The 71,939-nt window shown below is 40.0% G+C and overlaps 4 protein-coding genes across 4 annotated transcripts; all 4 read left to right on the top strand.

Annotated features, from left to right (window-relative positions):
• The first annotated feature begins 34,576 nt into the window (after positions 1-34,576).
• LOC123276360 (small proline-rich protein 2I-like) lies at positions 34,577-35,989 on the top strand. The gene is made up of 2 exons (XM_070497811.1): positions 34,577-34,661; positions 35,386-35,989. Exon 2 carries the CDS (start codon positions 35,405-35,407, stop codon positions 35,591-35,593), a length of 189 nt encoding a protein of 62 aa, XP_070353912.1. The 5' UTR covers positions 34,577-34,661; positions 35,386-35,404; the 3' UTR covers positions 35,594-35,989.
• Positions 35,990-45,528: 9,539 nt separating this feature from the next.
• LOC139041986 (small proline-rich protein 2I-like) lies at positions 45,529-46,157 on the top strand. Its single transcript, XM_070497333.1, has one exon. The coding sequence runs from the start codon at positions 45,573-45,575 to the stop codon at positions 45,759-45,761; it is 189 nt and encodes a 62-aa protein (XP_070353434.1). The 5' UTR covers positions 45,529-45,572; the 3' UTR covers positions 45,762-46,157.
• Positions 46,158-55,692: 9,535 nt separating this feature from the next.
• On the top strand, positions 55,693-56,326 carry LOC139042063 (small proline-rich protein 2I-like). Its single transcript, XM_070497726.1, has one exon. It carries the CDS (start codon positions 55,742-55,744, stop codon positions 55,928-55,930), a length of 189 nt encoding a protein of 62 aa, XP_070353827.1. The 5' UTR covers positions 55,693-55,741; the 3' UTR covers positions 55,931-56,326.
• An 8,833-nt stretch (positions 56,327-65,159) lies between these two features.
• LOC139042005 (small proline-rich protein 2E-like) lies at positions 65,160-66,472 on the top strand. Its single transcript, XM_070497424.1, has one exon. It carries the CDS (start codon positions 65,915-65,917, stop codon positions 66,074-66,076), a length of 162 nt encoding a protein of 53 aa, XP_070353525.1. The 5' UTR covers positions 65,160-65,914; the 3' UTR covers positions 66,077-66,472.
• Positions 66,473-71,939: the final 5,467 nt, after the last annotated feature.

The raw sequence follows: 71,939 nt of genomic DNA, 5'->3' as shown, positions 1-71,939 counted from the left end.
ACCCCTGGCAATCACTGATATTTTTACTATCTCTATAGTTTTTTCTGTTCCAAATTGTCATATAGTTGGAATCATACATTATGTAGCCTTTTTCAGATTGGGTTCTTTTACTTAGTAACACGCATTTACATTTTCTCCATGTCTTTTCATTCGTTTCTTTTATTGCTGAATAATATTCCATTGTCTGGATGTACCACAATTTGTTTATCCATTCACTTGTTGACATCTTGGTTGTTCCAAATTTTGGGAATTATAAACATTTGTTTGCAGGTTTTTGTGTGGACAAAAGTTTTCAATCCATTTGGGTAAATACCCAGGAGCACAATTTTTGGATCATGTGGTAAGACAATATTTAGCTTTGTAAGAAACTGCCAGATGTCTTCCAAAGTGACTGTACCAGCAATGAATGAGAGTTCCTGGTGCTCCACCTCCTTGTCAGCACTTTGTGTTGTATTGTGGATTTTAGCAATTCTAGCAGATGTTGTTTTAATTTGCAATTTCCTAGTGACATATGGTATTTAGCATCTTTTCATATATGTAATTGCCATCTGTTTATCTTCTTTGATGAAGGGTCGATTCAGAACTTTTGCCCTCTTTTTAACTGGCCTGTTTTCTTATTATTGAGTTTTAAGAGTTGTTTGTAAATTTTAGACACAAATCCTTTGTCACATATATATGTGTTTTACAAATATTTTCTCCCAATCTGTGGCTTATCTTTTATTCTTTTAACAGTAACTGTCATAGAGCCAAAGTTTTTAACTTTAATGAAGTCCCACTTATCAATTTTTTATTTCATGGATTGTGCTTTTGGTGTTGTATCTGGTAAGTTATTACCAAGCCCAAGGCCATCCAGATTTTCTCTCGCGTTGTCTTCTGGAAGTTTTATAGTTTTGCATTTTATATTTAGGTCTATGATTCATTTTGAGTTACTTTTTGTGAAAGATGTAAAGTCAATGTCTAGATTTAAATTTTTGCATGTGAATGTCCAGTTGTTCCAGCACCATTTGTTGATACAAATCTTTTAATTTATTTCCAAGTTGTTACAGGATGAATTATGTCTCCCTCAAATTCATATATTGAGGCCCTAATGTCTAATACCTCAGAATGGGGCTGTATTGAGAGATACAGTCTTTAAAGAGGTGATTAAATGAAACTGATATCATTAGGGTGGATTCTAATCCAATCTGACTGGTGTCCTTTTATTGTGAGATCATAGTTGTTTATAACATTGTGAAACTTCAGTTGTACCTTATTATTTGTCTGTCACCATATATGTGTACCCATTTACCCCTCATGCCCACCCCCCTGCCCCCTTCCCCTCTGGTAACCACTAATCTATTCTCTTTGTCCATGTGTTTTTTTGTCTTACACATAAGAGTGAAATCGTATGGTGTTTGTCTTTTTCTGTCTGGCTTATTTTGCTTAACAAAAATACCCTCAAAATCTATCCATGTTGTTGCAAATGGGACCATTTTGTCTGCCTTTTTTACGGCTTAGTAGTATTCTACTGTATGTATATATATCTTCTTTATCCATTCATCAGTCAATGGGCACTTGGATTGCTTCCATGTCTTGGCTATTGTGAATAAAGCTGCAATGAACATAGGGGTGCATAAGTCTCTTGGAATTGTTGATTTCAAGTTTTTTTGATAAATACCCAGTAGTGGGATAGCTGGGTCAGGAGGTATTTCTATTTTTAATTTTTTGGGAAATCTCCATACTGTTTTCCATAGTGGCTGCACCAATTTGCATTCCCACCAGCAGTGTATGAAGGTTCCCTTTTCTCCACATCCTCTCCAACATTTGTTATTTTTTGTCTTGGTGACTATAGCTGTTCTAATGTGTGTAAGGTGATATCTCATTGTAGTTTAGACTTGCATTTCTCTAATGATTAGTGATGTTGAACATCTTTTCACGTGCCTATTGGCCATCTGTATATCTTTGGAAAAATTCCTGTTCATAGCCTCTGCCCATTTTTTTGATCTGCTTTTTTGTTGTTGAGTTGTGTGAGTTCTTTATATATTTTGGACATTAACCCCTTGTCGGATATATTATTTGCAAATATTTTCTCCCAGTTGGTGAGCTGTCTTTTCATTTTGTTCCTGGTTCCCTTTGCATGCAGAAGCTCTTTAATCTGATGAAGCCAAATTGTTTATTTTATTTCATTTGCCCTAGTAGACATGGTATTCAAAAAGATCCTTCTAAGATCGATGTCAAAGAGTGTACTGCCTATATTTTCTTTTAGGAGTTTTATGGTTTCACATCTCATCTTCAAGTCTTTAATGCATTTGGGGTTAATTTTTGTGTATGGTGTAAGATAATGGTCTACTTTCATTTTTTTGCATGTGGCTGGCCAGTTTTCCCAAAACCATTTGTTGAAGAGATTTTCCTTTCTCCATTGTATGTTCTTAGATCCTTTTTCAAAGATTAGTTGTCCATAGATGTGCAGTTTTATTTCTGGTCTATCAATTCTCTTCCATTGAGCTGTGTGTCTGTTTTTGTGCCAGTATCATTCCATTTTGATTACTTTAGCTTTGTAGTATATTTTGAAGTCAGGGATTATGATGCCTTCAGTTTTGTACTTTTTTCTCAGGATTGCTTTAGCTATTTGGGGTCTTTTAGTTGCCCCGTATGAATTATAGGATTCTTTGTGAAGAATGTCATTGGGATTCTGGTTGGGATTGCCTTGAATCTGTAGATTGCTTTAGGAAGTATGGACATATATTTATTATATTTATTCTTCCAATCCATGAATGTGGAATATCTTTTCATTTCTTTATGTCTCATCCAATTTCTTTCAATAATGTCTCATAGTTTTCATTGTATAGGGCTTTCACCTTCTTGGTTAAATTTATTCCTAGATATTTTCTTTTTGTTGTGATTTTAAATGAGATTGTATTCTTGAGTTCTCTTTCTGTTAGTTCATTATCAGAGTATAGAAATGCAACTGATTTTTGTAAGTTGATTTTGTATACCACAACTTTGCTGTAGTTGTTGATTATTTCTAACAGTTTTCTGATGGATTCTTTAGGGGCTTTAATCTTCAACAGATGAGAGTTTCACTTCTTCCTTGCCCATTTGGATAACTTTTATTTCTTTTTCTTGCCTAATTGCTCTGGCCAAAACTTCCAGTACTATGTTGAACAAGAGTGGCAAGAGTGTGCACCTTTGTCTTGTTCTTGTTCTCAGAGGGATGGCTTTCAGTTTCCCCCTTTAAGTATGATGTTGGCTGTGGGTTTGTCATATACGACCTTTATTATGTTGAGGTACTTTCCTTCTGTACCCGTTTTATTGAGAGTTTTTAACATAAATTGATGTTGTAGCTAGTCAAATGTTTTCTCCACATCTTTTGAGATGATCTTGTGATTTTTATTCCTCATTTTGTTAATGTGGTATATCACATTGATTGGTTTGCAAGATGTTGAACCATCCCTGTGTCCCTGGTATAAATCCCACTTGATCATGGTGTATGATCCTTTCAATGTGTTGCTGTATTCTGTTTGCTAATATTTTGTTGAGTATTTTTGAATTTATGTTCATCAGAGATATTGGCCTGTAATTTTCCTTCTTTGTGTTGTCCTTGTCTGGCTTTGGGATCAGGGTGATGTTGGCCCTGTAGGATGAGTTAGGGAATGTTCCATCTTCTTCGATCTTTTGGAATAGTTTGAGAAGGATAGGTGTTAAATGTTCTTTGAATGTTTGGTAAAATTCTCCTGAGAAGCCATTTGGTCCTGAACTTTTATTTTTTGGAAGTGTTTTTGATTACTGTTTCAAAGTCTTTACTTGTGATTGGCCATTCACATTCTCTATTTCTTCTTGATTCAGTTTTGGGAGGTTGTGTGAGTCTAAGAATTTATCCATTTCTTCTAGATTGTCTAATTTGTTGGCATTAGTTTTTCAAAGTATTCTCTTATAATCCTTTGTATTTCTGCAGTATCCGTTGTAATTTCTCCTCTTTGATTTCTAATTTTATTTATATGAGCCTTCTCTCTTTTTTCCTTGGTGAGGCTAGCTAAAGGTTTGGCAAATTTGTTTATCTTCTCAAAGAACCAGCTCTTAGTTTCATTGTTCCTATCTACTGCTTTATTTTTTTTGCTTCTGTTTCATTTATTTTTGCTCTAATTTTTACTATTTCCTTCCTTCTGGTGACCTTGGGCTTTGTCTGTTCTTCTTTTCTAGTTCTATTGGGCGTGGCTTAAGATTACTTATTTGAGATTTTTCTCGTTTGTTAATGTGAGCCTGTATTGCTATGAATTTCCCTCTTAGGACCACTTTTTGCTGCATCCTGTATGAGTTAGTATGGTGTATTTTCATTTTCATTTGTCTCCAGATATGTTTTGATTTCTCTTTTAATTTCTTCAACGATCCATTGGTTGTTCAGTAGTATGTCATTTAGTCTCTACATATTTGTCACTTTCTCAGCTTTTTTCTTGTAGTCTATTTCTAGTTTCACAGCATTATGGTGAGAAAAGATGTGTGAGATGATATAAATCTACTTAAATTTATTGTGGCTTGCCTTGTTTCCCAGCATATGGTCTATCTTTGAGAATGTTCCATGTGCACTTGAGAAGAATGTGTATTTTGCTATTTTTGGATGAAGTCTTCTATATATATCAATTAAGTCCATACAGTCTAGTTTTTCACTTAATTCCACTATTTCCTTTTTGATTTTCTGTCTGGATCATCTATCCATTGGTGCAAGTGGGGTTTAAGGTTCCCTACTATTATTGTGGTGTTGTTAATATCTCCTTTTAGTTCTGTTCATAGTTGTTTTATGTGCTTTGGTGCTCCTGTGTAAGGTGCATGTATATTTATCCGTGTTATTTCCTCTTTGTGGAGTATCCCTTTTATCATTATATACTGTCCCTCTTTGTCTCTCATTGCCTTTTTTATCTTGGAGCCTACTTTGTCTAGTATGAGTATAGCAACACCTACTTTCTTTTGTTTGCTGTTAGCTTCCAGTACCATCTTCCATCCCTTCACTCTGAGCCTGTGTCTTTTGATTGGAGAATTCAATCCACTTACTTTTAGATTGATTATTGATATATGAGGGATTAATGCTGCCATTTTTTCATTAGTTTTCTGATTGTTCGCTATTTCCCAAGTTTCTTGTGCTGTGTATTTTGGTCTGCCAGTTCAGTTTGGTGGTTCTCTATGATGGTTTTCTCAGTTTTCTCTTTATTTATCATTTGTGTCTCTGTTCTGAGTTTTTGCTTAGTGGTTACCATGAGGTTTGTATAAAAGATCTTGTAGATGAGATAGTCCATTTTCTGATATCCTCTTATTTCCTTAGTCTAAGCAGGTTCCATCCCCTACCTCTTCCACATCTAAGTTATTGTTGACATAACTTATTCTCTTTTGTGTTATGAGTTTGTGATTAAAATGAAATGATTATAGGTATTTTTGATGTTTTCCTTTCCTTTATCTTTAATGTTTTAGTTAAGTGTTTGCCAATCTGTTCTGATAGAGAGCTGCAATTTTCTGATTTTGTCTGCATATGTGTCTCCTTGCTCAAGGCTTTGTAAACCTTTTCTTTTTTTTCAGGTATGACGACCTTCTCGATCATTTCTTGAAGAGAGGGTCTTGTGGCAATGAACTCCCTTGGCTTTTGTTTACCTGGGAAAGTTGTTATTTCTCCATCCTGTCTGAAGGATATTCTCACTGGATAGAGTATTCTTGTTTGAAAGTTTTTGTTTTTCAGAATTTTGAATACATCATTCCACTCTCTCTTAGCCTGTAAGGTTTCTGCTGAGAAATCTGCTGAAAGCCTGATATGGTTCATTTGTAGGTTATTTTCTTCTGCCTTGCTGCTTTTAATATTTTTTTCTTTGTTATTGACTTTTGGGAGTTTTACTAATATATGCATTGGAGGTCTTTTTACATTGATGTAGTTAGGAATTCTATTAGCTTCTTTTACCTGTAGTTCTAGTTCCTTCCCCAGGTTTGGGAAGTTCTCAGCTATTATTTCTTCGAATAAGCTCTCTGCTCCTTTCTCTGTTTCCTCTCTCTCTTGAATACCCATAATCCTCATGTTGCATTTCCTAATCAAGTGGGATATACCTTGAAGAATTTCTTTGTTTCTTTTTAGTCTTAGTTCTCTCTCATCCTCCATCTGAAGCATTCCTATATTTCTGTCCTCTAAATTGCTGATTCTGTCCTCCACAATATCAGCTCTGTATTTTAAGGACTCCAGATTTTCTTTATCTCAGTCATTGTGTTTTTCATTGTCAAAATTTCTGATTGGTTTTTATTTATATTTTCAATCTTTTTTTGTGAAGAGTTCCCTCAGTTCATTAATTTTATTCCTGATTTCATTGAACTGTCTTTCTAACTTTACTTGTGACTTGTTGAGTTTTGTTTTGTTTTGTTTTGGTGACGAAGATTAGCCTTGAGCTAACATCCATTACCAATCTTCTTCTTTTTTTTTGCTTGAGGAAGACTAGCCCTGAGCTACATCTGTGCTGGTCTTCCTCTAATTTCTATGGGGGATGCCTCCACAGCATGGCTGATGAGTGGAGTAGTTCCATGCCTGGTATCTGAATTGTGAACCTGGGTCAGTGGAGCAGAGCACAGGGAACTTTAACCACTGGGCCACAGGGCCAGCCCCCTCATTGACTTTTTTTAGCATAGCTATTTTGAATTTTCTGTCATTCAGATTGTAAATTTCTGTGCCTTCAGGATTGATTTCTGGGTGCTTTTCATTTTCTTTCTTGTCTGGAGTATTAAAATTCTTCACGCTATTTGATGGGGTGGATTTGTGCCTTTGCATGTCTGGTCACAGATTCCACTTGCTGCCACTGAGGGGGCAGGCAGCAGCTGTGTATTCTGAGTCCTCTGTGGTCCCTGGCAGCTGTGCCTGTCCTTTGGAAGCTATGTTTACAGAGTCTGTCTCTGTTTGCCTGCTCACTGTCACTGCTTTACAAATGTTGTGCACAGGTTCCCTGGCAAGGGTTCTTTGCTCTGGCTGACCAGCTGAGCTGTTGTGCCAGATAGAGGAGGGGCACTTTCATTCATGTGTGTGATCCCAGGGTCATTCGCTGTCTGTCCTCTTGAACTGCTGTGCTTGTTGAATATGCCTCCACGATTGCTTAGCATCCTCAGTTTGGAGATTTCCCACAGGCTGGGAGGGAACTCAGAGAGTGAAGGTGTCCCCCCCAGAGGACTGGCCCCTCCCCTCTCTCCTCTCAGAGCTGTGTGAGGCCCAGTGCCCTAGGTCACTGCCATTGGGGGAGAGAGATGAGATCCCCTTACCTTTATTCACTGAGTCCTGGAGGGTCTAGCACCTCTGCCTTCAGACATATCGCTGCTTGGGTCTCTCATATGTCTATTGTGTTGTATGAATGTCCTCTGTTGGTTTATGAATGTCCTTTTCATTGTATCTTAGTGGGGAGAGTCTAAGGGAAGAGCTCACTCTGCCATGATGCTGACATCACTCCTGACTTGTATCCTTTTAAAAAGAGGAAACTTGGACATACACAAAGAGACACCAGGGGTGCGTGGGCACAGAGGAAAGACCCTGTGAGGATACAGAGAGAAGGTGACCATTTGGAAGCCAAGGAGAGAGGCCTCAGAGGAAACCAAACCTGCCAACAACTTGATCTTGGACTTCTAGCCTCCAGAACTGTGAGAAAATAAACTGCTGTTGCTAAGCCACCCAGTCTGTGGTATTTTGTTATGACAGTCCTCATAATCACATAAACAATTACTATAAATAATTCATGTTTTCATTTAACATATTGCATTTTCTAGTTGTTTCTTGTTTGTGTATACAAATGTGATTGTCTTTTCAATATTGATCATAGAGCTAGCCACTTGTGTATGTCTTACACTATCTTTGATAATTCCTCTGTAAATTATTTTGGATTTTCTATGTAAACAATTATGTCATCTGTACATAGTGATGATCTTTTAAAAAAATTCATTTCCAATACAAATTCCTTTATTATCTCTTCGTTTATTTCACTGACCAGCATCTCCATTTCAATGTTGACTGGAAGTGGTGATTGCTGTCATCCTTGTTTTGTGCTGGAGATATCAACTGTTAATACATTTTTCTTAATTGAAGTGAAATTTACATAACAAGATGTTTTTTCAACAGAAATTTGGGTTGAACTATGCATGGTTTTGTTACAAGATTTGTGTGTGTGTGTGAGGAAGATTGGTTCTGAGCTAACATCTGTGCCAATCTTCCTCTCTTTTGTTATGTGGGATGCCATCTCAGCATGGCTTGATGAACACTGCATAGGTCTGTGCCCAGGATCTGAATCCATGAATTCTGGGCCACTGAAGCAGAGCATGTGACCTTAACCACTATGCTATCAATCCAGACCCATTACATAAATTTTTATGAATAATTACTTAAATATTTTTGATGCCATTTATTATTCCTCCAAAAAATCTTAATGTAGGGAAAGATTAAAATATATGGGGGCTGGGCCCATGGCCAAGAGGTTAAGTTTGTGCATTCTGCTTTGGTGACCCAGGATTTTTCCAGTTTGGATCCTGAGTGTGACATGGAACCACTCATCAGGCCACACTGAGGCGGCGTCCAACATAGCATAAGTAGAGGCACTCACAACAAGAATATACAACTCTGTACTGGGGAGCTTTGGGAAAAAGAAGGAAAAAAATAGAAGATTGGCAACAGATGTTACCTCAGGTGCCAATATTAAAAAATATATATATATATATATATATATATATGTGGAAGTATGAGACTTCAGAGAATTCACCGAGACTGTGAAAATATGATACTGGTAAGCTGCAATCTTAGGAATAAAAGCCTGGTGTACAAGTTGAAGGGAACATCCCTGTACCGTCTCTCTAAGTACATCTGGAAGCCTGCACTGTTCTGTTTCACACTGGAAGTCCTTATGAACAAGGACTCTGTCTTGTCTGATGGTACATATCACAAAGCAATGACTTAATATATATTGAAAGTATTCTAAAGTTCTTATGTTGTTAACAAAAGTTAATATATTGTTTATTTTAGAGTTTAAGTTGAACATTAGGGTAAAATTTCAAGGATAACCATCAAAAGAACATCAATAAATTGTACAAATTCTAGACCTGGAGAAAGCAAAATGTTATATAAGGACACAGACACAGACATACACACACACACACACAAAGGTATTATCCATTTGTAAGGAAAAAATGAAGGAAAGAGAAAAAGAAACATAAGAAAAAGTGGTAAATTAACTAAAAAAATAAGATGGTCTTAAAAAGCCCAAATATAATTATACTCTGGTAAATCTAAATTGATCAAATTGACACAGCAAGGCAATGAGTGTCAGACTAGATTTTAAAATTTAAAACTTACCATGATGCTATTTAATTTTTATTTTTTAAACAATATTTTTGACAGATCAATAGCAAAAGAATAGAAAATTATATACTAGGGAAAGGAAGGCTAGAGTACCTACATGAATATAAGATGTACAGAACTTTATGATTAAAAGCAAAATTGAAGAGTAGAAAGGAGTGCTACAAATGAATAAAAGGTCTAAATACATATAAAAATTCTGAATATCTTCTGTGAGATAATATAAAATATTTATTGTGAAAACAAAATATGTGCTCCCAATTTCTGCCACAGAGCTCCAAGACCTCTTCTAATTTCTTAAGTGGTAAGAACACTAGGAGCATTTTTTGTTCTTTGACTCTGGTTTCTTACACAGAACTCCTGAAACCCTTGTAATTTTCCAGGCAATAAGAGCATCTTTAGTTCCTTTTTTTTTGGTATGCTTTTTGGTGAGGAAGATTGGCCCTGAGCTAAAAACTGTTGACAATCTTCCTCTTTTTTTTTTCTCCCCGAAGCTCCAGTAAATAGTTGTATGTCTTAGTTGTAAGTCCTTCTAGTTCTTCTATGTGGGATGCTGCCATAGCTTGGCTTGATGAGTGGTGTGTAGGTCCGAGCCCAGAATCTGACCTGGTGAACCCTGGGCTACTGAAGCTGAGCATGCCAACCTAACCGCTAGGCCACCAGTCTAGCCTCAACATCTTTAGTTCTAATAAAGTGACTCTAGGTGGTCTTCTGGATGGTTCCTGGATGCGGGCTGGTCACCACAAAGACCAAGCCATAATTGGAAATTTGGGATTCTCAGCCCCACCTTCCATTCTCTTGAGAAAGGAGAAGGGCTGAAAACGGATTTAATGATCAACTATGAAAAAGCAATAAAAATACTGAATCTTTGGTAGGATAAAGAAAAAAGAGAAAAGGAACAATTAATACAATTTATATATATATGTATATATATATCTGTGTGTGTGATATTTTAAAACTAAAAATAAGGGTTTTTTTTTTCTGTTTTTCACAGAGTAACGCAAGTGATACTCTTAAGAATCTTTGTGAAAATTTATTTAGGGATAAGTATTTGGCCATTTCTTTGAAAAGAAATTTTACCATTTTAAAGTGTATCATTTTAATCCATTTTCATAAGGTGTGTTGTTGAAAATCTCAAAAAATAAGTTGAAGAAATACACATTAAAAGTGGTATCCACTATTGCTATGGTCCAATTCCATGTTTAGCTGTGAAAGAAGCCCAACCACAAAGAAACCTCACCTTCTGGGAAACAGATCCGAGAGCAGAAATCCTAGGAGATAGCCATATGGCATCTGGGGAGGATGCCAGGAACTCATCCTTGGAGCAATGAGGATGGAGAGAACTGGGGAGACCGTGTCTCTTTCCATAGTCAGTCCTGTAGAGCAAAGAGCCTCCTGAGATGGAGTGGGAGTGTAGTCTGAAGGGGTAGGAAAGATAGGCTGAATCTGGGATGCTGTGGGAGGAAATAAAGAGGAGTAGAGAAGCCCTAGGTTATCCAGCTGTCCCCTCACATATTCAGGCAGGTATTTTTCTCACCAACACATGGAAGAAAACACAACCTTGGAGAGAAGACATGATTCTCCTCTTATCAAACACATCTTATCCATGATAGAGCTGAAACTGGAACTAATAGTCCCTGAATCTCTCCTCAATGTTTTTTCCTTTCTAGCACAATACCATGCCACATAAGGAAAATGAAGAGCTGAAGGCTTATGAAATCAGTCCTTTTGAGCTAATAGTGCTGGCACCTATAGTAATCAGTAATAATTATGAAGAAAGGGTAATTTATGGCTTAAAAACTCTTAAATGATTAGCAGTTAGTAATAATTGCTGAGTTATTAAAATTATCATTCTAATGATCTTTTAAATATATTTGTAATAACCAAAGTGCATTCACTTAAATTAATGAAATTAAAATTCATAAATTATAATAGTTATATGATGAACTTGAGGATTATGAGGAGGCATAGTGCTATGTGGATTCAACCTAGGGACTTATATTTACAAATTTGTAGGAGATAAACCTGGGTTCCAAGTGGGTCAGGGAACAGCACTGAAGTGCCTTTTCCACAAAGGCGATAGGCACCAATTACAATTTATAGGGGTATTCCTTCCTGAGGTGAATGGTGTGTGAGAATGGAGCCCCATGGTCACTGTACCCTTGAGTGTTCATTTGTCTTTTATTAGGGAGAAGACTAAGGAGAAGAGCTTGTAGACTCATCTGGGCCAATTAATGGTGAGTAAAAGGAGTGGTGGGACCAGCAGGCTATCGACTAAGGGGAAGTGAATACAGGTACAGCTGAGAGTGAAGGAGAGAGTGTTGGCCAGGTGACACACAAAGTACCCAAGCCTCAGTTGCTGAAAGCACAGAACTGAATGGAACCAGTGAACTCCTGGGCTGCCGAAGTGGAGCATGCGAACTTAACCAGTCAGCCTTGGGGCTGGCCCTGTGATTGAACTCATTTTAATCAGTCATTATGATAACTTTTTTTGTGTAGTGTTTGTTCTAGACTTTTCCCCATTTTTATTGGGTTGTTTGCCTTTTTCCTTATTCATTTGTAAAATTTCTTTATATATTCTGGATTATGAGCTCTTTGGTAGGTATATGTGTTACAAACATCTTCTCCCATTCTACAGATGATGTTTTTCATAGTGCCTTTTGAAGACAAGCTCTTGATTTTTATGTAGTTTAATTTATAATGTTTTTCCTTTCTGGTTCTATCTCCTTGTGTCCTATATAAAAAACCTTTACTTACCCTAGGGACAAAGAGACATTCTCCTACGTTTTCTTTTAGAATTTTTATGCTTTAACTTGCACATTTAAAACTATAATCCTTCTGGGATTTATTTTTATATATGGTGTGAGGTATGAAGCAAAATGTATTTTCTTTGATTTGGATAGTAAATTGAGTCACAACCATTCATTAAAATGCTGTCCTTCTCAACACACAGCATTGTCACATTTATAATAAATCAAATGGCCTGATGTGTGTGGGTCAATTTCTAGATAATATTTGGTTACATTGGTCACTTTGTCTTTCCTTATGCTCATATCACGTTGTCTTAATTACTGCAGCTTTGAAACTTTATATATAGCATTGTAAATCCATCAACCATGTTCTCCTTCAAGATTATCCTGGATATTCTTGGCCTTTCGAATCTCCACATATTGCAGAAACAGGTTGTCAATTTACACATACACATATACAATTTGTTTGACTTTTGACAAAGTTTCCATCAGATCCATAGATTTTATTGAGAATTCACATCTGTACAGTATGAAGTCTTCTAATCCATTAACATGTTAATAACTTTTCAAATTTCTCTCAATAATAGTCTGAGGTTTTCGTTTAAGAGGACTTACATATTGTGTGTTGGATTTATTTGTAAGTATTTGATGTTTTCAATGTTACCGTAAATGATATCTGTCTTTAAGTTTCATTTTTTAACTGTTGGTGCGTAGACAGAATTTATTTTTATATGTTGTCCATTTGTATATCATGATGTATTCAGTTATTCTAATTGATTTCGTTGCAGATTCTTTTGGATGTTCTAATGCACTACTATGTGATCCATGAATAATAATACTTTTATTGGTTTGTTTCCGATCCTTACATCTTTTACTTTTTTATTATTTATTGCTTTGACTCTTTATTTATTTGCCTGTTGCACTGGCTAGAATTTCTAGTCAATGTTGAATAGAAGTTGTGATAGTGGGTATCTTTTCCTTGTTCTCAGTCTCAGAGGGAAAGCTTTGTCATTTTACAATTCCATAAGGGCTTATTAAATAGATGTTCTTCATCAGATTAAGAAATGTTCCTTCTGTTCATAGTTTCCTGAGAAATGTTTAATTTAAAATGTTTAATTTTATCAAGCGTTTTTCTGAAAGGAGCTGTTGGGGAAGGGGCAGCAAACTCTGTTACCCTCAGTGCACAGATAAAGACCCATTGTGGCTGAGAAAGTAAAAGAAAGCAGCCCTCCACTCCTAGGGGAGATTGAGGAAAAAGTCCTGGTCTTAAATTCCTATACTGATATCATTAGAGGTCTGTTATAGCAGCAGAGGGCAGACATTCTCTCTCATGTAAGATCTACCAACATTTATGTGATTATGTGAATTTTCTACTTTTATTCTCTATATGTGGTGAATTATATCAATTGGTTTTCAAACATTAAACCAACCTCACATTCTTGGAATAACCCAATTTGGTTATATTATCCTTTTTATATACTGAATTTTACTTACTAATATTTGTAAAAAATTTTTGCATCTATGTTTCTGTAATTTTTCTTTTCTATAATGTCCTTGCCAGTTTTGAAATCAAGGATGCCTCAACATCATGCAATATATTGAGAAGTATTATCAGCTTTTCGATTTCCTGAAAAATAACTAGAGTAATATTGATATTAATCATTTCTTAAATGTATGAAAGAATTTTCTTTTGAAGTTATCTAACCTTGGCAGTTTCTTTTAATTTAATTAGAGATTTAATTTCTTTTAAAGTTATATAACTATTGCCATTTTATATTTCTTCTTGTGTTGGTTTTAGTAAGTTATGATATTCTAGGAATTTGTTGATTTTCTTTACATTTTAAAAATATTGGATATAATTCTTTATAATAGATTCAGCAAACTTTCTGTAAAGGATTAGATAGTAAATATTTTATGTTTTGAGGGCCATGTGGTCTCTGTTGTAAATATTCAACTCTGCTTAGTGGGAAAGCCAATAACAATACATAAATGAGTGGATATGGCTGTACTCCAATAGAATTTTATTTACAAAAATATTTTTAAAAGTTTTGAAAAACAGGTAACAGGCTGGATTTGGCCTATAATATGTACAATATCTTCTTATTTTTTAATGTCTGTTTTCCTTTTCAATTCCAATATTAACAACTTGCATTTTCTTCCATTTTTACTGATTAGTTTTCCTAGAAGTCTATCAATTATGCTAGCCTTTTCGAAGAAACAATTTGCATCTTTGTTAATTTTCTGTGTTCTTCCTTCTCTGTTGGGGTTTAACTTGCTGTTTCTTTACTAGCTTCAGAAGATGCTAGGTTATTGCTTAAACTGTACAATTGTAGGTTATTGATTTTTATGCTTTATCTAAAATACGCGTTTATGACCATACATTTCTCTCTCCTCCTTTCTTAGCTATATTTCATAAATTTTCATATATTTAACTTTACTATTATTCAGCTAAAATTTAAAAAATAAATTCCATTGTAATTCCTTCTTTGACTCAAGTGGTATTTAGAAGTGTGTTGCTGAATTTCCTAGCAGTTGAGGACTTTCTATTTATATACGCATTTTTAACTTCTAGCTTTATTCTATGTGGTCATGTAACATTCTGAATGATTCAAACTTTAACATTTTTGAAACTTGGTTTATGCTAGGTATGTATTCATTTAAAAAAATGTCCTTTGTGCATTTTAAAAGAATGTTCATTTTTCAGATGTTGTGTGCGATGTTCTTGACCTGTCAAGTAGGTCAAGGGTGCTCATTATGTTTTTCAAATCTTTTTCTATCCTTTCGGATTTTAATCTATTTTTCCTATCAGCTATTGCAAAATCTGTGTTAAAGTCTCCCACTATGATTAAGGATTTGTCTATTTCTTCATTGATTTCTGTCAATTCTTTACATATTTTTAGTTATGCTACTTGGTTCATGAAGATTTGGGATTATTATACTTACTGGTGGATTGACTTTTCCTTATTTTTGAAATATCAGTTTTCATGTCTGAGGTAAATAGTTTTTATGTCTAGAAAGTGGCATGCCTCTTTTGCTAGGTTGTTAATGTGAGGATTGAGTCAATCTACTAAGGAGTTGAGGTGACTCTGGGAATTGTTGTTGCTATGATTGTGTCTGTGCACCACAGATTTCAAATTCTTCTAGTATTATCCTGTGCTTAGGGTAGTGGCTGGAGGGTTTTTCTCAATTTTCCTACTCCACTCTCAGCTTTAGGCCTTCCAAGTGCACCTACACCACAGAGTTGGTCTCTTTCTATGCTCTTATCTCTTATTAGCCTGAGAAGAGGACAAGGGCATTGTCTATTGTCCTGGTCCATCCTGTCTTAGTCAGGCCCCAAGTGCTTGTGTCTTGAATATGGGGCTTTCTCAGGGATCTTGTGCCTCCTTCCTGTAGCAGCCAGACTCTTCCTCATGTTGGTAGATCTTACGTGAGAGAGAATTTCTGCCCTCTGCTACTATAAGAGACCTCTAATGATATCAGTATTGGAATTTAAGACCAAGAATTTTTCCTCAATCTCCCCTAGGAGTGGAGGGCTGCTTTCTTTTACTTTCTCAGCCACAATCGGTCTTTATCTGTGCACTGGAGGTAACAGAGTTTGCTGCTCCTTCCCCAATAGCTAAGGCTTTTTCTTTTTCCAGAGAGGCGCAGGGTCTTAGTGGGGCTTTGTGACTTTCTTACAGTGATGGCTGCTCCCCTCCCCTATGTCAGCACTGCTGAGGGAGGTATTCTCTGTTCCACTTCCCTGTTCCCAGCATTTCTCGCGAGCACCAAATGGAGAAGCATGGAGAACATTCAAGTGGGTGAAAAGGGCCCTGTTTCTATAACACCAGGGACTCCCTTACTGTCATGCTAGCTGATATGGATTTTTGCAAGTTGTTAGACACCTTAGCTTCGTTCTTCTTGCCCAAGAGTCTGTCCCAGTAATCATGGAGCCAGTTTATGGCACCAGGCATCCTTTCTCCTGAGGTCTGACATAGGCAAGCCAGTGCTCACATTCTGCCTCTCCTTGAGTTTCATGCTCTTTGTTTTGAAACTTCTGCTTTTATGAATTTGAGAAAAGTTATACTTTTGTAGTTTATGTGGCTTTTACCCTTTGTTAAGGTGAGGATGAAGCTCTCTCCAGTTTTCTACATCCTCAATGGAACCAGAACTCTTCTCCCATCTCTTTAATATTCCTTTACATCTCCTCTCTTGCCTCCTTTCAGATGGATTAAATCTCTTTATTAGTCCTCCATCCCTGTTAGTTTTTTAGGGATTTTTTTAAGCCATTCTTTTAGAGGACACTCTACAGATTACAGCATACATCCTTGACTTTTTATAATCAGATAAACATTAGCATTTATATTCTTTCTCAGAAAACTCTAGGAACCTAAGAATGCCTTAACTTCGCTAACTTAATCTGAGGCTCTTGTGTTATTGTTGTCATGCAATTTAACTATACATAAATTTAAACCTCACACATCGTTGTTATTAACATACTGTGAGTATTTATTTGCATTTACTCACATCTAGATTTCATTGCTCTTTGTTTCCCCCTCTACACTAGGAGAGTTTCCCCACACCTCTGTGTTTTAGGCCCAGTCTGGAGTGGGGTTGTTGTGATGGAGAAGTTCATTTTTGGTTTTCACCCACTTACCGAACTAGCCATTCATGAATTAAGCTTGGGCTTTTCCTCTCCTGTTAGCTAGTCACAAGGATTCCCTATTAGCCAAGGCGGAGGGATTGGTGGACAGCAGGTCTCAGAAGGTCAACACTGACGCTGGTTAAAGTAGCCATCTATGACTCTTCACTTGATGACTGACTCAGTGCCTGAGGAGGATTTCACAGATCCTGAGAGACAAAGCTTGCAGTAGATTTTTGCTTTAAGGAGTCTTGGGCACTAAATCTGAGGAAACATCAGTGATTTCACTGTCATGGACAGCAGCCACACTTTGGGGCGTGTGTCCTCAGAAACTGACGTCCCCATCACTATGGTCCAGATTTAGGCCAGTGATTCACAAATTCTGGATTGTGGGAGTCAAGCCTTTCTTTAAGAAATTATGTTTTGGGCGTGTTATGAGGATACAAGGAGTCACTTTCTGTTAGGGAAAGTCCCTTGGCGTGCCCAAGAGTCTGTCCCAGTAATCATGGACTCTATCGTGATGACATTATTTGCAGATACCTGTTCTTAAGCTGTTGAGGATGGCAGTTTTATTCATGGCAGTCGTGACCAATGCTCACACAAAACTCCTTGTTTCCTGGCGAGGGACAGTGTCAGGTACCTGTTCCCCTGCGTGGGAGCTTAGGTGACTCAGTGTTTCCGCCCTGCCCAGATCTTACCTGGAGAACAAGGGGGATGGGTGTTCCCTCTTCGCCCTGTCCTGCTCATATTTCTTCTCCCTTTGAAAAACTACATTCTAGGAAAGATTTTTGATGATCTCCCTAGATCAAATAAGTTCAAGTAGAGTCATCTCTGAGTTTCAGGAGAGAAAAATTGATCATATAATTCAAGAATTAATTCACTAAACCTTTGTTCAGTGTCTACTATTTGGCAGACTCTATTTTAGATCATGTGGATATGTTAGTAAGAGATGAACAAGGTCTCAGCTCTGTCCTCCATGCTTGGTGGTGGTGGTAGAGTGTCTGTGTATGTGATTGGTGGAGACAAATATTAAACAAATATGCAATAGTAAATATACAACTTCTTGCTTTGAGGGACTGAAAGCCTAAGCGTGGAAAGAGGAAACACACACACCAGTCCTGCAGGCCTTAGGCCTCTTGTATCCTCATGACACACTCAAAACATAATTTCTTAAAGAAAGGCTTGACTCCTACAATCCAGAATTTGTGAATCACTTGCCTAAACCTGGATCACAGTGAAGATGACATCAGTTTCTGAGGACACATGCCCCAAAATGTGCCTGCTGTCCCTGACAGTGAAGACACTGATGTTTCTTCAGATTTAGTGCCCGCGACCTCTGCTGTTGTGCCTGCCTCTCCCCTTTTAAATCCACAGTAGGTTATCTCTGTGCCTGTGTGTGAACTTAAAATATTATCTTACACTTTTCTTAGGTTTTGTGCATGTTGAACCTTGTTTTATTTCTGATGTTTAAGGCACAGGGCATGGGGTATGCAGAAGGTGTCCTGAGATTCAGTGATAAAGGTGAACCCCTTTCTGCACTTTCATAAACAAACTAGGGATCCTCACCATCCACGGCAAAAATGGGACAGCTTTAGTGAAAGGCACATAGAGGAAAAGCAACAGTGGTGAGTTCTGAGCCAGGATAAGGTAGGAAACTGCCATGGGCATTTTGTGGCAGGTAGAAATTAGGTTATTCTGGAAGGAGCTAAGGATTTATTAGGGAGATGTTCCCCATACTTTCATGAATTCCATACTTCTTTTTTATATTTGCATATTGTCAACATTATTAAAAATACTTAGTTTTCATTGAAATTACCTTCAGGTCAATAGACTTTAAAAACTTACAGTAATTCTTGGCAGTAGTATATATTACATGACAAGTTTGAAATTCTACTTATGAATTTTTAAAATGTAGATTAAGATAGATAATAATTAAAATGTAAAAAACTTTTTTGCCATGTGAGACAATCTTCTTTAATAAGTCACACTATTGCAACCGCAGGGAAGTATTGGAACAGGAATCAGTGTTTACAAATGGGTGACTATAATAAAAATAAAACAAAATTAAAGTGGAGCATTGCCTTCCTAGGAGATTCCTCCGTTTCCAAAGAACTTTCATTTACTTCTTTGATCTTTCCTCATAAGGTGACTCTTGCAGTGTAGAGTAGAAATGAAAGGCAGGGAATGTACATTTCAAGTGGGCACCAGAAGAGAGATGGGTTAATCCTTATTGCTCTTCCCTGATTAAATCTGCAGGCTGAGGCCATGGGAAGAGGCAGGCGAGAGGCAAGGACAGCAGGAGCTATTGGAGGCTGGGGGAAGGGAGACCGATGTGCCAGAGGCTTCTAGCTACTACTTCACAGGGCACAGCAGGAGCACTGTATCCTATAGCCCATGTTGTTGTCTGCTGGCCACTCTGCCAGCTTGTAGCTGTTGGGAAGCAGCTTCTGTTTCTCATAAAGCACAATATTCATGCTTCCATAAGTAGTTCTTAAATGAATATTTAGAAATATTTCCTTTATGGTAAGTATGAACAGTAAAATTATTAAAATTACTAAAAGGAAAAGACCTTAAATAATTTTTCTGGAGGAAAACAAGGATGGAGCAAGATGAGAAGTTGAATTACCTCTCTGCTGGCAGTGGGTGGGGAGAGACAAGCCTCTAGGGAAGAGATTGCAGAGAGCATCACTAAAGAAGCGTCTGATGTCTTGTAGTAGGCCAGCAGACCCAGGAGGCATTTAGGGTTTGAGCTGTGTCAAGGGAAGGCTCCATGTGATCTCATCCCAGAGTGCTTACCCACTCAGTCACGCTGCCCAAATATGTACAACTAGAACTGGAAATATGTGATAATTAGACTCTTTGAGGAATATGGTCTCTAGGAACAGTGTTGAAAGCCACAATAAGTAGTAACAATAATTTAGTAATAATTCATGAATAAAACATTCTCTAATGAATGGTAGTTAATAATAACAAATTAATTACGAAGAACTTGACATAAATATTTTCCTGAACTTATTCCTGGTTTCCCTGCCAACCACATTGTCATTATTTAAATACATAAAGTAATTAAAATAAATATTACAAGGAGTCCTTGGAATGACTGACTAAAGACGTTATTTGGAATTAGATGTTTCAGAGATGGAACAGGGGTTCAAAATGTGTATTTGCCCTTAAAAAGTTGAAGAAGTAGAAGGAGGTCATTTGGGAGCAATTCTGTAGGAGGAAGTAGTGTAACGCGATGGGAGAACTGTGAGGAGAACTTATTCCTGGGGCCAGCCCAGAGGCTGGGACTTAGAGACCTGGAATGCAGAAGGTCTTGGAGTCCTGATGAATTTCAAATAGCCACAGTGGTGCAGGCTTTGTTAAAACTACAACGTCAAGCTCAGAGTGTATCTGTGCTCTATTTGGAGGAATGCAGCATGTGCAAGTATGGCCCCGGTAGTCACTGTTGTGTGTGTGTGTGTGGTTTCATGTCTTTAATTGTAAAAAAGAGTTTGAGAAGAATATTCCAATGTCACATAAATTCACTAGTGAACATTAAAATGAGTATTGAGACTAAAGGGGAATAGACTGAGGAGGAATGTCATAAAAGCATGAGTTGGAGAGATGTCTAGGGAGGGGCCAGGTCTCTGGTTATATAGGCAAGGAGAGCTAAAAAGAGTCACCAGACTCATGATGCAGTTAATCTGAGGGGATGTGGAAGGGGTGCTAACCCCATTCATTCAAGCCTTCCATGGGTTGCCAATTAGAGAACTCCCCAATACTCAAACTGGAACAAGGTCCTGAAAGCACCAGGCAGGGCTCCATTTAAGGCAAGCTTCTCACAAAGCAAGTGCCCCTGGGAAGAGGATCTTGGTGCAAGATGCTTCCAGTTACTAGGCTACACGTCAAATCCTTTTTAGAGTTTCAGGTGGATAGATTTGGGTTGTGCACTATTTGGAGCTGTCCAGGCTTGGGCTGTTCTATTGTCCATTAGAGTTCTCTGCCAAGCAGCCATCATCTCAGTTCCCTACCAGCTTTGGGGAATCTGGAGAGTCTGATTAGTTGGGTGCAGGGGAGAGGTCATATCTTCCTTCAGGTGCTTGAAAGTTTTTGATATAATCTGGAGGCCCAAATTGTGTTAATCTGTTGATGTCATTCATCTGGTCACTGGAAGTTGCAGATGGTGATAGGTTATTTTGGCCTTATTTTTTCTTTTGAAGAATCATATTAAAGTTCATAGGAGAAAATAAATTAATGGGATATGAAAATGAGTGAGAGACAAAGGAATTTCCTTCTCATGATCACTTAAAGAGTATCTAGAAATGTGATCTCAAAAAGAAGTTGGGACGGTTCCTACCCTCAAGGAGACACATGAAGCTCACATTGTCTTCTCTTAGGACAACTTCTGTCATGTCAGTAGACTCTTCTCTCATGTATGCTCAATGGCAACTCTTAAAGAAAAACTGATTGCATCAGTTGCAGAGGAAGAGGCAGCAGTCCCCCAAAATAAGATGACTGTAGAGGGGCACTCCCATAGACAGAGAAGCCAAAGTTCGTATAAAGAACTGTGTAATTATCCCTTTGATTTTCAAGGATCTTTGATTTCTTAACACCTTCTTTATGACTGTCTGGATTCCACACCCTTTCCCTGAGACACGGCAGTACTATGAGCCACCTCTTTTATTCTCCTCAAGAGCCTTGACCATGCTTACCTTCAAATGCCCTACTGTGAAGTGCCCACCTGTGTAGTGACAGCAGAAAGGCCCTTCTGTGCAGCAATCCTCATCTTGCCAGAAGAAAGGCCCACTCAAGATCATCCAGTCCTTGGAAATTTTCAGGACAATGAAACAAGAAAAAACGTGTCATCACAATCCAAGAGTTCTGAATCATACTGTCCTGTCTTTCTTGTGTCTTTACTGGTCTTCACCCCTGCTCTGCCTGGAATGATGTATGACAGACAAGTGGCTTTTATGAAGAGATTATATTGCTTCTCTCTGGCCAAGAACTACCCTTGATTCCAAGCTTCCTAAGGCCTCAGAAAGAGGAGCAAGATCAGACCCTGTTCGTGCCTTCTGTCACTGGTATAGGCAGAATTTCCATCCCCTAAGCAATGTACCTTCTTTTCAGTGTCATGAATAGAGGATATGTTTCATGGTCAAAATGTAAATTCAGTTTCTTTCTCTCTCTCTCTCTCCTTTTTGTTTCTTTTTTTTTTAAAAAACATGCTTTTGGTAACAGCAGCTGATCAGAGTTTTTGTTGTGGCTGTGGTGGGGATGGTAGTGGTATGTGTGTTTCCTTTGAATCTTTTATCCTTTTCCCCATTTGATCCAGAGTTTTAGGCTCTTACAATAAAGTTTCATGAATCTTGTTTAAGTTGGATCTGATATAATGGATATAAAGAATATTTCTTCATTGCTTCAGATACATGTTCTATTGCTTACATTCATTGTGATTCTATTAGAATATTTTAAACTACTGTTTTAGTTTCTTTAATTATAAAGATAATCAAGGTTTTTATTGCTTGTAGAGGAAGCTTTGTATAATAAATTTTAATTTTAATTTAAAATTCTAGCTAAGTAAAATCTATAAAACCAAAGTAAGCTTCTAGAATAAAAATCATTAATGGAAAATTCCTCATGTTTCAGATCTCTTTTTCTCCATTGGTTTTTAAAATAACCTTTTTTTATTGTGGTAAAATATACATAACAAAATTTGCCTTTTTTAAATTGAATTCATAATAGTTTACATCATTGTGAAATTTCAATTGTGTGTTATTTCTTGTCCATCCCCATATAAGTGCTCCCCTTCATCCCTGTACCCATCCCCCACCCCCTTCTCCTGGTAACAACTGAACTGTTTTCTTTGTCCATGTGTTTGTTTATATTCCACATATGAGTGAAATCATATGGTGTTTGTCTTTCTCAGTCTGGCTTATTTAGCTTAATGTAATACCCCCCAGGTCCATCCATGTTGTTGCAAATGGGATGATTTTGTCTTTTTTTATGGCTGAGTAGTATTCCATTGTATATATAGACCACATCTTCTTTATCCAATCATTGGTTGATGGGCACTTGGATTGCTTCCATGTCTTGGCTATTGTGAATAGTGCTGCAGTGAACATGGGGGTGCATATGTCACTTTGGATTGTTGATTTCAAGTTGTTTGGGTAGATACTCAGTAGTGGGATAGCTGGGTCATATGGTATGTCTATTTTTAGTTTTTTTGAGAAATCTCCATACTGTTCTCCAGAGTGACTGCACCAGTTTGCATTCCCACCAGCAGTGTATGAGGGTTCCCTTCTCTCCACACCCTGTCCAACATTTGTTATTTTTAGTCTTAGTGATTATAGCTATTTTAACAGCTGTAAGGTAAAAATTTGCCTTTTTAAAAAACCATTTTAAGTGACATTAAGTGGCATTAAGTACCCTCACATGTTATGCAACTATCACCACTGTACATTTCCAGAACTTTTTCATCATCCCAAACAGAAACTCTGTACCTGCTAAACAATAACTCCCATTTCTCTGTCCTTCTAGCCAGTGGTAACCTCTACTCTACTTCCTGTATCTATGAATTTGACAATTATAGATACCTCCTTTAAGTGGAATCATACAATATTTGTCCTTTTGTGTCTGACTCATTTCACTTAACATAATGTTTTCGAGGTTCTTCCATGTCGAAACATGTATCATTCCTTTTAATGGCTGAATAATATCCCACTGTATGTATATACCACATTTTGTTTATCCACTCATTTGTCGATGGACATTTGTTTTGTTTCCACCATTTGTCTATTGTAAATAATGCTGCTATAAACACTGGTGTTCAAATATCTATTTATTTGAGTCATTACTTTCAATTCTTTTAAGTATAAACCTAAAAGTGGAATTGCTGAATCATATGGTAATGCTGCTTAACTTTCTCAGGAATGACTAAACTGTTTTCCACAGTGGTTGCACCATTATACAATCCCACTAGAAATACACGATGGATTTAATTTCTCCACATTATCACCAACACTTGTTATTTTCTGTTTTATTTTGTTTGTTTGATAATAGCCCTCCTATTGAGTGTGAAGTAGTATCTCATCGGGGTTTTTATTTGCATTTTTCTGATGATTAGTGATGTTGAACATTTTTTCATTTGCTTATTGGCCGTTTGTATAACTCCTTTGGAGAAAGGTCTATTCAAGTCCTTTGTCCATTTTTGAATTGTTTTCTTTTTGTTTTGTTTTGTTTTAGGAGTTCTTTATATATTCTGGGCACTAATCTCTTATTAGCATATGATTTGCAAATATTTTCTTTTATTCTGTGGGTTGTTTTTTCACTTTCTCTCTCTCTCTTTTTTTTTTTTTTTTTTTGCTGAGGAAGATTCGCCCCGTGCTAACACTTGTGCCATTCTTCCTCTATTTTATATGTGGGTTGCTGCCACAGCATGGCCACTGTTGATTGGTGTAGGCCCATGCCTGGGAACCACACCCGGGCTGCTGAAGCAAAGCACGCTGAACTCAACCACTAGGTCACAGGGCCAGCTCCTTCCCTCTCTTAATAATGTCCTTTGACGTGCAAAAATTTTTAATTTTGATGAAGTCAAATGTATCTGTTTTTTGTTTTGTTGTCTCTGCATTTAACATTGTATTAAAATAATCACTGCCAAATTCAGTGTCATGAATCTCTTCCAATATTTTCTCCTAACAGATTTTTAGTTTGATCTCGTACATTTAGGACTTTGATGTATTTTGAGTTAATTTTTGCATATGGTGTAAGGTAAATGTCCACATTCATTCTTTTGCCTGTGAATATCCAGTTTTCCCAGCACCATTTGTTGAAAACACTTTCCTTTTCACCACTGAATGGTCTTGGCACTCTTGTCAAAAATCAATTGACCACATATGGGAGGGTTTATTTCTGGATTCTCAATTCTATTCCATTGGTCTGTATGTCTATCTTTATGCCAGTACCACACAGTTTTGATTACCATAGATTTGCATTAAGTTTTGAAATCAGGAAGCATGAGACCTCTCTATTTCTTCTTCATTTTCAAGATTGATTTGGCTATTCAGAATCCCTTGAAGTTCCATATGAATTTCAGGATGATATTTTCTATTTTTGTGAGAAATGCAGTTGGGATTTAATAAGGATTGCATTGAAATGTAGATCTTTTGGGTAATACTGTCATCTTAACAATATTATCTTCCAATCCATGAGTATGGGATGTCTTTCTGTTTATTTAGGTCTTTAATTTTTTTCTAGTAACTTTTTTTTTCTTTTTTGTGCACAAGTATTTTATTTCTTTGGTTAAATTTATTTCTAAATATTTTATTCTTTTTAATGCTATTGTAAATTGAATTGTTTTCTTAATTTCCATTTAAGATGTTCATTTTTAGTGCATAGAAATGAAGTTGATTTTGGGGTGTTGATTTGTACCCTGCAATTTTGCTGAATTTGTTTATTAGCTCTCACAGGTTGCTTTGGTGAAATTTTAGGATTTTACCCATGTAAGATCATATCGTGTACAAACAGAGATAATTTTGCTTCTTCCTTTCCAATTTGGATGCCTTTTATTTCTTCTTCTTAACTAATTACACTGGCTAGAATTTCCAGTATTGAATAGAAATGGTGAAAGTGGGAATCCTTGTCTTGTTCCTGATCTTAAGGAAACACTATTAGTCTTTCACCTTTGGATATGATATTAGCTATAAATTTTTCATGTATGATGTTTATCAGGTTGAGGAAGTTTCCTCTTATTCCCATTTTATTGAGTGTTTTTATCATGAAAGGGTGTTAAATTTTGTGAAATGCTTTTTCTGTATCGATTGAGATGATTATGTGTTTTTGCCCCTTCATTCTGTTAATGTAGTATGTCACATTGTTTGATTGAATTTTGTGTATTAAGTAATCTTTGCATCTAGGAATAAATTCCACTTGGTCATGTTGTATAATCCTTTAAGTATGTTGCTGAATTTGATTTGTTAGATTTTGTAGAGTTTTTTTGTATCAATATTCATTAGGTATTTTAATCTGTAGTTTTCTTTTCTTGTAATGTCTTTGTATGTCTTTCATATCAGGAGGGTAATGGTGGCTTCATAGAATGAGTTAGAAAGTGTTTCCTCCTTTTCAATTTTTCAGAAGAGTTTGAGAAGGATTGGTGTATAATTCATTGGTAAAGCTTCTGGTTCAGGGCTTTTCTTTGTTGTGAGGTTTTTGATTACTAATTCAATCTCCTTACTAGTCTATTCAGATTTTCTCTTTATTTGTGATTCAGTTTTGGTAGATTGTGTATTTCTAGGAATTTGTCCATTTCATCTGGATTATCCAATTTGATGGCATACAATTGTTCATAGTATTCTCTTAAAATTTATTTAATTTCTGTAAAATCAGTAGTAATATCTCCACTTTCTTTTCTGATTTTAGCCATTTAAATATTTTTTCTTAGTCAGTTTGTCTAAAGTTTTTCAATTTTGTTGATCTTTTCAAAGAAACAATTTTTGATTTCATTGATTTTCTCTAGTGTTTTCCTGTTCTTTATTTTATGTATCTCCACTCTAATCTTTATTATTTTCTTCTGTTGGGTTTAGTTTGTTTTTATCTTTCTAGTTTCTTAAGATGTAACATTAGGTTACCAATTTGCAATCCTTCTTTTTTAATATATGCATCTGCTGCTATATTTTTCCTGCTTAGCACATTTTTGCTGCAAGCCATGTTTTGGAATGTTGTGTCTTTGTTTTCATTTGTCTCAAGATATTTTCAATTTCTATTGTTATTTCTTCTTTGACTCATTGATTAAAAGTATGTTGCTTAATTTCCACAAATTTGTGAATTTTCCATTTTTCTTTCTGTTATAGATTTCAGTTTCATTCTGTTGTGGTTGGAAAAGTACTTTGCATTATTTCAGTCTTTTGAAATGTATTGACTTGTTTTTTCGTGGCCTAAAATATTGTCTATCTATCCTGGAGAATGTTCCATGTTCTCTTGAGAAAAATGTAATATGTATTCTGCCGTTATTGGACGGAGTGTTCTGTATCTGCCTGTTAAGTTCAATTGATTTATACAGTTGTTCAATTCCTCTATTTCCTTACTGATCTCCTGTCTCGTTATTCTATCTATTACTAAAAGTGGGGTACTGAAGTCTCCAGTTATAATTTAGGAAATATCTTTCATTTTAATTCTGTCACTGCTTGCTTCTTTTATTTTGGAGGTCTGATGTTTGGTGCATATAATTAGTTCATATAATTGCTATATTATCTTGATGATTTGATGCGTTTATCAATATATAATGTTCTTGTCTCTTGTAACAACATTTGACTTAAAATCAGATGTTTTGTCTGATCTTAGTGTAGTCACTCAGCTCTCTTTTGGTTACTATTTGCATAAAATATATTTTTTATCCTTTAACTTTCAAACTACTCACTTTAGATTTAAAGTGAGTCTCTTATAAACAACATATAGTTGGATCATTTTTTTTGGATTATTTTTTTTTTATTATCCATTCTGTCAAATCTCTGCCTTTTGCTTAGAAAGTTTAATTCATTTGCATTTAGAATAATTATTGATAAGGAAAATCTTACTTCTGAATTTTCTTTCTATTTTCTGTATGTTTTTGTCCCTCATTTTCTCCATTACTGCCAGCTTTTGTGTTTAGTTGATCTTTTGTGGTAAAACTTTTGATTATCTTCTTATTTCTTTTTGTGTATATTCTGCAGATATTTACTTTGTGATTACAATAACATCCTAAAGTTATAACAGTCTAACTTGAATTCATACCAACTTAACTCCAATTTCATTAAAAAAGTCTATTCCTATACAACTCCATCCCCTCTTTATGTTATTGGTGTCACAAATTACATATTTATACATTGTGTGCTAACTAAATAGATTTATAATTTTTTATGAATTTGTCTTTTAAATACTGTAGAAAATAAAAAGTGAAGTTATAAATTAAAATTACCATAATACCAGCTTTTCTATTTTCCCATGTACTTATCTTTGGTGGAGAATTTTATATTTTTGAACAGTTTCAAACTTCTCTCTAGCATCCTTTCATATCAACCTGGAGGACTCCCTTTAACTTTTCTTGTAGGGCAAATGTAGTGGCAACAAACTCCTCAGATTTTATTTATCTGAAACATCATAATTTCTCCCTCGTCTTTGAAGCACAGTTTTGCCAGATGGGGAATTCTAGGTTGACAATTTGTTCTTTAAGCACTTTAAATATATCATCCTACTGGCTCCTGGCCTCCAAAGTGTCTGTTGAGAAATTGGCTGGCAATATTTATTGAGGATTCTTTGTATGTGAAAGTCTACTTGTCTCCTGCTGCTTTCAAGATTCTCTCTTTTAATAATTAATTATAACGTGTCCAATGTGAGTTTCTTTGGGTTTGTTTCTTGGATTTGTTTGGATTCTACGGTAAGAATCCCACAATATCCTGTAATATTCTTTGGATTTGTTGAGCTTCTTGGATGTGCAGTTTTGCCTTTTCCAGAAGTTATATAAAAGGAATCATACAGTATGTAGCCTTTCAGACTGACTTTTTCTTAGCAATTTGCATTTAAGATTCAACCATGTCTTTGTGTGACTTGATAGCTCACTACTTTTTATCACTAAATAATATTCCATTGTATGAGTGTACCACAGTTTATTTATCCACTTATTTATTGAAGGATATCTTGGTTGCTTCCAGTTCTTGGAAATGATGACTAAAGATGCTATAAACATTTGCACACAGGTTTTCGTGTGAACATATTTTGAAACTAGTTGGGTGAATTTCTAGGATTGCTATTACTGGATCATATGGTAAAATTATATTTAGCTCTGTAAGATCTTGAGTCAGTTTTGGTAAGTTAAATTTGACTAAGAATTTTTATATTTCACTTAACTTTTCCCCTTACAATTCTGTCAGCCCTCTCTGCCCAGGCAACAGTCACCTACTCCCCCCATGCTAAAGTCCAAACAGCTTTTCCTCCCCAGGGTTTCTCACAACTTTTACCCAGGTTTGTTTATTTTATTTTGTGAGTTTTTATTGTGGAGGAACTCAGCAGTCCATGTACTTTCAGTATCTTGGAAAAACTCTTATGAGGAGAAGTGTCTGATTCGTTCCGTTTTTTGCCTCATGTTCTTTTTAGTCTCACTAACATATGCCATACAGGATCAGTTCATATTTTTATTGGCCATTGAAATCACTCTCTTAAATATTCTGATTCCACGCTTAGTACATATTAAACTAGAATTTACAAAGCCTATTTGCTTTTGGAAGGTTGGTACGAATTGCCATTCATTTACTTATAAGGAGTTAGGCTGACACCAGGCAAACTGCCATCAGGAGGAATGAGAAATTTAAGACAAAGATTTTCTTACTGTCCTAAACAGCTAACCATAGCACTAGTAAACTAAGTTAGAGATTAAATCATTTTTTCATGCAGAATAATAAATATTTATAAATGCTCATTTTTTCAAACCAACAAAATAAACACACTGAATTTTATTTTATTTGGATTTGTTTTGTGTTGAACAATTTTCAGAGGAAGGTCTAAGTGAGTCTAAATACCCAGGAACAATTAAACTGTCCTGTTTCTATCTACGTCCTAAATTTCTGCTCAGATCAACTCTCACTTCCACCCCATAAGAATAAGCGTAAATATTAGTGCTTTTGATTATTTCTTCATACCTCATTCAAGTCAGGCATTTTCATTTGCTTTCTCCTCAACCTTTTGGCACTGACCTAAAATAACATTCTCAGCCATCAAACACAACTTGAACTTTTTGCCTCTATTTCTTAGATAAACAATTTATTAGTTTACTATTTAAGTATTTTCTTCAGCTTGTGCTAAATGCGTTATATATGGTTTCTTATTTACTTATTTCTCATAACAGTTTAGAGGTAGATATTATTATTATTGCTATATTCTTTCATACTTACTACCTTCCTTAATACCATCCTTTTTCCTGTTTTCTCATGGTCTGACCAATTTTAGGATTTCTATCTGTCTGACTCTTGGGAACTAGAGAAAATCGTTATTAATTTTTTTAACCTAAGTGTGACTCCCCAGTTTTGCTTGAATTGTTGCATAGATACATGTGACTATTGGGAGTCTGTGGCTATGTGTGTATGTGTCAATGCTGGGAGGAGGGTGGATTATCACTGGGAGTTTTTTTCAAGAGTGGTTTTAATTGAGATGTGATCAAATAGGGAAAGAATAACAAAAAATTACATCTAACCACCTCCAGTCCCAACTTTGGATCCTGGCCGGAAATGGTGGTGCAGATCCTCAGTTCTGGAAAGGAGAAAGAATATTTTATCCCTAATTGAGCAATGGACACACTTGTCTCTTGTCACTTTTTCAAAGGAAAATTTTAAGATTCTTTACTCAATGACAGATATTCTATGGAGATTCTTTTTTGTTTTTCAATTATTTTATTGAGCTCATTAATGGTTTATAACATTGTGTAATTTTGGGTGTATATTATTATTTAAAAATTTCTGAATAGACTTCATTGTGCTCACCACAAGTAGTCTAATCTTTGTTTGTCACTGTACATATGTGCCCCTTTACCCATTTCGCCCACCCCCAGCTCCCTTCCCCTGTGGTAACCACTAATCTGTTCTTTTTATCCATGTATTTGTTTCTCTTCCACATGTGAGTGAAATCATGGAGTATTTGTCTTCCTCTGTCTGTCTTATTTCGCTTAACATCATACCATCAAGGATCATCCATGTTGTTGCAAATAGGATGATTTTGTCTTTTTTACGGCTGAGTAGTATCCTGTTGCATATTTATACTACATCTTCTTTATCCATTCATCTATAGAAGGGCACTTGGGTTGCTTCTGCACCTTGGCTATTGTGAATAATGCTGCAATGAAAATAGGGGTGCATAAATCTCTTTGAATCACTGATTTCAAGTTCTTTGGATAAATATCCAGTAGTGGGATAGCTGGGTCATATGGTATTTCTATTTTTAATGTTTTGAGAAATCTCTGTACTGTTTTCCATAGTGGCTGCACCAGTTTGCATTCCCACCAGCAGTGCATGAGGTTTCCCTTTTCTCCACATCCTCTCCAACATTTGCTATTATTTGTCTTGGTAATTATAACCATTCTGACTGGTGTAAGGTGATATCTGATTGTAGTTTTTTTTCTCTTTTTATTTTATTTTTTTTAGGAAGATTAGACCTGAGCTAACAGCTGCCGCCAATCCTCCTCTTTTTGCTGAAGAAGACTGGTCCTGAGCTAACAAGTGTGCCTATCTTCCTCTAATTTATATGTGAGATGCCTGCCACAGCATGGCTTGACAAGCACTGTGTATGTCTTCACCTGGGATCCGAACTGGCTGACCCTGGGCCACTGAAGTGGAATATGTGAACTTAATCGCTGTGCCACCGGGTGGGTCCCTATCTCATTGTAGTTTTGATTTGCATTTCCCTAATAATTAATGATGTTGAACATCTTTTCATGTGTCTGTTGGCCATCCATATATCTTCTCTGGAAAAATGCCTGTTTATATCCTCTGTCTTGTTTTTGATCAGATTGTTTGTTTTTTTGTTGTTCAGCCATATGAGTTCTTTATATATTTTGGAAATTAACCCCTTGTCTGACATATGACTTGCAAATATTTTCTCCCACTTGGTGGGTTGTCTTTTCATTTTGTTCATGGTTTCCTTTGGCTTACAGAAGCTTTTTAGTTTGATGTAGTTCCATTTGTTTATTTTTTCTATACACTGAAAGCTATAAAACATTATTGAAAAAATTGAAGAAGACATAAAGAAATGGAAAGACATTCCATGCTCATGGGTTGGAAGAATAAGCACAGTTAAAATGTTCATACTTCCTAAAGCAATCTACAGATTCAGTGCAATCCCTATCAGAATCCCAATGACATTCTTCACAGAAATAGAACTACGAATTCTAAAATTTATATGGAACAACAAAAGACCTCAAATAGCCAAAGCAGTCCTGAGAAAAAAGAACAAAGCTAGAGGTGTCACGATACCTGACATCAAAATACAAAGCTATATCAAAACACCATGGTACTGGCACAAAACAGACACATAGATCAATGGAATAGAATTGAAAGCCCAGAAAGAAAGCCACATATCTATGGACAGTTAATCTTCGACAAAGGAGCCAAGAGCATACAATGGAGAAAGGAAAGTCTCTTCAATAAATCGTTTTGGGAAAACTGGGCAGCCACATGCAAAAGAATAAAAGTAGGCCATTGTCTTACACCATACACAAAAGCTAACTCAAAAAGGATTAAAGACTTGAATGTAAGACATGAAACCATAAAGCTCCTAGAAGAAAATGTAGGTAGTACACTATTTGACATTGATCATAGCAGCATCTTTTTGAATACCATGTCTACTCAGGCAAGAGATTCTTTTGAAAAGAAAAACAAAAAGTAAAAATCGTTTGTATTATACCAGCCAGATCTAATTACTCTTAACAAATTGTTTTATGTATTTCCTATCTTTTCTTGAATATATGTTAATCAAAATCTCACCATGATTTACATATACTTTTAAAAATTATAATTGAATATTTTTGATAATATTAAATCAATTTCCAAAATATTCTCCTTTAATGATCTTAAGAATTCCACCATAGGAATGTGCATAATTTATCCAAATCAGCAAGATTATGGAAGGATGATGGAGAGTGAGCCTTACACTCAGAAATAAAAGCAAAAGGCAGAAATCAAGGGGTCTTGCAGTTACCATTTCTCTAAGAATATCAGGAATATCTTACCATCTTCCTATTTCCCAATCTTTATTTCTTCCCTATTTTATTGTAGAATCTTTATTGCCGAGGACTATTTTGTTCAATAAAATATAACACATGGTAGAAAAATGTGAGATAAAATGTTGAATCAAGAATTGGACAAAATTTTTGTTACCTCTTGTCATTTTTCATATAGTAACGATTCATAGTAAACTCATTAGCAATTTTGGAGAATAGAGAGAGTAGGATTGAACCTGGGAGTATTGACTCAAGACTATAAAGACAAGTTCTTTAGATATGTAGATAGATGATAGGTAGGTAGAGAGAGAGATGAAACATGTGGTATGTGTGCATATTCTGTGTTCTGCATCTCAGGTCCTGGATGTTCAAACTTGGAAAAACTTTCTTTATTAGATGCCATTCTTCATCTTCTGGCAGCTCTTCATGTACCAGATCTTGAGGAATTCTGAGTGTTGCAGTTCACCTCTGCAACGTATAAAGTGACTCCTACTTGACATGTTGGGGGCAGTAGAGCTACCACGACTTTGGTGTCTGCACTGTCATGATTAACACCCTTTATGAGGGGCATCCTCAGTGGGAGAGTCTCAATGTGCAACCAAGACTGAATTATCTGACAATTCAATCCCATTTCAGCAGCTAATTCTCAAATTCTGGATGACAGAATCAGACATTCTTCTAAGGATTGATATGTGGATTGGATGTGAGGCTGCGAGGAGTAGTAAGTGACCTGCTGAGGAAAGTCCCTCCTCTTTGCCCTCTGAAATACTCTATATGAGACATTTAGTGATGATACTGTTTGTAGGTACCTGGCCTGAAGGTGCTCATGAAGGTGCTGATGGCTCTGCCCCTGCATGGTCATGGCCAAATGATAATCTTGGCCATGAACTCTTCCTTACTGACAGGAGCAATGACAGTTGTGGGCACCTAATCTGTTTAACTGAGGGGATGTGATGCTGGGCTGATTCAGGGATAATTTATTTTCCAGAGCATAGCTGCTGACCTGTCTCAGAGGTTTCAAATGTCTCCTCTTCCTCTTCTTCCTCATTCTCCTTTTTTCCCTCCTTTTCCAATTACAAAACGACATTCTTGGAGAGCTTCCTGATAATTTGGCCAAGACAATGAGGCTCGAGTAACGTCACTTTAAATGCTGAACATAGCATTTAGTAAGCCCCATGGACTGCAGGAAGAGTTAACAAAGAAATGAAGGGACTAATCACTAAATTCACTGATCTCGACTCTTGAGTGATTGATATATACGAAATAAGACAGATAAGAGGTATACATTGGGCAGTGAGAGGATAATGTGTCAAGTTGAGGGTACTGGTGGGCTTAAGGAAAAGACAGAATAAACATACAAGTAAAATTTAAAAATTACTGTCATTTAAGGGCCTAAAACCTCTTTGGAAAGAGAGGGTGAGAAAGCAAGTATATAAGATCAGCTAAGTTCATATTTTCCCCTAGATATCAGAGTTTAGTGCTCTGATCCACTGAATTACAATAGATGTGCTGTGGTCCTAGTGGATTCCATGCAGCCCAGGTTGGTACAGATTTATAAAGGCACTAGGGATCAGCTTTATGTTCTCTGTTTGAAAGATCAAAGCCATGAAAATATGACCCTGGAGATCACTATTTTATAGAGAGTTTCTGAGCGTCATTATAGGAAGGCAATTTAGATGATCTGAAGCCTTATCTCAGTCCTTTTAAGAAGAAGAAAAGGAGAGAAGATGAGCAAGCCATGGATCCAGGGAAAATGTATTATAAGAAGGACTTGGGTTAAAGAGAAAGGTGTCATGGGTTAGCCAGGCTCTTTTCAACCCAGCATGTACAGCAAAAGGACAATCATCTAAAGTGGAACAGAGCAGGCAGTTTTGTCATTCAGGGAAGGTGAAAGATAGGAAAGGGCCCTCTACCCCAGTCAAGAGAGAGAGCCTTTGACCACCAGTTAGAGAATTTCAAAAATCTCCCCCTGCCATTAGTCACTGACACTGAGAGCTAAGGTGGGACCTTCATGAGTCATGAGCACCTAATCCACAGCGCAGATCCTGGTTCAGGAGATTTCCTGTCTTCAGTGTCCCTGTCAAGCCAGTTCTGGATGGATTTGCATTTTGTTTGGGGAGTTATTGGACAGGCCAGTTTTTGGAAACTACACTTTGCCCTGGGCTGATCGTCAGGCCCTATAAAGAGGTGCTCTGCTGCACGACTGTCATCCTCCTGGTACTCGAGCCCCAACCTCCTTTGGAGAACGTGGTAAGTCTGATTTCTTCCATTCATCTGTTTTGTGGTGCTCTCAGATGTTGAATTTAGTGTGGAGATAGCAATTTTGGTGAGTCCATAGGTATGATGGTGGGTTTGATGCTACTTAGGTGATGGAAGCTTAGCCTTGGGGCACAATGATATCCTGTCTTGACTTGTGTTTTGTTAGCTAGTTTGACATCCCTTATGGAAAAGCAATTCATAGGAAAGGTTTGATATGAAGAGGAGGAAAGACCAAAGTATTTTTCTCTCTTCTCTATCTCTTTGATTTCCCTTTTCGCCTGCTAGGGTTTCCGAAGCTTAGAAGGTGTGAGGCCCTTGCATTTTTCCTGTTGGCCATTTGCTCTGTACCTAAGTCAACCTATGGGGACTTCGGAAGAGATCCCGATGATAGTAATTGCTTGCGAGTTTTCCCAGGATTTCAGAACTTCTGATGGCCTTTCATGAAGATGATATTTTCCCACAGAAAACATGACTTGGTTCTTGCAGAGATATTTCCTTTGAAAAAATGATATGAGCAAAGAGAGGATTTTCTCAGGACTGATGAGGCAGTTGGCTAAAGAGGAAGCAGGGTGGTGGAAGGCGCAAAAGAGGGAGTTGAGAGATGAAAGCCCAATCTTGGAAATGGGAGAGGGAACATCTCCCGCTATTCTATCAGCCGCGGTTTCTCTCTCTGGAGGAGTCCCTTCTTGCGAACACTGTCTCTAATTTCTTTCAGCTCCGAAGACTCCAGAAAGATGTCTTCTCAACAGCAGCAGTGCAAGCAGCCCTGCCAGCCCCCTCCTGTGTGCCCACCTAAGTGCCCAGAGCCGTGCCCGCCCCCAAAATGCCCTGAGCCGTGCCCACCCCCACAGAGGCAGCAGAAATGCCCTCCTGTGCAACCTCCTCCACCATGCCAGCAGAAGTGCCCGCCCAAGAGCAAGTAACAGCTTCAGCAGCATCAGGATCTGGAAAAGAGAAGGACCATTGGCTCGCCTGCTTCCACAGCTCCACCTTCACCTTCTCTTCCGAGCCTATCATGGTGGCAGAAGCGGCTCCTCCACCCTTCAGCCTGTAAAATGCCTGTGTGACTCCTGACAGCAAAAGGGTTCCTTCCTGAGGCTGTCACACTGCTCCTCTCCAGGAGGTAGCCGAGGAAGGGCATCCTCAGCTGTGCCAGCATCCCAGAGCTTCAGGAGGAAGAGCAGCAGCTCTCTTCCTGGGTGCCAGCAGGGGATGCTCTTGATGTCTTCTGTGTCTGTCTGTCCCCTGGGCAGGCGTTTGTATCACCTGGCAATTGTTCCTTTTCTTCCATTTCCTGAATAAAGTGCCATTTTGTGGGATGGGATATTGTCTTTCTTTGAAAACCTGCTTGTCAGCAATATCCTCTCACCCTTTTGGGTTTCTTTCTATCCTTCTTTGTCCCAAGCCTCAGGTCTCACATTCAGTGTTCTCTGAATTTTGGAGCGCTACCTAACATTCTTTCAATCTCATGTCAAATCCAGGTTATTTCCCTTAATTACTGCCTGATTGATTTTAGGAACAAAGTGTTTAATTCCTCAAGATTTCAATCTCTCTGCTACAAATTGGGGTAAATCCTATTTACATTACCCACTTTTCTCAGGCATGAGATTGAATGGTAATTTAGTTGTCAGAATGCCTGGCACATCTTAGCCCTCGGTAAGGCATCAGATCGTCCTTGTGTCCATCCTCATCATCAACAACCTCGTGACCACCCTCACCCTCACCACAACCTCCACGTTTGCTGCAGCTGCAACGTGCAAGTGTAAGATGCAGAACCAGGATAGGAAACAAGAAGATTCTTAAACTTTATGACTCTGTCGTATTCCGCTGTTCTCTTTCTTTTCTGATTCACTTTATTTTTTACGTGATGTTGCAGATGAAGAGCTTTTCGGGAGTAGCGGAGTCTTCTGCATAAAATCATGGTAGTTCTGAACTCGTGGGGAGCCCAGAAGGAAGAGAAGTAATAAGGCTCCCTACAAGGGAAATCGCTGCCTCCTCTCCCCGTGAAGCCCCTGCTCTTCTTCCTCCAACAACGCACCAAACTTCAGGGTCATGTCATGTATTCTCACCTCCAAAACTCCTTTCTTGGATGCTCTGACCCCATGTTTGAAGAATATTGGGGTTTACATGGTTGCTTAGATTTACGAAATTACTGTTGCCATGCAGCTTCTTTTTGAAGTGCTGAGCCTACTAGGCAGGTCATCTGTGGAAGGAGAGATATGTTCTGTAAATATCCTTTCTGTGTTCCTAAGTGTCCGCAGACTTTAGCGTTAGTTGAAATCACACACACACACACACACACACACACACACACACACACACACACCCCTTTGCCGTTGAGAAATACAGAATTACTTTCAAAACAACAAAGTCTTCCTATTAAATCATAGTGTGCTTTGTCCTATTGAATCTTAAGAAGGTCTTCCTCTCGGTCCATTCTCCACTCCAAAGCTCGAAGTAACAGACTCCAAGAGGATGGAGCTGCAGATGGAAGGAGAGTCCCAGATTACTGCTCAGCCTGCATCAGATTGCGACATGAATGAAAATTAACCCTGTTATTTGAGGTGGTTTCTACTGTAGCTGGCGTTATTTGTTCTCATAGAGAAATGGGTTGTAGGGGAGTGCTACCCCAACAAACCTCCACTCTGTGGCCTATACTGTGGAGTCTGCATGTGCTTGGCAAGGAAGCAGGTACTGGAAAGTTTAAAAATGTTCTTAATATCAAATATGTAAATATGATAGATGTTCGTCAATGGCAAACGTTTGCTGAAATGGCATCTTGATAGCGCGTCTAACTGTTGGTTATTTGTATTGTCCAACAGGGTATTTCACCGGGCTTACATTCAGGAAATCCTTGCTTAGTTTGCAAGCCAAATATGAAAAGAAAAGAATAGAGCCCAGAAATTCGAAGTCTGGTGGAATTAGAAGAGTGAGTGTTCGTGAGCCCCAACGAGTGAGAGATGAGAGGAGAAACGGTTTTGAACTTGAAGTTCACTCTCAGTTGACTGGAACAACACAGAAAAGACGTAGACGTGTGTAATCTTTCCCCCTGTCGTGCTGGATAGTCTCAGGCAGCTCCATTCGGTTCCGAGAAAGGCAGTAAAATCAAGCAGACCTGAGAATGACTTCTAGGAAAGGGCCTGAGTGTGGTTACTAGACCACAGAAACGACCGGAGGAATGACAGGTATCACATTCCTAGTAAGTTTTTGGGGGAATTGATGACTACACAAACTGTGAGCCGAGACTCAAAAGACTTTGATTTTTCAAAAAGAATACAACTCTCCAATCCCCCTCTCCCGCTTTCCACCCCACCCATTTCTGACATGCTCAACAGAGGTAACAAGAAAGAATTACCTCTGGGAGGTGAACAAAGGGGCCAGAGGATGCTGGATGAGGGATTCTCTCCCAGAGAATTGGATCAGAACATGATCAAGGCAAGGAGGAGAAGGAATGGTGAGGTTCCCCAACTTAATTTCCCCTTTGTATGATAGTTGTTCTCTTTCATCTTTCCCACAGCTTTCTCAGGTTATAATGCACAGATGAAATTGCATATATTGAAGTTGTACGAAGTGATAATTTGACATATGCGTACTTCGTGAAATGATTGCCACAATCAGGTTAATTAACACATTCCTCAGCTCACGCATTTACCAGTTGTGTGTGTGTGTATTCGCATGCTTGCGAGTGATGAGAGCTCTTAAGGTGTACTCTCTTATCAAATATCAAGTGTCCAGAACAGAATTATTAACCACAGCCACCAGGCATTACAACACACCCCCGGGGCTTATTTATCTCAACACTCAATACTTGTACCTTTTGACCAACATCTCTGCGTCTCCCTTACCACTCAGGTCCCCTCAGCCACCATTCTACTCTCTGTTTCCATGAGTTCAGCTCTTGTAGATTCTCCAAATAAGCGGTATCAGTCAGCATTTGTCTTTCTCTGTCTGGTTAATTTCTCTCTGCATAATGTCATCTAGTTTCACCCATGTTGTTACTAATGGCAATATTTCACTTTTCTCCATGGCTTGGGAGTATCCCGTTATATACGTGTATATATTTATGCACAAGTATAGGCACCCACACCCACACACACATTGTCTATTTCCATGCATCTGTCCATGGACACTTAGCTTGTCTGCATATCTTGGCTGTATGAAAATTGCTGCAATGAACACGGGAGTGCCGATGTCTTATCTAGGTACAGTTTCATCTCCTTCGGATACATGCCCCAAAGTTGGATTGCTGGATGATATGGTAGTTCTGTTTGTACTTTGTTGAGGAACTTCCACACTGTTTTCCATAGTGGATGGTCCAATTTGCATTCACCTCCACCGTGTACAAGGTTCCCTTTCTCCACATCCTTGTCAGCACTTGTTATTTGTTGTGTTTTGATAATGGTCATTCTAATAAGTATGAGCCGATGTCTCGCTGTGGTTTTGACTTGCGCTTCCCTGATGATCAGCAATGTTAAGCACCTTTTCATGCACCTGTTGACCATTTGTATGTCTTTGGGAAAATATCTGTTGAGGTCCTTTGCCTCTTATTTACTAACATTATTTGATTTTTCTTTTTTCTTTTTTTTTTTTTTTGCTATTGACTTGTATAAGTTCCTCACAGACTTTGGACATTAACCCTTATCAGACATAAAGTTTTCAAATATTTACCCCCTCCTGTAGATTGCCCATTCATCTTGTTGATGGCTTCCTTTGCTGTGCAGGAGCCTTTAATTTCTATTCTATCCAGTTTCATTGAGATAGTTATGACACATAACACTGTGCCAGTATGAGATTTCCAATATAATGATCTGATACATGTGTATATTGTGAAATGATTGACACAATAAAGTGAGTTTTCACATCCATTACCTCACATAGTTACGGCTATTTGCATGTGTGGTGAAAACCTTGAATATCTACTCTCTTAGTAACTTTCAGATTTACAACACAGCGTTGCTAACCAGGATCAACATGCTGTCCAGTACATTCCTATGGCTTATTCATCTTGAAACTGGAAATCTGTACCCTTTGACCACTTTCACCCATTTACCATGTTTCCTTACACACCCACCCCAACCCCTGCCGTGCTCTCCTTGGAAACCACCAATCCACTCCTCAGTTCTCTGAGTAGTTTTTGTTTTAGATTCAACATGTAAGTGACATCACACATGATTTGTTTTTCCCATCTGACAAATTTCACTCAGCAAATGCCCTCCAGGTTCATCCTTGTTGTCACACATGGTAGGATTTCCTTATTTGTCATGACGGAACAATATGCCATTATATCTATCAATCAATCCACCTGTCGTTCTATCTATCTAGCTATCATCCATCTATCTTTGTATCGCATTTTCTTTATCCTGTCCTCCACTAATGGACGCTGAGGTTGTTTCCATGTCTTGGCTCTTGTGAGTAATGCTGCTGTGCACCCAAGAGTGCAGATACTCTTCGACGTGGTGGTTTCCTTTCCTTCAGATAGACAGCCAGACGTGGGTTTGCTGGATGCTATGGGCGTTCTGTTTATTGTTTTTTGAGGAACCTCCATACTGTTTTCCATAGTGGTCGTACCAAGTTGCAGTCTCACCAACAATGTACAAGAGTCCCCTCTTCTACTCATCCTCACCGACACTTGTTGTCTCTTACCTTTCTCAGAATAGCCACTCTGATGGTGTGAGGTGCTTTCTCATGGTGGTTTTGATTTGCATTGCTCTGGTAATTAGTGAGGTGCAGCCCCTTTTCCTTGCTATTGAGCTGTGTAAGTTCCATGCATATTCTGGAAACTAACCTCTGATGGGATCGTGGTTTGCAAATATTTTCTCCCAACTTGCAGGCTGCGTCTTCATAATGTTAATCGTTTCTTTTGCTGTGCAGAAGCTCTTCTGTGTGTTTAATTTTACTTGTTTATCTTTTAATTCTTAGTTTTGTCGATTGTCCTTTTGGTGTCCTATCTATAACATCATTGCCAAGACAAATGTGAAGGGATTTCCCCAGTTTTCTTCTAGGAGTTTTATGATTTCAGGTGCTAACATTTAAATCTTTAATCCCTTTGGAGTTAATTTTTGGGAATGCTGTAAGGTAGGGGGTCCAGCTGTGCTCTTTTGCATGCAGCTGTCCCGTTTAGTCAACGATCATCCTTTCCCCATTCAATGTGCTGGGTCCCCTGGTCAAAGGTTAGTTGGCTGTATATGCTTGCTTTGTGCCTGGTCTCTCTATTATGTTCGGGTGGTCCACCGTCTGTTTTTACGCCAGTACCATCCGTTTTGATTACCACAGCTTTGTAATATAATTTGAAATCAGGAAGTGTGATGCCGCTAGCTATGTTCCTCTTTCTCATGATTCCTTTGGCTTTTTGATGTCTTCTGTGGTTCCATACGAATTTTAGGATTGTTTTTTCTATTTTTGTGATAAACGTCAACGGAAGTTATAGGGATTGCATTGACCCTGTAGATTACTTGGGGCAGTATGAACATTTTAACAATGTTAAATCTTCCAGTCTTTGAACACTGGAGATCTTCCTATTTATCTGAGTCTTCCTCAATTGCTTTCATCCTGTCTTACCGTGTTCAAGGTCCAGGTCTTTCACGTCCCTGATTAAATTTATCCCTAAATATTTTGTTTTTGATGGCATTGTGAATGGGATTACTCTTAGTTTCCCTTTAATAGCTTCTTGTAAGTGTAGAGAAACACCACTCGCTTTTGTATATTGAGTTTGTAACTTTCCTGTCAAGTTGTTTATTAGTTCTGAGAGGTTCTTGGTGAGTTCCTCGGGTTTTCTATGAGATTTACATAAGAGACATGTAAGTTATGCGATCAGCAGGCTGAGACCATTTTCCTTTTCATTGCCAATTAGATCTTTTCATTACTTTTTCTTGCCTAATTGCTCTGTCTAGGACTTTCAGTACTATGTTGAAGAGTGGGGAGAGTGGGCACCCTTGAGTTGTTCCTAATCCTAAATGGAAAGCTTTCTGATTTCACCATCGGGCATGCTATTATCTGTGGGCTTGTCCAATATGGCCTTTGTTATGTTGAGGTACGGTCCGTAGCTATGTAATTCGTGGAGAGTTCCTATCATGAAAGGATGTTGAATTTTGTCAAATGCCTTTTCTGCATCCATTGAGGTGATCATACGATTTTTATCTTTTGTTCTGTTAATGTGATATATCACATTTATTCATTTGTGTCTGAGGAGCTTTCCTTGCAACCCAGGAAACAATCCACATGGATCATGGTGTATGACCCCTTTGATGTGCTGTTGAATTCTGTTTGCCAGTATCCTGAAGTGGTAATGGAGATTGAGCCTTATACTCAGAAACAAAAGCAGAAGGCAGACATCCAAGGGGACTTGCAATTGTCATTTCTCTAAGAAGATCAGGAATATCTCAGCATGGTTAATTCGTGTCTCTTTATCTCTATTTCTCCTCTGTTGTGTTGTAGAATTGTGATTTGAAGGGACTATATTATTCAATGATATAAGACTTATAGTAGTACAATGTGAGATAAAACGTTGAGTCATGAGTTGGAGAAAATTTTCTTCTTTCATCTAATTTTTCTTATAGTAATGATTCACGGTAAAACCCTTAGCAAGTGAGGGACTGGGGATTTAGGATTGAACCTGGGCTTATCTGACTCTTAAAGTCCATAAAGGGAAGCTCTAGGTATGTAGATCAAAGATACACAGATAGATAGTTATATAGATAAATAGATAGATAGATAGATAGATAGATAGATAGACAGACAGATATGTGGTGTTTTGTGTTTGTGTATTCTGTGATCGATGTCTCAGGCTTCAGATGGTGAAACTTGGGAGAAATTGATCGTTAGATGCCGTTCTTTGTCTTGTGGCAGCTCTTGATGTATCTGATCTTGAGGAACTCTGAGTGTGTCTGTTCACCTCTGCAAAATGAAAAGTGACTCCTGCCTGACTTGTTCCGGGCACCAGAGCCGCCATGTCTTTGCTGCCTGCACGGTGATGATTCACAGCCTTTATGAGGGTTGTCCTCAGTGGGAGACTTTCCAGATGCAACCGAGAGTGGATTATCTGAAACTGGAATCCCATTTGAGCAGCTAATTCTCAAATTTTGGATGGCCGAAATCAGACATTTCTCTGAGGATTGACGTTCAGGTGGGGTGTGAGGTTATGGGGCGTGGTAAGTGACCTGCTGAGGAAAGGCTCTTCTCTTGGCTCCCTGAAAAAGTCTAGGTGAGCCATTTGGTGATGACACTGTTTTCAGTCACATGACCTGAAAGTGCTGAAGTGATGGTTCTGTCCTGCCAGGTCACGGCTGAATGTCAACCTTGGTCAAAAGCTCTTCCTTACTGACAGGAACAATGACAGTTCTGGGAACCTAACCTGTTCAACTGAGGGGGTGTGATGCTAGATTGACTTAGGGATCCTTCACGTTCCGTGGCTCCGCAGCTGAGTGTTTCACAAGTTTCGAGCGTCTCCTCTTCCTCCTCCTCCTCATTTTCCGTTTCCCAGTATAAGTCCACATTTCTTGGAAAGCTTCCTGACAATTTGGCCAAGACAATGAGCCTTGAGTCACGTCACTTTAAATGTTGAATGCACAGCATTTAGTCATCCCCAATGACTGCATGAAGATTTAGCAAAGATGTGAAATGGCGACCCACTAAATGCGTTGATCTCATCTCCTGAGTGATGGATATGTCCCAAAGGGGATGGGTAAGAGAGACGTTGAAGCGACTCAAGTGCCCTGCAACTTACGAATGCATAAAGAAGATGTGGTATATATATATGTATATATATGTCGCATATATACATGTATATATGTATAGAAACACACACACACTGGCACACACAATGGAATACTACTCACCCACAAAAAAACCCAAAATCGTGTCATTTGCAACAACATGGATCTACCTTGAATGTTTGATGTTAAGTGACATAGGCCAGACAGAGCAAGACAAATACTGCATGATTTCACTCACATAGGGAAGATACGCAAACACACGGATAAAGAGGACAGATTAGTGGTTACCAGAGGGGAAGGGGCTTGGGGGCTGAGTGAAAGAGGTAAAGGGTCACATATGGATGGCAATGGATAAAAGCCAGAGTAGTGGCGGTGAGCACGATGCAGCCTATACAGAAAGTGATAAATAATAAGGTATGCTGGAAATGACCCAATGTTATAAACCATTATGGTCTCAGTAAAACAATTAGAAAAAGGAGAGGTATACACTGTGGAGGTGAGAGGATAATGTGGCAAGATGAGGGGTCCAGAGGGCTTAAGGAAAAGACAGAGAAACAGCATGCAAATATACTTAAAAAATCATTGTTTTAAAGCCCTAAATCCTGTTTGGAAAGAGAGTGTGAGAAAGCAAATATAGAGGATCAGCCTAAGTCCCTATTTTCTCCTGCTCTTCAGATATTAGTGCTCTGACCCTCTGAATGATGCTAGGTGATGCCGTGGTCCCTGTGGATTCCATGAGGCCCACTTTGGTACAGATATATAAAGGCGGCAGTTTTATGCCCTCAAATTGCAGGAGCAAAGCAGTGAACACAGCATTCTGGAGGTCACCATTTGATTGACCGTTTCTAGGGTTTTTTTTATGGGATGGCTATTGTGCCAATCTGCTGCCTTATCTCAGTCCCTTTTAGAAGAAGAAAAGGAGAGAAGATGAGCAAGCCATGGATCCGAGGGAAATACAGTAAAGGAAGGACTTGGGTTGAAGAGAAAGCTGTCACCTGCTAGTCAGGCTCTTTTCAACCCAGCACATACAGCAAGATGGCAACCATCCAAAGTGGAACCGAGCAGGCAGTTCTATGACTCAGGGAAGGTGGAAGATAGGAGGGGTCTTCTTCCCCAATCAAGAGAGAGGGCCTTGGACCACCAGTTGGGGAATCGCCTAAGTCTCCCCCTGCCGTAAGTCCCCGACACTGAGAGCTAAGGCCGGACCTTGTGAGTCATGAGCACCTAATCCAGAGAGGAGATCCTGGTTCAGGAGATTTCCTGTTTCCAGTGTCCCTGTCAGGCCAGTTCTGGATGGGTTTGCATTTTGTTTGGGAAATTCCGGGGCAGGCCAGTTTTTGGCAGTTGCACTTCGCTCTGGGCTGGGCGTCAAGCCCTATAAAGAGGTGCTCTGCTGCACGACTGTCATCCTCCTGGTACTCGAGTCCCAACCTCCTTTGGAGAACGTGGTGAGTGTGATTTGTTCCGTTGATCTGTTTTGTGGTGCTCTCAGATGTTGAATTTAGTGTGCAGACAGCAAGTTTGTTGAGTCCATAGGTATGATGGTGGGTTTGATGCTACTTAGGTGATGGAAGCTTAGCCTTGAGGCACAATGATATCCTGTCTTGATTCATGTTTCGGTAGCTTGTTTGAGGTCGTGTATGGAAAAGCAATTCACAGGAAAGGTTTGAGATGAAGAAGAGGAAAGACCAAAGTATTTTTCTCTCTGCTCTGTCTCTTTGATTTCCCTTTCCTCCCGCTGGGGTTTCCGAGGCTTAGTAGGTGTGAGGCCCTTGCATTTTTCCTGCTGGCCGTTTGCTCTGTACCTAAGTCAACCTATGGGGACTTCGGAAGAGATCCCGATGATAGTAATTGCTTGCGAGTTTTCCCAGGATTTCAGAACTTCTGATGGCCTTTCATGAAGATGATATTTTCCCACAGAAAACATGACTTGGTTCTTGCAGAGATATTTCCTTTGAAAAAATGATATGAGCAAAGAGAGGATTTTCTCAGGACTGATGAGGCAGTTGGCTAAAGAGGAAGCAGGGTGGTGGAAGGCGCAAAAGAGGGAGTTGAGAGATGAAAGCCCAATCTTGGAAATGGGAGAGGGAACATCTCCCGCTATTCTATCAGCCGCGGTTTCTCTCTCTGGATGAGTCCCTTCTTGCGAACACTGTCTCTAATTTCTTTCAGCTCCGAAGACTCCAGAAAGATGTCTTCTCAACAGCAGCAGTGCAAGCAGCCCTGCCAGCCCCCTCCTGTGTGCCCACCTAAGTGCCCAGAGCCGTGCCCGCCCCCAAAATGCCCTGAGCCGTGCCCACCCCCACAGAGGCAGCAGAAATGCCCTCCTGTGCAACCTCCTCCACCATGCCAGCAGAAGTGCCCGCCCAAGAGCAAGTAACAGCTTCAGCAGCATCAGGATCTGGAAAAGAGAAGGACCATTGGCTCGCCTGCTTCCACAGCTCCACCTTCACCTTCTCTTCCGAGCCTATCATGGTGGCAGAAGCGGCTCCTCCACCCTTCAGCCTGTAAAATGCCTGTGTGACTCCTGACAGCAAAAGGGTTCCTTCCTGAGGCTGTCACACTGCTCCTCTCCAGGAGGTAGCCGAGGAAGGGCATCCTCAGCTGTGCCAGCATCCCAGAGCTTCAGGAGGAAGAGCAGCAGCTCTCTTCCTGGGTGCCAGCAGGGGATGCTCTTGATGTCTTCTGTGTCTGTCTGTCCCCTGGGCAGGCGTTTGTATCACCTGGCAATTGTTCCTTTTCTTCCATTTCCTGAATAAAGTGCCATTTTGTGGGATGGGATATTGTCTTTCTTTGAAAACCTGCTTGTCAGCAATATCCTCTCACCCTTTTGGGTTTCTTTCTATCCTTCTTTGTCCCAAGCCTCAGGTCTCACATTCAGTGTTCTCTGAATTTTGGAGCGCTACCTAACATTCTTTCAATCTCATGTCAAATCCAGGTTATTTCCCTTAATTACTGCCTGATTGATTTTAGGAACAAAGTGTTTAATTCCTCAAGATTTCAATCTCTCTGCTACAAATTGGGGTAAATCCTATTTACATTACCCACTTTTCTCAGGCATGAGATTGAATGGTAATTTAGTTGTCAGAATGCCTGGCACATCTTAGCCCTCGGTAAGGCATCAGATCGTCCTTGTGTCCATCCTCATCATCAACAACCTCGTGACCACCCTCACCCTCACCACAACCTCCACGTTTGCTGCAGCTGCAACGTGCAAGTGTAAGATGCAGAACCAGGATAGGAAACAAGAAGATTCTTAAACTTTATGACTCTGTCGTATTCCGCTGTTCTCTTTCTTTTCTGATTCACTTTATTTTTTACGTGATGTTGCAGATGAAGAGCTTTTCGGGAGTAGCGGAGTCTTCTGCATAAAATCATGGTAGTTCTGAACTCGTGGGGAGCCCAGAAGGAAGAGAAGTAATAAGGCTCCCTACAAGGGAAATCGCTGCCTCCTCTCCCCGTGAAGCCCCTGCTCTTCTTCCTCCAACAACGCACCAAACTTCAGGGTCATGTCATGTATTCTCACCTCCAAAACTCCTTTCTTGGATGCTCTGACCCCATGTTTGAAGAATATTGGGGTTTACATGGTTGCTTAGATTTACGAAATTACTGTTGCCATGCAGCTTCTTTTTGAAGTGCTGAGCCTACTAGGCAGGTCATCTGTGGAAGGAGAGATATGTTCTGTAAATATCCTTTCTGTGTTCCTAAGTCTCCGCAGACTTTAGCGTTAGTTGAAATCACACACACACACACACACACACACACACACACACACACACACACCCCTTTGCCGTTGAGAAATACAGAATTACTTTCAAAACAACAAAGTCTTCCTATTAAATCATAGTGTGCTTTGTCCTATTGAATCTTAAGAAGGTCTTCCTCTCGGTCCATTCTCCACTCCAAAGCTCGAAGTAACAGACTCCAAGAGGATGGAGCTGCAGATGGAAGGAGAGTCCCAGATTACTGCTCAGCCTGCATCAGATTGCGACATGAATGAAAATTAACCCTGTTATTTGAGGTGGTTTCTACTGTAGCTGGCGTTATTTGTTCTCATAGAGAAATGGGTTGTAGGGGAGTGCTACCCCAACAAACCTCCACTCTGTGGCCTATACTGTGGAGTCTGCATGTGCTTGGCAAGGAAGCAGGTACTGGAAAGTTTAAAAATGTTCTTAATATCAAATATGTAAATATGATAGATGTTCGTCAATGGCAAACGTTTGCTGAAATGGCATCTTGATAGCGCGTCTAACTGTTGGTTATTTGTATTGTCCAACAGGGTATTTCACCGGGCTTACATTCAGGAAATCCTTGCTTAGTTTGCAAGCCAAATATGAAAAGAAAAGAATAGAGCCCAGAAATTCGAAGTCTGGTGGAATTAGAAGAGTGAGTGTTCGTGAGCCCCAACGAGTGAGAGATGAGAGGAGAAACGGTTTTGAACTTGAAGTTCACGCTCAGTTGACTGGAACAACACAGAAAAGACGTAGACGTGTGTAATCTTTCCCCCTGTCGTGCTGGATAGTCTCAGGCAGCTCCATTCGGTTCCGAGAAAGGCAGTAAAATCAAGCAGACCTGAGAATGACTTCTAGGAAAGGGCCTGAGTGTGGTTACTAGACCACAGAAACGACCGGAGGAATGACAGGTATCACATTCCTAGTAAGTTTTTGGGGGAATTGATGACTACACAAACTGTGAGCCGAGACTCAAAAGACTTTGATTTTTCAAAAAGAATACAACTCTCCAATCCCCCTCTCCCGCTTTCCACCCCACCCATTTCTGACATGCTCAACAGAGGTAACAAGAAAGAATTACCTCTGGGAGGTGAACAAAGGGGCCAGAGGATGCTGGATGAGGGATTCTCTCCCAGAGAATTGGATCAGAACATGATCAAGGCAAGGAGGAGAAGGAATGGTGAGGTTCCCCAACTTAATTTCCCCTTTGTATGATAGTTGTTCTCTTTCATCTTTCCCACAGCTTTCTCAGGTTATAATGCACAGATGAAATTGCATATATTGAAGTTGTACGAAGTGATAATTTGACATATGCGTACTTCGTGAAATGATTGCCACAATCAGGTTAATTAACACATTCCTCAGCTCACGCATTTACCAGTTGTGTGTGTGTGTATTCGCATGCTTGCGAGTGATGAGAGCTCTTAAGGTGTACTCTCTTATCAAATATCAAGTGTCCAGAACAGAATTATTAACCACAGCCACCAGGCATTACAACACACCCCCGGGGCTTATTTATCTCAACACTCAATACTTGTACCTTTTGACCAACATCTCTGCGTCTCCCTTACCACTCAGGTCCCCTCAGCCACCATTCTACTCTCTGTTTCCATGAGTTCAGCTCTTGTAGATTCTCCAAATAAGCGGTATCAGTCAGCATTTGTCTTTCTCTGTCTGGTTAATTTCTCTCTGCATAATGTCATCTAGTTTCACCCATGTTGTTACTAATGGCAATATTTCACTTTTCTCCATGGCTTGGGAGTATCCCGTTATATACGTGTATATATTTATGCACAAGTATAGGCACCCACACCCACACACACATTGTCTATTTCCATGCATCTGTCCATGGACACTTAGCTTGTCTGCATATCTTGGCTGTATGAAAATTGCTGCAATGAACACGGGAGTGCCGATGTCTTATCTAGGTACAGTTTCATCTCCTTCGGATACATGCCCCAAAGTTGGATTGCTGGATGATATGGTAGTTCTGTTTGTACTTTGTTGAGGAACTTCCACACTGTTTTCCATAGTGGATGGTCCAATTTGCATTCACCTCCACCGTGTACAAGGTTCCCTTTCTCCACATCCTTGTCAGCACTTGTTATTTGTTGTGTTTTGATAATGGTCATTCTAATAAGTATGAGCCGATGTCTCGCTGTGGTTTTGACTTGCGCTTCCCTGATGATCAGCAATGTTAAGCACCTTTTCATGCACCTGTTGACCATTTGTATGTCTTTGGGAAAATATCTGTTGAGGTCCTTTGCCTCTTATTTACTAACATTATTTGATTTTTCTTTTTTCTTTTTTTTTTTTTTTGCTATTGACTTGTATAAGTTCCTCACAGACTTTGGACATTAACCCTTATCAGACATAAAGTTTTCAAATATTTACCCCCTCCTGTAGATTGCCCATTCATCTTGTTGATGGCTTCCTTTGCTGTGCAGGAGCCTTTAATTTCTATTCTATCCAGTTTCATTGAGATAGTTATGACACATAACACTGTGCCAGTATGAGATTTCCAATATAATGATCTGATACATGTGTATATTGTGAAATGATTGACACAATAAAGTGAGTTTTCACATCCATTACCTCACATAGTTACGGCTATTTGCATGTGTGGTGAAAACCTTGAATATCTACTCTCTTAGTAACTTTCAGATTTACAACACAGCGTTGCTAACCAGGATCAACATGCTGTCCAGTACATTCCTATGGCTTATTCATCTTGAAACTGGAAATCTGTACCCTTTGACCACTTTCACCCATTTACCATGTTTCCTTACACACCCACCCCAACCCCTGCCGTGCTCTCCTTGGAAACCACCAATCCACTCCTCAGTTCTCTGAGTAGTTTTTGTTTTAGATTCAACATGTAAGTGACATCACACATGATTTGTTTTTCCCATCTGACAAATTTCACTCAGCAAATGCCCTCCAGGTTCATCCTTGTTGTCACACATGGTAGGATTTCCTTATTTGTCATGACGGAACAATATGCCATTATATCTATCAATCAATCCACCTGTCGTTCTATCTATCTAGCTATCATCCATCTATCTTTGTATCGCATTTTCTTTATCCTGTCCTCCACTAATGGACGCTGAGGTTGTTTCCATGTCTTGGCTCTTGTGAGTAATGCTGCTGTGCACCCAAGAGTGCAGATACTCTTCGACGTGGTGGTTTCCTTTCCTTCAGATAGACAGCCAGAAGTGGGTTTGCTGGATGCTATGGGCGTTCTGTTTATTGTTTTTTGAGGAACCTCCATACTGTTTTCCATAGTGGTCGTACCAAGTTGCAGTCTCACCAACAATGTACAAGAGTCCCCTCTTCTACTCATCCTCACCGACACTTGTTGTCTCTTACCTTTCTCAGAATAGCCACTCTGATGGTGTGAGGTGCTTTCTCATGGTGGTTTTGATTTGCATTGCTCTGGTAATTAGTGAGGTGCAGCCCCTTTTCCTTGCTATTGAGCTGTGTAAGTTCCATGCATATTCTGGAAACTAACCTCTGATGGGATCGTGGTTTGCAAATATTTTCTCCCAACTTGCAGGCTGCGTCTTCATAATGTTAATCGTTTCTTTTGCTGTGCAGAAGCTCTTCTGTGTGTTTAATTTTACTTGTTTATCTTTTAATTCTTAGTTTTGTCGATTGTCCTTTTGGTGTCCTATCTATAACATCATTGCCAAGACAAATGTGAAGGGATTTCCCCAGTTTTCTTCTAGGAGTTTTATGATTTCAGGTGCTAACATTTAAATCTTTAATCCCTTTGGAGTTAATTTTTGGGAATGCTGTAAGGTAGGGGGTCCAGCTGTGCTCTTTTGCATGCAGCTGTCCCGTTTAGTCAACGATCATCCTTTCCCCATTCAATGTGCTGGGTCCCCTGGTCAAAGGTTAGTTGGCTGTATATGCTTGCTTTGTGCCTGGTCTCTCTATTATGTTCGGGTGGTCCACCGTCTGTTTTTACGCCAGTACCATCCGTTTTGATTACCACAGCTTTGTAATATAATTTGAAATCAGGAAGTGTGATGCCGCTAGCTATGTTCCTCTTTCTCATGATTCCTTTGGCTTTTTGATGTCTTCTGTGGTTCCATACGAATTTTAGGATTGTTTTTTTCTATTTTTGTGATAAACGTCAACGGAAGTTATAGGGATTGCATTGACCCTGTAGATTACTTGGGGCAGTATGAACATTTTAACAATGTTAAATCTTCCAGTCTTTGAACACTGGAGATCTTCCTATTTATCTGAGTCTTCCTCAATTGCTTTCATCCTGTCTTACCGTGTTCAAGGTCCAGGTCTTTCACGTCCCTGATTAAATTTATCCCTAAATATTTTGTTTTTGATGGCATTGTGAATGGGATTACTCTTAGTTTCCCTTTAATAGCTTCTTGTAAGTGTAGAGAAACACCACTCGCTTTTGTATATTGAGTTTGTAACTTTCCTGTCAAGTTGTTTATTAGTTCTGAGAGGTTCTTGGTGAGTTCCTCGGGTTTTCTATGAGATTTACATAAGAGACATGTAAGTTATGCGATCAGCAGGCTGAGACCATTTTCCTTTTCATTGCCAATTAGATCTTTTCATTACTTTTTCTTGCCTAATTGCTCTGTCTAGGACTTTCAGTACTATGTTGAAGAGTGGGGAGAGTGGGCACCCTTGAGTTGTTCCTAATCCTAAATGGAAAGCTTTCTGATTTCACCATCGGGCATGCTATTATCTGTGGGCTTGTCCAATATGGCCTTTGTTATGTTGAGGTACGGTCCGTAGCTATGTAATTCGTGGAGAGTTCCTATCATGAAAGGATGTTGAATTTTGTCAAATGCCTTTTCTGCATCCATTGAGGTGATCATACGATTTTTATCTTTTGTTCTGTTAATGTGATATATCACATTTATTCATTTGTGTCTGAGGAGCTTTCCTTGCAACCCAGGAAACAATCCACATGGATCATGGTGTATGACCCCTTTGATGTGCTGTTGAATTCTGTTTGCCAGTATCCTGAAGTGGTAATGGAGATTGAGCCTTATACTCAGAAACAAAAGCAGAAGGCAGACATCCAAGGGGACTTGCAATTGTCATTTCTCTAAGAAGATCAGGAATATCTCAGCATGGTTAATTCGTGTCTCTTTATCTCTATTTCTCCTCTGTTGTGTTGTAGAATTGTGATTTGAAGGGACTATATTATTCAATGATATAAGACTTATAGTAGTACAATGTGAGATAAAACGTTGAGTCATGAGTTGGAGAAAATTTTCTTCTTTCATCTAATTTTTCTTATAGTAATGATTCACGGTAAAACCCTTAGCAAGTGAGGGACTGGGGATTTAGGATTGAACCTGGGCTTATCTGACTCTTAAAGTCCATAAAGGGAAGCTCTAGGTATGTAGATCAAAGATACACAGATAGATAGTTATATAGATAAATAGATAGATAGATAGATAGATAGATAGATAGACAGACAGATATGTGGTGTTTTGTGTTTGTGTATTCTGTGATCGATGTCTCAGGCTTCAGATGGTGAAACTTGGGAGAAATTGATCGTTAGATGCCGTTCTTTGTCTTGTGGCAGCTCTTGATGTATCTGATCTTGAGGAACTCTGAGTGTGTCTGTTCACCTCTGCAAAATGAAAAGTGACTCCTGCCTGACTTGTTCCGGGCACCAGAGCCGCCATGTCTTTGCTGCCTGCACGGTGATGATTCACAGCCTTTATGAGGGTTGTCCTCAGTGGGAGACTTTCCAGATGCAACCGAGAGTGGATTATCTGAAACTGGAATCCCATTTGAGCAGCTAATTCTCAAATTTTGGATGGCCGAAATCAGACATTTCTCTGAGGATTGACGTTCAGGTGGGGTGTGAGGTTATGGGGCGTGGTAAGTGACCTGCTGAGGAAAGGCTCTTCTCTTGGCTCCCTGAAAAAGTCTAGGTGAGCCATTTGGTGATGACACTGTTTTCAGTCACATGACCTGAAAGTGCTGAAGTGATGGTTCTGTCCTGCCAGGTCACGGCTGAATGTCAACCTTGGTCAAAAGCTCTTCCTTACTGACAGGAACAATGACAGTTCTGGGAACCTAACCTGTTCAACTGAGGGGGTGTGATGCTAGATTGACTTAGGGATCCTTCACGTTCCGTGGCTCCGCAGCTGAGTGTTTCACAAGTTTCGAGCGTCTCCTCTTCCTCCTCCTCCTCATTTTCCGTTTCCCAGTATAAGTCCACATTTCTTGGAAAGCTTCCTGACAATTTGGCCAAGACAATGAGCCTTGAGTCACGTCACTTTAAATGTTGAATGCACAGCATTTAGTCATCCCCAATGACTGCATGAAGATTTAGCAAAGATGTGAAATGTCGACCCACTAAATGCGTTGATCTCATCTCCTGAGTGATGGATATGTCCCAAAGGGGATGGGTAAGAGAGACGTTGAAGCGACTCAAGTGCCCTGCAACTTACGAATGCATAAAGAAGATGTGGTATATATATATGTATATATATGTCGCATATATACATGTATATATGTATAGAAACACACACACACTGGCACACACAATGGAATACTACTCACCCACAAAAAAACCCAAAATCGTGTCATTTGCAACAACATGGATCTACCTTGAATGTTTGATGTTAAGTGACATAGGCCAGACAGAGCAAGACAAATACTGCATGATTTCACTCACATAGGGAAGATACGCAAACACACGGATAAAGAGGACAGATTAGTGGTTACCAGAGGGGAAGGGGCTTGGGGGCTGAGTGAAAGAGGTAAAGGGTCACATATGGATGGCAATGGATAAAAGCCAGAGTAGTGGCGGTGAGCACGATGCAGCCTATACAGAAAGTGATAAATAATAAGGTATGCTGGAAATGACCCAATGTTATAAACCATTATGGTCTCAGTAAAACAATTAGAAAAAGGAGAGGTATACACTGTGGAGGTGAGAGGATAATGTGGCAAGATGAGGGGTCCAGAGGGCTTAAGGAAAAGACAGAGAAACAGCATGCAAATATACTTAAAAAATCATTGTTTTAAAGCCCTAAATCCTGTTTGGAAAGAGAGTGTGAGAAAGCAAATATAGAGGATCAGCCTAAGTCCCTATTTTCTCCTGCTCTTCAGATATTAGTGCTCTGACCCTCTGAATGATGCTAGGTGATGCCGTGGTCCCTGTGGATTCCATGAGGCCCACTTTGGTACAGATATATAAAGGCGGCAGTTTTATGCCCTCAAATTGCAGGAGCAAAGCAGTGAACACAGCATTCTGGAGGTCACCATTTGATTGACCGTTTCTAGGGTTTTTTTTATGGGATGGCTATTGTGCCAATCTGCTGCCTTATCTCAGTCCCTTTTAGAAGAAGAAAAGGAGAGAAGATGAGCAAGCCATGGATCCGAGGGAAATACAGTAAAGGAAGGACTTGGGTTGAAGAGAAAGCTGTCACCTGCTAGTCAGGCTCTTTTCAACCCAGCACATACAGCAAGATGGCAACCATCCAAAGTGGAACCGAGCAGGCAGTTCTATGACTCAGGGAAGGTGGAAGATAGGAGGGGTCTTCTTCCCCAATCAAGAGAGAGGGCCTTGGACCACCAGTTGGGGAATCGCCTAAGTCTCCCCCTGCCGTAAGTCCCCGACACTGAGAGCTAAGGCCGGACCTTGTGAGTCATGAGCACCTAATCCAGAGAGGAGATCCTGGTTCAGGAGATTTCCTGTTTCCAGTGTCCCTGTCAGGCCAGTTCTGGATGGGTTTGCATTTTGTTTGGGAAATTCCGGGGCAGGCCAGTTTTTGGCAGTTGCACTTCGCTCTGGGCTGGGCGTCAAGCCCTATAAAGAGGTGCTCTGCTGCACGACTGTCATCCTCCTGGTACTCGAGTCCCAACCTCCTTTGGAGAACGTGGTGAGTGTGATTTGTTCCGTTGATCTGTTTTGTGGTGCTCTCAGATGTTGAATTTAGTGTGCAGACAGCAAGTTTGTTGAGTCCATAGGTATGATGGTGGGTTTGATGCTACTTAGGTGATGGAAGCTTAGCCTTGAGGCACAATGATATCCTGTCTTGATTCATGTTTCGGTAGCTTGTTTGAGGTCGTGTATGGAAAAGCAATTCACAGGAAAGGTTTGAGATGAAGAAGAGGAAAGACCAAAGTATTTTTCTCTCTGCTCTGTCTCTTTGATTTCCCTTTCCTCCCGCTGGGGTTTCCGAGGCTTAGTAGGTGTGAGGCCCTTGCATTTTTCCTGCTGGCCGTTTGCTCTGTACCTAAGTCAACCTATGGGGACTTCGGAAGAGATCCCGATGATAGTAATTGCTTGCGAGTTTTCCCAGGATTTCAGAACTTCTGATGGCCTTTCATGAAGATGATATTTTCCCACAGAAAACATGACTTGGTTCTTGCAGAGATATTTCCTTTGAAAAAATGATATGAGCAAAGAGAGGATTTTCTCAGGACTGATGAGGCAGTTGGCTAAAGAGGAAGCAGGGTGGTGGAAGGCGCAAAAGAGGGAGTTGAGAGATGAAAGCCCAATCTTGGAAATGGGAGAGGGAACATCTCCCGCTATTCTATCAGCCGCGGTTTCTCTCTCTGGAGGAGTCCCTTCTTGCGAACACTGTCTCTAATTTCTTTCAGCTCCGAAGACTCCAGAAAGATGTCTTCTCAACAGCAGCAGTGCAAGCAGCCCTGCCAGCCCCCTCCTGTGTGCCCACCTAAGTGCCCAGAGCCGTGCCCGCCCCCAAAATGCCCTGAGCCGTGCCCACCCCCACAGAGGCAGCAGAAATGCCCTCCTGTGCAACCTCCTCCACCATGCCAGCAGAAGTGCCCGCCCAAGAGCAAGTAACAGCTTCAGCAGCATCAGGATCTGGAAAAGAGAAGGACCATTGGCTCGCCTGCTTCCACAGCTCCACCTTCACCTTCTCTTCCGAGCCTATCATGGTGGCAGAAGCGGCTCCTCCACCCTTCAGCCTGTAAAATGCCTGTGTGACTCCTGACAGCAAAAGGGTTCCTTCCTGAGGCTGTCACACTGCTCCTCTCCAGGAGGTAGCCGAGGAAGGGCATCCTCAGCTGTGCCAGCATCCCAGAGCTTCAGGAGGAAGAGCAGCAGCTCTCTTCCTGGGTGCCAGCAGGGGATGCTCTTGATGTCTTCTGTGTCTGTCTGTCCCCTGGGCAGGCGTTTGTATCACCTGGCAATTGTTCCTTTTCTTCCATTTCCTGAATAAAGTGCCATTTTGTGGGATGGGATATTGTCTTTCTTTGAAAACCTGCTTGTCAGCAATATCCTCTCACCCTTTTGGGTTTCTTTCTATCCTTCTTTGTCCCAAGCCTCAGGTCTCACATTCAGTGTTCTCTGAATTTTGGAGCGCTACCTAACATTCTTTCAATCTCATGTCAAATCCAGGTTATTTCCCTTAATTACTGCCTGATTGATTTTAGGAACAAAGTGTTTAATTCCTCAAGATTTCAATCTCTCTGCTACAAATTGGGGTAAATCCTATTTACATTACCCACTTTTCTCAGGCATGAGATTGAATGGTAATTTAGTTGTCAGAATGCCTGGCACATCTTAGCCCTCGGTAAGGCATCAGATCGTCCTTGTGTCCATCCTCATCATCAACAACCTCGTGACCACCCTCACCCTCACCACAACCTCCACGTTTGCTGCAGCTGCAACGTGCAAGTGTAAGATGCAGAACCAGGATAGGAAACAAGAAGATTCTTAAACTTTATGACTCTGTCGTATTCCGCTGTTCTCTTTCTTTTCTGATTCACTTTATTTTTTACGTGATGTTGCAGATGAAGAGCTTTTCGGGAGTAGCGGAGTCTTCTGCATAAAATCATGGTAGTTCTGAACTCGTGGGGAGCCCAGAAGGAAGAGAAGTAATAAGGCTCCCTACAAGGGAAATCGCTGCCTCCTCTCCCCGTGAAGCCCCTGCTCTTCTTCCTCCAACAACGCACCAAACTTCAGGGTCATGTCATGTATTCTCACCTCCAAAACTCCTTTCTTGGATGCTCTGACCCCATGTTTGAAGAATATTGGGGTTTACATGGTTGCTTAGATTTACGAAATTACTGTTGCCATGCAGCTTCTTTTTGAAGTGCTGAGCCTACTAGGCAGGTCATCTGTGGAAGGAGAGATATGTTCTGTAAATATCCTTTCTGTGTTCCTAAGTGTCCGCAGACTTTAGCGTTAGTTGAAATCACACACACACACACACACACACACACACACACACACACACCCCTTTGCCGTTGAGAAATACAGAATTACTTTCAAAACAACAAAGTCTTCCTATTAAATCATAGTGTGCTTTGTCCTATTGAATCTTAAGAAGGTCTTCCTCTCGGTCCATTCTCCACTCCAAAGCTCGAAGTAACAGACTCCAAGAGGATGGAGCTGCAGATGGAAGGAGAGTCCCAGATTACTGCTCAGCCTGCATCAGATTGCGACATGAATGAAAATTAACCCTGTTATTTGAGGTGGTTTCTACTGTAGCTGGCGTTATTTGTTCTCATAGAGAAATGGGTTGTAGGGGAGTGCTACCCCAACAAACCTCCACTCTGTGGCCTATACTGTGGAGTCTGCATGTGCTTGGCAAGGAAGCAGGTACTGGAAAGTTTAAAAATGTTCTTAATATCAAATATGTAAATATGATAGATGTTCGTCAATGGCAAACGTTTGCTGAAATGGCATCTTGATAGCGCGTCTAACTGTTGGTTATTTGTATTGTCCAACAGGGTATTTCACCGGGCTTACATTCAGGAAATCCTTGCTTAGTTTGCAAGCCAAATATGAAAAGAAAAGAATAGAGCCCAGAAATTCGAAGTCTGGTGGAATTAGAAGAGTGAGTGTTCGTGAGCCCCAACGAGTGAGAGATGAGAGGAGAAACGGTTTTGAACTTGAAGTTCACTCTCAGTTGACTGGAACAACACAGAAAAGACGTAGACGTGTGTAATCTTTCCCCCTGTCGTGCTGGATAGTCTCAGGCAGCTCCATTCGGTTCCGAGAAAGGCAGTAAAATCAAGCAGACCTGAGAATGACTTCTAGGAAAGGGCCTGAGTGTGGTTACTAGACCACAGAAACGACCGGAGGAATGACAGGTATCACATTCCTAGTAAGTTTTTGGGGGAATTGATGACTACACAAACTGTGAGCCGAGACTCAAAAGACTTTGATTTTTCAAAAAGAATACAACTCTCCAATCCCCCTCTCCCGCTTTCCACCCCACCCATTTCTGACATGCTCAACAGAGGTAACAAGAAAGAATTACCTCTGGGAGGTGAACAAAGGGGCCAGAGGATGCTGGATGAGGGATTCTCTCCCAGAGAATTGGATCAGAACATGATCAAGGCAAGGAGGAGAAGGAATGGTGAGGTTCCCCAACTTAATTTCCCCTTTGTATGATAGTTGTTCTCTTTCATCTTTCCCACAGCTTTCTCAGGTTATAATGCACAGATGAAATTGCATATATTGAAGTTGTACGAAGTGATAATTTGACATATGCGTACTTCGTGAAATGATTGCCACAATCAGGTTAATTAACACATTCCTCAGCTCACGCATTTACCAGTTGTGTGTGTGTGTATTCGCATGCTTGCGAGTGATGAGAGCTCTTAAGGTGTACTCTCTTATCAAATATCAAGTGTCCAGAACAGAATTATTAACCACAGCCACCAGGCATTACAACACACCCCCGGGGCTTATTTATCTCAACACTCAATACTTGTACCTTTTGACCAACATCTCTGCGTCTCCCTTACCACTCAGGTCCCCTCAGCCACCATTCTACTCTCTGTTTCCATGAGTTCAGCTCTTGTAGATTCTCCAAATAAGCGGTATCAGTCAGCATTTGTCTTTCTCTGTCTGGTTAATTTCTCTCTGCATAATGTCATCTAGTTTCACCCATGTTGTTACTAATGGCAATATTTCACTTTTCTCCATGGCTTGGGAGTATCCCGTTATATACGTGTATATATTTATGCACAAGTATAGGCACCCACACCCACACACACATTGTCTATTTCCATGCATCTGTCCATGGACACTTAGCTTGTCTGCATATCTTGGCTGTATGAAAATTGCTGCAATGAACACGGGAGTGCCGATGTCTTATCTAGGTACAGTTTCATCTCCTTCGGATACATGCCCCAAAGTTGGATTGCTGGATGATATGGTAGTTCTGTTTGTACTTTGTTGAGGAACTTCCACACTGTTTTCCATAGTGGATGGTCCAATTTGCATTCACCTCCACCGTGTACAAGGTTCCCTTTCTCCACATCCTTGTCAGCACTTGTTATTTGTTGTGTTTTGATAATGGTCATTCTAATAAGTATGAGCCGATGTCTCGCTGTGGTTTTGACTTGCGCTTCCCTGATGATCAGCAATGTTAAGCACCTTTTCATGCACCTGTTGACCATTTGTATGTCTTTGGGAAAATATCTGTTGAGGTCCTTTGCCTCTTATTTACTAACATTATTTGATTTTTCTTTTTTCTTTTTTTTTTTTTTTGCTATTGACTTGTATAAGTTCCTCACAGACTTTGGACATTAACCCTTATCAGACATAAAGTTTTCAAATATTTACCGCCTCCTGTAGATTGCCCATTCATCTTGTTGATGGCTTCCTTTGCTGTGCAGGAGCCTTTAATTTCTATTCTATCCAGTTTCATTGAGATAGTTATGACACATAACACTGTGCCAGTATGAGATTTCCAATATAATGATCTGATACATGTGTATATTGTGAAATGATTGACACAATAAAGTGAGTTTTCACATCCATTACCTCACATAGTTACGGCTATTTGCATGTGTGGTGAAAACCTTGAATATCTACTCTCTTAGTAACTTTCAGATTTACAACACAGCGTTGCTAACCAGGATCAACATGCTGTCCAGTACATTCCTATGGCTTATTCATCTTGAAACTGGAAATCTGTACCCTTTGACCACTTTCACCCATTTACCATGTTTCCTTACACACCCACCCCAACCCCTGCCGTGCTCTCCTTGGAAACCACCAATCCACTCCTCAGTTCTCTGAGTAGTTTTTGTTTTAGATTCAACATGTAAGTGACATCACACATGATTTGTTTTTCCCATCTGACAAATTTCACTCAGCAAATGCCCTCCAGGTTCATCCTTGTTGTCACACATGGTAGGATTTCCTTATTTGTCATGACGGAACAATATGCCATTATATCTATCAATCAATCCACCTGTCGTTCTATCTATCTAGCTATCATCCATCTATCTTTGTATCGCATTTTCTTTATCCTGTCCTCCACTAATGGACGCTGAGGTTGTTTCCATGTCTTGGCTCTTGTGAGTAATGCTGCTGTGCACCCAAGAGTGCAGATACTCTTCGACGTGGTGGTTTCCTTTCCTTCAGATAGACAGCCAGAAGTGGGTTTGCTGGATGCTATGGGCGTTCTGTTTATTGTTTTTTGAGGAACCTCCATACTGTTTTCCATAGTGGTCGTACCAAGTTGCAGTCTCACCAACAATGTACAAGAGTCCCCTCTTCTACTCATCCTCACCGACACTTGTTGTCTCTTACCTTTCTCAGAATAGCCACTCTGATGGTGTGAGGTGCTTTCTCATGGTGGTTTTGATTTGCATTGCTCTGGTAATTAGTGAGGTGCAGCCCCTTTTCCTTGCTATTGAGCTGTGTAAGTTCCATGCATATTCTGGAAACTAACCTCTGATGGGATCGTGGTTTGCAAATATTTTCTCCCAACTTGCAGGCTGCGTCTTCATAATGTTAATCGTTTCTTTTGCTGTGCAGAAGCTCTTCTGTGTGTTTAATTTTACTTGTTTATCTTTTAATTCTTAGTTTTGTCGATTGTCCTTTTGGTGTCCTATCTATAACATCATTGCCAAGACAAATGTGAAGGGATTTCCCCAGTTTTCTTCTAGGAGTTTTATGATTTCAGGTGCTAACATTTAAATCTTTAATCCCTTTGGAGTTAATTTTTGGGAATGCTGTAAGGTAGGGGGTCCAGCTGTGCTCTTTTGCATGCAGCTGTCCCGTTTAGTCAACGATCATCCTTTCCCCATTCAATGTGCTGGGTCCCCTGGTCAAAGGTTAGTTGGCTGTATATGCTTGCTTTGTGCCTGGTCTCTCTATTATGTTCGGGTGGTCCACCGTCTGTTTTTACGCCAGTACCATCCGTTTTGATTACCACAGCTTTGTAATATAATTTGAAATCAGGAAGTGTGATGCCGCTAGCTATGTTCCTCTTTCTCATGATTCCTTTGGCTTTTTGATGTCTTCTGTGGTTCCATACGAATTTTAGGATTGTTTTTTTCTATTTTTGTGATAAACGTCAACGGAAGTTATAGGGATTGCATTGACCCTGTAGATTACTTGGGGCAGTATGAACATTTTAACAATGTTAAATCTTCCAGTCTTTGAACACTGGAGATCTTCCTATTTATCTGAGTCTTCCTCAATTGCTTTCATCCTGTCTTACCGTGTTCAAGGTCCAGGTCTTTCACGTCCCTGATTAAATTTATCCCTAAATATTTTGTTTTTGATGGCATTGTGAATGGGATTACTCTTAGTTTCCCTTTAATAGCTTCTTGTAAGTGTAGAGAAACACCACTCGCTTTTGTATATTGAGTTTGTAACTTTCCTGTCAAGTTGTTTATTAGTTCTGAGAGGTTCTTGGTGAGTTCCTCGGGTTTTCTATGAGATTTACATAAGAGACATGTAAGTTATGCGATCAGCAGGCTGAGACCATTTTCCTTTTCATTGCCAATTAGATCTTTTCATTACTTTTTCTTGCCTAATTGCTCTGTCTAGGACTTTCAGTACTATGTTGAAGAGTGGGGAGAGTGGGCACCCTTGAGTTGTTCCTAATCCTAAATGGAAAGCTTTCTGATTTCACCATCGGGCATGCTATTATCTGTGGGCTTGTCCAATATGGCCTTTGTTATGTTGAGGTACGGTCCGTAGCTATGTAATTCGTGGAGAGTTCCTATCATGAAAGGATGTTGAATTTTGTCAAATGCCTTTTCTGCATCCATTGAGGTGATCATACGATTTTTATCTTTTGTTCTGTTAATGTGATATATCACATTTATTCATTTGTGTCTGAGGAGCTTTCCTTGCAACCCAGGAAACAATCCACATGGATCATGGTGTATGACCCCTTTGATGTGCTGTTGAATTCTGTTTGCCAGTATCCTGAAGTGGTAATGGAGATTGAGCCTTATACTCAGAAACAAAAGCAGAAGGCAGACATCCAAGGGGACTTGCAATTGTCATTTCTCTAAGAAGATCAGGAATATCTCAGCATGGTTAATTCGTGTCTCTTTATCTCTATTTCTCCTCTGTTGTGTTGTAGAATTGTGATTTGAAGGGACTATATTATTCAATGATATAAGACTTATAGTAGTACAATGTGAGATAAAACGTTGAGTCATGAGTTGGAGAAAATTTTCTTCTTTCATCTAATTTTTCTTATAGTAATGATTCACGGTAAAACCCTTAGCAAGTGAGGGACTGGGGATTTAGGATTGAACCTGGGCTTATCTGACTCTTAAAGTCCATAAAGGGAAGCTCTAGGTATGTAGATCAAAGATACACAGATAGATAGTTATATAGATAAATAGATAGATAGATAGATAGATAGATAGATAGATAGATAGACAGACAGATATGTGGTGTTTTGTGTTTGTGTATTCTGTGATCGATGTCTCAGGCTTCAGATGGTGAAACTTGGGAGAAATTGATCGTTAGATGCCGTTCTTTGTCTTGTGGCAGCTCTTGATGTATCTGATCTTGAGGAACTCTGAGTGTGTCTGTTCACCTCTGCAAAATGAAAAGTGACTCCTGCCTGACTTGTTCCGGGCACCAGAGCCGCCATGTCTTTGCTGCCTGCACGGTGATGATTCACAGCCTTTATGAGGGTTGTCCTCAGTGGGAGACTTTCCAGATGCAACCGAGAGTGGATTATCTGAAACTGGAATCCCATTTGAGCAGCTAATTCTCAAATTTTGGATGGCCGAAATCAGACATTTCTCTGAGGATTGACGTTCAGGTGGGGTGTGAGGTTATGGGGCGTGGTAAGTGACCTGCTGAGGAAAGGCTCTTCTCTTGGCTCCCTGAAAAAGTCTAGGTGAGCCATTTGGTGATGACACTGTTTTCAGTCACATGACCTGAAAGTGCTGAAGTGATGGTTCTGTCCTGCCAGGTCACGGCTGAATGTCAACCTTGGTCAAAAGCTCTTCCTTACTGACAGGAACAATGACAGTTCTGGGAACCTAACCTGTTCAACTGAGGGGGTGTGATGCTAGATTGACTTAGGGATCCTTCACGTTCCGTGGCTCCGCAGCTGAGTGTTTCACAAGTTTCGAGCGTCTCCTCTTCCTCCTCCTCCTCATTTTCCGTTTCCCAGTATAAGTCCACATTTCTTGGAAAGCTTCCTGACAATTTGGCCAAGACAATGAGCCTTGAGTCACGTCACTTTAAATGTTGAATGCACAGCATTTAGTCATCCCCAATGACTGCATGAAGATTTAGCAAAGATGTGAAATGGCGACCCACTAAATGCGTTGATCTCATCTCCTGAGTGATGGATATGTCCCAAAGGGGATGGGTAAGAGAGACGTTGAAGCGACTCAAGTGCCCTGCAACTTACGAATGCATAAAGAAGATGTGGTATATATATATGTATATATATGTCGCATATATACATGTATATATGTATAGAAACACACACACACTGGCACACACAATGGAATACTACTCACCCACAAAAAAACCCAAAATCGTGTCATTTGCAACAACATGGATCTACCTTGAATGTTTGATGTTAAGTGACATAGGCCAGACAGAGCAAGACAAATACTGCATGATTTCACTCACATAGGGAAGATACGCAAACACACGGATAAAGAGGACAGATTAGTGGTTACCAGAGGGGAAGGGGCTTGGGGGCTGAGTGAAAGAGGTAAAGGGTCACATATGGATGGCAATGGATAAAAGCCAGAGTAGTGGCGGTGAGCACGATGCAGCCTATACAGAAAGTGATAAATAATAAGGTATGCTGGAAATGACCCAATGTTATAAACCATTATGGTCTCAGTAAAACAATTAGAAAAAGGAGAGGTATACACTGTGGAGGTGAGAGGATAATGTGGCAAGATGAGGGGTCCAGAGGGCTTAAGGAAAAGACAGAGAAACAGCATGCAAATATACTTAAAAAATCATTGTTTTAAAGCCCTAAATCCTGTTTGGAAAGAGAGTGTGAGAAAGCAAATATAGAGGATCAGCCTAAGTCCCTATTTTCTCCTGCTCTTCAGATATTAGTGCTCTGACCCTCTGAATGATGCTAGGTGATGCCGTGGTCCCTGTGGATTCCATGAGGCCCACTTTGGTACAGATATATAAAGGCGGCAGTTTTATGCCCTCAAATTGCAGGAGCAAAGCAGTGAACACAGCATTCTGGAGGTCACCATTTGATTGACCGTTTCTAGGGTTTTTTTTATGGGATGGCTATTGTGCCAATCTGCTGCCTTATCTCAGACCCTTTTAGAAGAAGAAAAGGAGAGAAGATGAGCAAGCCATGGATCCGAGGGAAATACAGTAAAGGAAGGACTTGGGTTGAAGAGAAAGCTGTCACCTGCTAGTCAGGCTCTTTTCAACCCAGCACATACAGCAAGATGGCAACCATCCAAAGTGGAACCGAGCAGGCAGTTCTATGACTCAGGGAAGGTGGAAGATAGGAGGGGTCTTCTTCCCCAATCAAGAGAGAGGGCCTTGGACCACCAGTTGGGGAATCGCCTAAGTCTCCCCCTGCCGTAAGTCCCCGACACTGAGAGCTAAGGCCGGACCTTGTGAGTCATGAGCACCTAATCCAGAGAGGAGATCCTGGTTCAGGAGATTTCCTGTTTCCAGTGTCCCTGTCAGGCCAGTTCTGGATGGGTTTGCATTTTGTTTGGGAAATTCCGGGGCAGGCCAGTTTTTGGCAGTTGCACTTCGCTCTGGGCTGGGCGTCAAGCCCTATAAAGAGGTGCTCTGCTGCACGACTGTCATCCTCCTGGTACTCGAGTCCCAACCTCCTTTGGAGAACGTGGTGAGTGTGATTTGTTCCGTTGATCTGTTTTGTGGTGCTCTCAGATGTTGAATTTAGTGTGCAGACAGCAAGTTTGTTGAGTCCATAGGTATGATGGTGGGTTTGATGCTACTTAGGTGATGGAAGCTTAGCCTTGAGGCACAATGATATCCTGTCTTGATTCATGTTTCGGTAGCTTGTTTGAGGTCGTGTATGGAAAAGCAATTCACAGGAAAGGTTTGAGATGAAGAAGAGGAAAGACCAAAGTATTTTTCTCTCTGCTCTGTCTCTTTGATTTCCCTTTCCTCCCGCTGGGGTTTCCGAGGCTTAGTAGGTGTGAGGCCCTTGCATTTTTCCTGCTGGCCGTTTGCTCTGTACCTAAGTCAACCTATGGGGACTTCGGAAGAGATCCCGATGATAGTAATTGCTTGCGAGTTTTCCCAGGATTTCAGAACTTCTGATGGCCTTTCATGAAGATGATATTTTCCCACAGAAAACATGACTTGGTTCTTGCAGAGATATTTCCTTTGAAAAAATGATATGAGCAAAGAGAGGATTTTCTCAGGACTGATGAGGCAGTTGGCTAAAGAGGAAGCAGGGTGGTGGAAGGCGCAAAAGAGGGAGTTGAGAGATGAAAGCCCAATCTTGGAAATGGGAGAGGGAACATCTCCCGCTATTCTATCAGCCGCGGTTTCTCTCTCTGGAGGAGTCCCTTCTTGCGAACACTGTCTCTAATTTCTTTCAGCTCCGAAGACTCCAGAAAGATGTCTTCTCAACAGCAGCAGTGCAAGCAGCCCTGCCAGCCCCCTCCTGTGTGCCCACCTAAGTGCCCAGAGCCGTGCCCACCCCCACAGAGGCAGCAGAAATGCCCTCCTGTGCAACCTCCTCCACCATGCCAGCAGAAGTGCCCGCCCAAGAGCAAGTAACAGCTTCAGCAGCATCAGGATCTGGAAAAGAGAAGGACCATTGGCTCGCCTGCTTCCACAGCTCCACCTTCACCTTCTCTTCCGAGCCTATCATGGTGGCAGAAGCGGCTCCTCCACCCTTCAGCCTGTAAAATGCCTGTGTGACTCCTGACAGCAAAAGGGTTCCTTCCTGAGGCTGTCACACTGCTCCTCTCCAGGAGGTAGCCGAGGAAGGGCATCCTCAGCTGTGCCAGCATCCCAGAGCTTCAGGAGGAAGAGCAGCAGCTCTCTTCCTGGGTGCCAGCAGGGGATGCTCTTGATGTCTTCTGTGTCTGTCTGTCCCCTGGGCAGGCGTTTGTATCACCTGGCAATTGTTCCTTTTCTTCCATTTCCTGAATAAAGTGCCATTTTGTGGGATGGGATATTGTCTTTCTTTGAAAACCTGCTTGTCAGCAATATCCTCTCACCCTTTTGGGTTTCTTTCTATCCTTCTTTGTCCCAAGCCTCAGGTCTCACATTCAGTGTTCTCTGAATTTTGGAGCGCTACCTAACATTCTTTCAATCTCATGTCAAATCCAGGTTATTTCCCTTAATTACTGCCTGATTGATTTTAGGAACAAAGTGTTTAATTCCTCAAGATTTCAATCTCTCTGCTACAAATTGGGGTAAATCCTATTTACATTACCCACTTTTCTCAGGCATGAGATTGAATGGTAATTTAGTTGTCAGAATGCCTGGCACATCTTAGCCCTCGGTAAGGCATCAGATCGTCCTTGTGTCCATCCTCATCATCAACAACCTCGTGACCACCCTCACCCTCACCACAACCTCCACGTTTGCTGCAGCTGCAACGTGCAAGTGTAAGATGCAGAACCAGGATAGGAAACAAGAAGATTCTTAAACTTTATGACTCTGTCGTATTCCGCTGTTCTCTTTCTTTTCTGATTCACTTTATTTTTTACATGATGTTGCAGATGAAGAGCTTTTCGGGAGTAGCGGAGTCTTCTGCATAAAATCATGGTAGTTCTGAACTCGTGGGGAGCCCAGAAGGAAGAGAAGTAATAAGGCTCCCTACAAGGGAAATCGCTGCCTCCTCTCCCCGTGAAGCCCCTGCTCTTCTTCCTCCAACAACGCACCAAACTTCAGGGTCATGTCATGTATTCTCACCTCCAAAACTCCTTTCTTGGATGCTCTGACCCCATGTTTGAAGAATATTGGGGTTTACATGGTTGCTTAGATTTACGAAATTACTGTTGCCATGCAGCTTCTTTTTGAAGTGCTGAGCCTACTAGGCAGGTCATCTGTGGAAGGAGAGATATGTTCTGTAAATATCCTTTCTGTGTTCCTAAGTGTCCGCAGACTTTAGCGTTAGTTGAAATCACACACACACACACACACACACACACACACACACACACACACACACCCCTTTGCCGTTGAGAAATACAGAATTACTTTCAAAACAACAAAGTCTTCCTATTAAATCATAGTGTGCTTTGTCCTATTGAATCTTAAGAAGGTCTTCCTCTCGGTCCATTCTCCACTCCAAAGCTCGAAGTAACAGACTCCAAGAGGATGGAGCTGCAGATGGAAGGAGAGTCCCAGATTACTGCTCAGCCTGCATCAGATTGCGACATGAATGAAAATTAACCCTGTTATTTGAGGTGGTTTCTACTGTAGCTGGCGTTATTTGTTCTCATAGAGAAATGGGTTGTAGGGGAGTGCTACCCCAACAAACCTCCACTCTGTGGCCTATACTGTGGAGTCTGCATGTGCTTGGCAAGGAAGCAGGTACTGGAAAGTTTAAAAATGTTCTTAATATCAAATATGTAAATATGATAGATGTTCGTCAATGGCAAACGTTTGCTGAAATGGCATCTTGATAGCGCGTCTAACTGTTGGTTATTTGTATTGTCCAACAGGGTATTTCACCGGGCTTACATTCAGGAAATCCTTGCTTAGTTTGCAAGCCAAATATGAAAAGAAAAGAATAGAGCCCAGAAATTCGAAGTCTGGTGGAATTAGAAGAGTGAGTGTTCGTGAGCCCCAACGAGTGAGAGATGAGAGGAGAAACGGTTTTGAACTTGAAGTTCACTCTCAGTTGACTGGAACAACACAGAAAAGACGTAGACGTGTGTAATCTTTCCCCCTGTCGTGCTGGATAGTCTCAGGCAGCTCCATTCGGTTCCGAGAAAGGCAGTAAAATCAAGCAGACCTGAGAATGACTTCTAGGAAAGGGCCTGAGTGTGGTTACTAGACCACAGAAACGACCGGAGGAATGACAGGTATCACATTCCTAGTAAGTTTTTGGGGGAATTGATGACTACACAAACTGTGAGCCGAGACTCAAAAGACTTTGATTTTTCAAAAAGAATACAACTCTCCAATCCCCCTCTCCCGCTTTCCACCCCACCCATTTCTGACATGCTCAACAGAGGTAACAAGAAAGAATTACCTCTGGGAGGTGAACAAAGGGGCCAGAGGATGCTGGATGAGGGATTCTCTCCCAGAGAATTGGATCAGAACATGATCAAGGCAAGGAGGAGAAGGAATGGTGAGGTTCCCCAACTTAATTTCCCCTTTGTATGATAGTTGTTCTCTTTCATCTTTCCCACAGCTTTCTCAGGTTATAATGCACAGATGAAATTGCATATATTGAAGTTGTACGAAGTGATAATTTGACATATGCGTACTTCGTGAAATGATTGCCACAATCAGGTTAATTAACACATTCCTCAGCTCACGCATTTACCAGTTGTGTGTGTGTGTATTCGCATGCTTGCGAGTGATGAGAGCTCTTAAGGTGTACTCTCTTATCAAATATCAAGTGTCCAGAACAGAATTATTAACCACAGCCACCAGGCATTACAACACACCCCCGGGGCTTATTTATCTCAACACTCAATACTTGTACCTTTTGACCAACATCTCTGCGTCTCCCTTACCACTCAGGTCCCCTCAGCCACCATTCTACTCTCTGTTTCCATGAGTTCAGCTCTTGTAGATTCTCCAAATAAGCGGTATCAGTCAGCATTTGTCTTTCTCTGTCTGGTTAATTTCTCTCTGCATAATGTCATCTAGTTTCACCCATGTTGTTACTAATGGCAATATTTCACTTTTCTCCATGGCTTGGGAGTATCCCGTTATATACGTGTATATATTTATGCACAAGTATAGGCACCCACACCCACACACACATTGTCTATTTCCATGCATCTGTCCATGGACACTTAGCTTGTCTGCATATCTTGGCTGTATGAAAATTGCTGCAATGAACACGGGAGTGCCGATGTCTTATCTAGGTACAGTTTCATCTCCTTCGGATACATGCCCCAAAGTTGGATTGCTGGATGATATGGTAGTTCTGTTTGTACTTTGTTGAGGAACTTCCACACTGTTTTCCATAGTGGATGGTCCAATTTGCATTCACCTCCACCGTGTACAAGGTTCCCTTTCTCCACATCCTTGTCAGCACTTGTTATTTGTTGTGTTTTGATAATGGTCATTCTAATAAGTATGAGCCGATGTCTCGCTGTGGTTTTGACTTGCGCTTCCCTGATGATCAGCAATGTTAAGCACCTTTTCATGCACCTGTTGACCATTTGTATGTCTTTGGGAAAATATCTGTTGAGGTCCTTTGCCTCTTATTTACTAACATTATTTGATTTTTCTTTTTTCTTTTTTTTTTTTTTTGCTATTGACTTGTATAAGTTCCTCACAGACTTTGGACATTAACCCTTATCAGACATAAAGTTTTCAAATATTTACCGCCTCCTGTAGATTGCCCATTCATCTTGTTGATGGCTTCCTTTGCTGTGCAGGAGCCTTTAATTTCTATTCTATCCAGTTTCATTGAGATAGTTATGACACATAACACTGTGCCAGTATGAGATTTCCAATATAATGATCTGATACATGTGTATATTGTGAAATGATTGACACAATAAAGTGAGTTTTCACATCCATTACCTCACATAGTTACGGCTATTTGCATGTGTGGTGAAAACCTTGAATATCTACTCTCTTAGTAACTTTCAGATTTACAACACAGCGTTGCTAACCAGGATCAACATGCTGTCCAGTACATTCCTATGGCTTATTCATCTTGAAACTGGAAATCTGTACCCTTTGACCACTTTCACCCATTTACCATGTTTCCTTACACACCCACCCCAACCCCTGCCGTGCTCTCCTTGGAAACCACCAATCCACTCCTCAGTTCTCTGAGTAGTTTTTGTTTTAGATTCAACATGTAAGTGACATCACACATGATTTGTTTTTCCCATCTGACAAATTTCACTCAGCAAATGCCCTCCAGGTTCATCCTTGTTGTCACACATGGTAGGATTTCCTTATTTGTCATGACGGAACAATATGCCATTATATCTATCAATCAATCCACCTGTCGTTCTATCTATCTAGCTATCATCCATCTATCTTTGTATCGCATTTTCTTTATCCTGTCCTCCACTAATGGACGCTGAGGTTGTTTCCATGTCTTGGCTCTTGTGAGTAATGCTGCTGTGCACCCAAGAGTGCAGATACTCTTCGACGTGGTGGTTTCCTTTCCTTCAGATAGACAGCCAGAAGTGGGTTTGCTGGATGCTATGGGCGTTCTGTTTATTGTTTTTTGAGGAACCTCCATACTGTTTTCCATAGTGGTCGTACCAAGTTGCAGTCTCACCAACAATGTACAAGAGTCCCCTCTTCTACTCATCCTCACCGACACTTGTTGTCTCTTACCTTTCTCAGAATAGCCACTCTGATGGTGTGAGGTGCTTTCTCATGGTGGTTTTGATTTGCATTGCTCTGGTAATTAGTGAGGTGCAGCCCCTTTTCCTTGCTATTGAGCTGTGTAAGTTCCATGCATATTCTGGAAACTAACCTCTGATGGGATCGTGGTTTGCAAATATTTTCTCCCAACTTGCAGGCTGCGTCTTCATAATGTTAATCGTTTCTTTTGCTGTGCAGAAGCTCTTCTGTGTGTTTAATTTTACTTGTTTATCTTTTAATTCTTAGTTTTGTCGATTGTCCTTTTGGTGTCCTATCTATAACATCATTGCCAAGACAAATGTGAAGGGATTTCCCCAGTTTTCTTCTAGGAGTTTTATGATTTCAGGTGCTAACATTTAAATCTTTAATCCCTTTGGAGTTAATTTTTGGGAATGCTGTAAGGTAGGGGGTCCAGCTGTGCTCTTTTGCATGCAGCTGTCCCGTTTAGTCAACGATCATCCTTTCCCCATTCAATGTGCTGGGTCCCCTGGTCAAAGGTTAGTTGGCTGTATATGCTTGCTTTGTGCCTGGTCTCTCTATTATGTTCGGGTGGTCCACCGTCTGTTTTTACGCCAGTACCATCCGTTTTGATTACCACAGCTTTGTAATATAATTTGAAATCAGGAAGTGTGATGCCGCTAGCTATGTTCCTCTTTCTCATGATTCCTTTGGCTTTTTGATGTCTTCTGTGGTTCCATACGAATTTTAGGATTGTTTTTTCTATTTTTGTGATAAACGTCAACGGAAGTTATAGGGATTGCATTGACCCTGTAGATTACTTGGGGCAGTATGAACATTTTAACAATGTTAAATCTTCCAGTCTTTGAACACTGGAGATCTTCCTATTTATCTGAGTCTTCCTCAATTGCTTTCATCCTGTCTTACCGTGTTCAAGGTCCAGGTCTTTCACGTCCCTGATTAAATTTATCCCTAAATATTTTGTTTTTGATGGCATTGTGAATGGGATTACTCTTAGTTTCCCTTTAATAGCTTCTTGTAAGTGTAGAGAAACACCACTCGCTTTTGTATATTGAGTTTGTAACTTTCCTGTCAAGTTGTTTATTAGTTCTGAGAGGTTCTTGGTGAGTTCCTCGGGTTTTCTATGAGATTT

Source organism: Equus asinus, chromosome 25 (genome assembly GCF_041296235.1).
Source record: "Equus asinus isolate D_3611 breed Donkey chromosome 25, EquAss-T2T_v2, whole genome shotgun sequence".
NCBI classification, from domain to species: domain Eukaryota; kingdom Metazoa; phylum Chordata; class Mammalia; order Perissodactyla; family Equidae; genus Equus; species Equus asinus.
The sequence above is the reverse complement of the archived record's forward strand: the minus strand, read 5'-3'. Positions and strand labels throughout refer to the sequence as shown.

Bases quoted from the DNA above. Each gene is read 5' to 3' on its own strand.
- LOC123276360 (XM_070497811.1), top strand. From the start codon at position 35,405: ATGTCTTCTCAACAGCAGCAGTGCAAGCAGCCCTGCCAGCCCCCTCCT.
- LOC139041986 (XM_070497333.1), top strand. From the start codon at position 45,573: ATGTCTTCTCAACAGCAGCAGTGCAAGCAGCCCTGCCAGCCCCCTCCT.
- LOC139042063 (XM_070497726.1), top strand. From the start codon at position 55,742: ATGTCTTCTCAACAGCAGCAGTGCAAGCAGCCCTGCCAGCCCCCTCCT.
- LOC139042005 (XM_070497424.1), top strand. From the start codon at position 65,915: ATGTCTTCTCAACAGCAGCAGTGCAAGCAGCCCTGCCAGCCCCCTCCT.